Source organism: Salvelinus namaycush, chromosome 5, assembly GCF_016432855.1.
Source record: "Salvelinus namaycush isolate Seneca chromosome 5, SaNama_1.0, whole genome shotgun sequence".
In the NCBI taxonomy this organism is placed as follows: Eukaryota; Metazoa; Chordata; class Actinopteri; order Salmoniformes; family Salmonidae; genus Salvelinus; species Salvelinus namaycush.
The window spans coordinates 30,553,267-30,625,355 of record NC_052311.1 but is presented as its reverse complement, the minus strand read 5'-3'; the positions used below and the strand labels follow the sequence as shown (position 1 = coordinate 30,625,355).

Sequence of the window (72,089 nt, the reverse complement as noted above, 5' to 3'; positions counted from 1 at the left end):
AAGGAAAAGCAGCCAACAAGTGCTCAGCATATGTGGGAACTCCTTCAAGACTGTAGGAAAAGCATTCCAGGTGAAGCTGGTTGAGAGAATGCCATGAGTGTGCAAAGCTGTCATCAAGGCAAAGGGTGGCTATTTTGAAGAATCTCAAATATATTTTGATTTGTTTAACACTTTTTTGTTTACTACATGTTTCCATATATGTTATTTCATGATTTTGACGTCTTCACTATTATTCTACAATGTATAAAATAGTACAAATAAAGAAAAACCCTTGAATGAGTAGGTGTGTCCAAACTTTTGACTGGTACTGTGTATATATATTTGATGGGATGTGTAGACATTATGGACAGTATGTGGATAGAATATGTACAGTTGAAGTCGGAAGTTTACATACACCTTAGCCAAATACATTTACTCAGTTTTTCACAATTTAATCCTAGTAAAAATTCACTGTCTTAGGTCAGTTAGGATCACCACTTTATTTTAAGAATGTGAAATGTCAAAATAATAGTAGAGAATGATTTATTAGCTAACAATAACCCTATCATTAACCCTTTACCCTAACTCCTAAACGCAACCCTAACCTTAAGCCCTAACGCTAACCCCTAGCCTAGTTAACGTTAGCGAGCTAGCTAATGTTAGCCACCTAGCTAGAATTTGTAACATATCATATATTTTGCAAATACGGAACAAATTGTACGTTCGCAAATTCGTAACATATTGCACATTTTGAAAATGTGCAACATATCATTGGAATTGGAATTCATAACATATCATACTAAATTGAGTGAATTGGATTTACATACAGAATAATACAAAATGCTCTGAGACCAGGTTGTAGCACAGCATGTGTTTGTTGTCTGTTTGAAGGGTGTTTCTTCTCTGTATGTAGAGCTGGTGAAGACTTGTGGGTTGTAACGTTATCTTTATAAAACACACCAGGCACCATGGAGCAGTGTAGAACTCTTCTCTACATGAGTTAATTACCTCCATATTACTGTAATTAAGATTAGGCTGATTAATGAAGCTATTCTTGTTATTCAGTCTTTATGTAGGTCAGTTGATCTTGACTGTTCTAGAGATAAAGTTACAGGAAGGTAGAGACAGATATGAGATTGCTATGGAAAAATTGGTGGTGATATGAATGAATAGATTTCTGTATGCTTCCCTACTCTTGCAAAACGTTGTGTGTTTGTGTGTCTGTGTTTCTGCTTGTCAGTGACGGCAACATATGGGCCCCGGCCCCACTACGGATTCTGGGACACTGTATGACGCAGACAGACACCTCTGGAACCTTCTTCACAGCGTGTGTGTTTGTGTGTGTGTGTTTATCTGCACATGTGTGATTGTATGAGAGAGAGCATATCTTTGTCAATTACAGTGTGTGTGTGTGTAGCAGTGCAGACAGACAGCTGTCAGCAGGGTGCCCTTGGGAGGGCAGGAGAAGGAAGAAGAGGGAGATGAGGAGGAGGGGAGGTATAGGAGAAGAGTAGATACAGTTGAAGTCGGAAGTTTACATACACCTTAGCCAAATGCATTTAAACTCAGTTTTTCACAATTCCTGACATTTAATCCTAGTAAAAATTCCCTGTCTTAGGTCAGTTAGGATCACCACTTTATTTTAAGAATGTGAAAAGTCAGAATAATAGTAGAGATTTATTTCAGCTTTTATTTCTTTCATCACATTCCCAGTGGGTCAGAAGTTTACATACACTCAATTAGTATTTGCTAGCATTGCCTTTAAATTGTTTAACTTGGGTCAAATGTTTCGGGTAGCCTTCCACAAGCTTCCCACAATAAGTTGGGTGAATTTTGGCCCATTCCTCCTGACAGAACTGGTGTAACTGAGTCAGGTTTGTAGGCCTCCTTGCACACACACACTTTTTCAGTTCTGCCCACAAATTGTCTATAGGATTGAGGTCAGGGCTTTGTGATGGCCACTCCAAAATCTTGACTTTGTTGTCCTTAAGCCATTTTGCCACAACTTTGGAAGTATGCTTGGGGTCATTGTCCATTTAGAAGACCCATTTGCGACCAAGCTTTAATGTCTTGAGATGTTGCTTCAATATATCCACATAATTTTCCCTCCTTCATGATGCCATCTATTTTGTGAAGTGCACCAGTCCCTCCTGCAGCAAAGCACCCCCACAACATGATGCTGCCACCTCCGTGTTTCACGGTTGGGATGGTGTTCTTCGGCTTGCAAGCCTCACCTTTTTTCCTCCAAACATAACGATGGTCATTATGGCCAAACAGTTCTATTTTTGTTTCATCAGACCAGAGGAAATTTCTCCAAAAAGTACGATCTTTGTCCCCATGTGCAGTTGCAAACCGTAGTCTGGCTTTTTTTTATGGCGGTTTTGGAGCTGTGGCTTCTTCCTTGCTGAGCGGCCTTTCAGGTTATGTCGATATAGAACTCTTTTTACTGTCGATATAGATACTTGTGTACCTGTTTCCTCCAGCATCTTCACAATGTCCTTTGCTGTTGTTCTGGGATTGATTTGCACTTTTTGCACCAAAGTACGTTCATCTCTAGGAGACAGAACGAGTCTCCTTCCTGAGCGGTATGACGGCTGCGTGGTCCCATGGTGTTTATACTTGCGTACTATTGTTTGTACAGATGAAGGTGGTACCTTCAGGCGTTTGTAAATTGTTCCCAAGGATGAACCAGACTTGTGGAGGTTTACAATTTTCTTTCTGAGGTCTTGGCTGATTTCTTTTGATTTTGCCATGATGTCAAGCAAAGAGGCACTGAGTTTGAAGGTAGACCTTGAAATACATCCACAGGTACACCTCCAATTGACTCAAATTATATCAATTAGCCTATCAGTAGCTTCTAAAGCCATGACATCATTTTCTGGAATTTACTAAGCTGTTTAAAGGCACAGTCAACTTGTGATACAGTGAATTATAAGTGAAATAATCTGTCTGTAAACAATTGTTGGAAAGATTACTTGTGTCATGCACAAAGTAGATGTCCTAACCGATTTGCCAAAATGAGTTTTAACCTCTAATTCCTCCCAAACCCGGATCCGGGAGCACCCCCATCAGTAAAAAAGCTGACTAGCATAGCCTAGCATAGCGTCACAAGTAAATACTAGCATCTAAATATCATTAAATCACAAGTCCAAGACACCAGATGAAAGATACACATCTTGTGAATCCAGCCATCATTTCTGATTTTTAAAATGTTTTACAGGGAAGACACTATGTAAATCTATTAGCTAACCACGTTAGCAAAAGACACCACTTTTTTACTCCACCATTTTTTTACTCCATCAGTAGCTATCACAAATTCGACCAAATAAAGATATAAATAGCCACTAACCAAGAAACAACTTCATCAGATGACAGTCTGATAACATATTTATTGTATAGCATATGTTTTGTTAGAAAAATGTGCATATTTCAGGTATAAATCATAGTTTACCATTGCAGCCACCATCACAACTCTCACCAAAGCAACTAGAATAACTACAGAGACCATCGTGTATTACCTAATTACTCATCATAAAACATTTCTTAAAAATACACAGCGTACAGCAAATGAAAGACACAGATCTTGTGAATCCAGACAATATTTCAGATTTTCTAAGTGTTTTACAGCGAAAACACAATATAGCGTTATATTAGCTTACCACAATAGCAAACATCACAACAGCATTGATTCAAGCCAAAAATAGCGATAACGTATAAACCACCAAAATATATTAATTTTTTCACTAACCTTCTCAGAATTCTTCAGATGACAGTCCTATAACATCATATTACACAATGCATATAGAGTTTGTTCGAAAATGTGCATATTTAGCGGCACAAATCGTGGTTATACAATGAGAAAAGTTGCCAAGCTGCCCAGAAAATGTCGGGAGAAATCTTTGGAGAGGCACCTATTCTAATCAATAAATAATCATAAACTTGACTAAAAAATACAGGTTGGACAGCAAATGAAAGACAAATTAGTTCTTAATGCAATCGCTGTGTTACATTTTTAAAATTAACGTTACTACAACATACAGCGTGCGTTAAAGCGAGGCTACACTGAAATTAATGGCGGCTTATGCATTTAACATTTTTCAACAGAACAACGAATTATCAGCATAAATAGTTCTTACTTTTTGATGAACTCCCATCAGAATCTTGGGAAAGGTGTCCTTTGTCCAAAAGAATCGTTGCTCGGTTGTAGAATGTCCTCTTCAACGTTGCAATTAGCAGTAAACATTAGCCATGTGGTCCAGACATCACCAACTCCCTAGAACGCAACACTAATAAATATCCGAAAATCGCAATATACTGACATAAACTGATATAATTCGGTTTAAAATAACAACATTATGATGTCTTTAACACCTATATCGAATAAAAACACAGCCGGATATTTCTAAGAGTTATAACCGAAGGTTCTAGTACGATATGCCAAGCTCCTTCCTGCGCCAGAGCGAAGAGGGAAAAGACCAGTACTTTTCTTCCCAAGCCATTTATAACCTTTCAGATCTGCCTAGAGACTCCATTTCAAGTCTCACTATTCGCTAACAACCAGGGGAAGGCGTATGCAGTGCATCTCAACCAATAGAAGACAGGCAGATTTATAAACAGATCTGAGAACAGCCAGCAAAATTTCGCATTCTCACATCCACATAGGAAAATTGCTCTAAGTCCAGTTCTGTTTCACTCACAGATATAATTCAAACGGTTTTAGAAACTAGAGAGTGTTTTCTATCCAATAGTAATAATAATATGCATATTGTACGAGCAAGAATTGAGTACGAGGCAGTTTAATTTGGGAACATAATTATTACAAAGTGCTAACAGCACCCCCTATTGACAAGAAGTGACTCCAGGCTAAGTGTATGTAATCTTCCGACTTCAACTGTATGTTTTTTAGGGGATAGATCAACTAGGAAATTAGAATAGAATTGGAGTTTATCAAATAACATTAGTTGCATAATTTCTAATCCCCTTTAAAAAAACGAAATATGTATTTATTTATTATTTTATTATGCCCCATGTATATAATAAATATATACATGGAGTGTACAACACATTGTGAACACTTTCCTAATATTGAGTTGCACCTCCTCAGAACAGCCTCAATTAGTCGGGGCATGGACTCTACAAGGTGTCTAAAGCGTTCCACAGGGATGCTGACCCATGTTGACTCCAATGCTTCTCACAGTTGTGTCAAGTTGGCTGGATGTCCTTTGGGTGGTAGACCATTCTTGATACACACAGGAAACTGTTGAGTGTGAATAACCCAGCAGCGTTGCCATTCTTGACACACTCAAACCAGTGCGCCTGGCACGTACTACCAAACCCCGTTCAAAGGCATTTCAATATTTTGTCTTGCCCATTCACCCTCTGAATGGCATACATACACAATCCATGTATCAATTGTCTCAAGACTTAAAAATCCTTCTTAACCTGTCTCCTCCCCTTCATCCATACAGATTGAAGTGGATTTAGGTGACACCAACAAGGGATCACAACTTATACTTTATACTATATGTAATTGACAAATACTGTATTTAAAGTTTATTTCCAAATCGCACTGGACTCCAAGTGTATTGGCCAATCAACCAATCATTCCTATCTTAATTCTAACCCTCAATGTCCACAGACTAACCTATTTCCTTTTGCAATACATCCTTCTATTTTTCTGTGATGTCTTAAGAGGGTCTTGAACCTCTTTATTTTTTACAATTTCTATTGAGATTGCCCTAAAAATAAATACTTTAAGTAAGAGTATAATTATATTTCCCCATTGACTGACCGTGGTTTTTCAGTTCTCCTAACAGTGCTGTTTATAGGTCCATCTGAACACAGTCATTATGACTTAACAACCACTCCTGGACCTGACTCTAAATGTGAGCCACTGAAGGACAGTACCAAAAGTTTATAAACCCGATTCCATGGTATTGGGACATTAAAAAATCTGTTCCCAACTATCTTGAATTGTATGCTGCATAGTTGTCAAACCTCTCGACCTTAAGTGAAACTGATATATTTTACAATTTACTGTATACTAGTCCTTTTAAGCCATGTACTGTATGTTTTGTTTATTGGAGGCAGACAAACCAAATAATTCCTTTCTCTTTTGAGTGATTGCCTCTTCCACTTTTGTGGCAGAGCTGCGATGTTAGCTATGGTGTTTTAATTGTGGAGGTCTCACAGGGATGCTGTCACTCCATCAAACCCACAGTTATGCGTCCCGAGGGGGATATGGAGACTGGGTGTCTGGAGTTGCAGTTCCAACCCTCCAGGCAGAGCTCGCTGCTCACACCCCACTGTCGAGCTCCAAAAATGGGCTTTCCCCCTCCTGCAAGTCTGGGCCACCCAGCTGGAGAGATGTTGGAGTCTTTTATGACAGAACCTGTTAATGAACATGATGTTTCATGTTACTGATGTATTGTGTTCCATGAAGGGGGTCAAAATCAAAGGCAAATGGGTTTTCTGATGTTGTTTTCGCTGAAGCAATCATTTGTTTTTGTGTGTGTGTGTGTACGCGCGTTCGTTCACGCTCGTGTGTGTGTGCGTGTACTTGTCAACGATGGCAACATCTGGGCCTCGGCCCCACTACGGATTCTGGAACACACTGTATAACGCAGACAGACACCTCTGGAACTTTCCTCACTGTGTGTGTTTTTGTATGATAGAGAACATATCTTTGTCAGATACAGTATACTGTGTGTGTGTGTGTAGCAGTGCAGACAGACATCTGCCAGCAGGGTGCCCTAGGAGGGCAGGAGACGGAAGAGGAGGAGGGGGAGGAGGGAGGGATATAATTGGAGTCTATCAAATAACATTAATTGCATCATTTCTAATACACTTTCTATACAGTATATACTGATAGATACAGTCTGGCGTTTTCTGTAATGACCTTAATGATCACTGTTTTATAGCCTGTGTTCGTAATGGCTGCTCAGTGAAACGACCTGTCCTGATTTGTTATAGACGCTTGCTAAAAAACCTTAATGAGCAAGCCTTCCTTCATGAACTGGCCTCTGTAAAATGGTATAGAATCAGCTTGATCCCCTCTGTCGAAGCTTGGACCTTCTTTTTTATATTTTCAGTGGTATTGTTAACAAACATGCCCCCATAAAGAAAATTAGAATTGAAAACAGGTTCAGCCCCTGGTTCGACCGTGATCTTGCAGAGTTACTCCACCTCATGAATTGCATTTAGCGAAAGGCTCGGCACACGCATACTCAGGCTGACTGGTTCTCATTTAGGCAAATGAGAAAAAAAGTTTACTCAGGCTATCCTGAAGGCCAAAGTTTGTTACTTTAAGGAACAGTTCTCTCTCTGTGGGTCTAACCCCAAGAAGTTCTGGAAAATGGTTAAAGACCTGGAGAATAAACCATCCTCCTCGCAGCTGCCCATGTCACTTAATGTTGATGATGGGGTTGTTACTGACAAGAAGCACATGGCTGAGCTCTTTAATCACCACTTCATTAAGTCAGGATTCTTATTTGACACAGCCATGCCTCCTTGCCCGTCCAACATTTCCTCATCTCCCACCCTTTCTAATGCGACAATCCTTGATGCTCCTCCCTCTTTTTCCCCTGCCCCGCTACAAAGTTTCTCCCTGTAGGCAGTCACTGAGTCCGAGGTGCTGAAGGAGCTCCTGAAACTTGACCCCAAAAAATTATCTGGGTCAGATGGTTTAGACCCTTTCTTCTTTAAGATTGCTGCCCCTATCATCGCTAGGCCTATCTCCGACCTTTTTAACCTGTCTCTCCTTTCTGGGGAGGTTCCCATTTCTTGGAAGGCAGCCACGGTTCGACTATTAGCAACTATCTCTGATCTTGTTATAGGCCTATTTCTATTTCGCCCTGTTAATCAAAAGTGTTGGAAAAACTTGTCAATAATCAACTGACTGGCTTTCTTGATGTCTATAGTATTCTCTCCAGTATGCAATCTGGTTTCCGCTCAGGTTATGGATGTGTCACTGCAACCTTAAAGGTCCTCAATGATGTCACCATTGCGCTTGATTCTAAGCAATGTTATGCTACTATTTTTATTGACTTGGCCAAAGCTTTTGATACGGTAGACCATTCCATTCTTGTGGACCGGTCAAGGAGTATTGGTATCTCTGAGGGGTCTTTGGCCTGGTTTGCTAACTACCTCTATCAAAGAGTGCAGTATATAAAGTCAGAAAATGTGCTCTCAGCCACTGCCTGTCACCAAGGGAGTACACCAAGTCTCAATCCTAGGCCCCACGCTCTTCTCAATTTACATCAACAACATAGCTCAGGCAGTAGGAAACCGGTAAACTGGTCCTATGGACAGATACTCCAATCTCTGCTGTGGAGCTTTGCAGCTCCTTCAGGGTTATCTTTGGTTTCTTTGTTGCCTCTCTGATTAATGCCCTCCTTGCCTGGTCCGTGAGTTTGGTGGGCGGTCGTCCCTTGGCAGGTTTGTTGTGGTGCCATATTCTTTCCATTTTTAATAATGGGTTTAATGGTGCTTCGTGGGATGTTCAAAGTTTCTAATATTTTTTTATAACCCAACCCTGATCTGTACTTCTCCACAACTTTGTCCCTGACCTGTTTGAAGAGGTCATTGGTCTTTCATGGTGCCGCTTGCTTGGTGGTGCCCTTTGCTTAGTGGTGTTGCAGACAATAACTATGTCTACACTGTATTTCTGATCAATTTGATGTTATTTTAATGGACAGAAAATGTGATTTTCTTTCGTCAACAATGGCATTTCTAAGTGACCCCAAACTTTTGAACGGTAGTCTATATATATACACGTTTCTTCCTAATCGCACTGGACTCCAAGTGTATCGGCCAATCAACCAATGACTCCCTTCATAATTCCAACATTCAGATGTCCACAGGCGAACCCATCTTTCCCAGTACACTACCATTTTACGATTTCCATTTGCAATACATCTTTCTATTTTACTGTGATGTCTTATGAGGGTCTTGAACCTTTCTATGTGTACCATTTCTACTGAGACTTCCCTAAAATTAAATACTTTACCTAAGAGTACAATCATATTTTTAAATGATTGATTGTGGTTTTTCAGTTCACCTAACAGTACTGTTTGTAGGTCTATCTGAACACTGACATTATGACTTAAACACTCCTGGACCTGATTTCAAAAGCAAGCCTCCGAAAGACAGTTAGATTATAAATATTATTATGCTTCCTCGTGGCTGCACAGGGCTGACTGTTCAATGCCCAATATATTGCACATTCTTTTTATGGTGAGAATTTTATATAATAGTTTAAATTGAAAAAAGGGGATTGATGTGTTGGTATATCAGTTCATAAAACCGATTCCATGGTATTGGCGTGTGATGTCTAATATTAAAGAAGTCTCGAGGTATTGCTCGCCTGAGGTAGAGTACCTTATAATAAGCTGTAGACCACACTATCTACCAAGAGAGTTCTCATCTGTATTATTCGTAGCCGTCTATTTACCACCACAAAATGAAGCTGGCACTAAGACCGCTCTCAACCAACTCTATAAATAAGGCCATAAGCAAAGAAGAAAATGCTCACCCAGAAGTGGCGCTTCTAGTGGCCGGGGACTTTAATGCAGGCAAACTTAAATCAGTTTTACCACATTTTTACCAGCATGTCACATGTGCAACCAGGTGGAAAAATCCTAGACCACCTTAACTCCACACACAGAGAAGCATACAAAGCTCTCCCCGTCCTCCATTTGGCAAATCTGACCATAATTCTATCCTCCTGATTCCTGCTTACAATCAAAAACTAAAGCAGGAATTACCAGTGACTCACTCAATACGGAAGTGGTCAGATGACGCAGATGCTCATCTACAGGACTGTTTTGCTAGCACAGACTGGAATATGTTCCGGGATTCATCCAATGGCATTGAAGAACACACCACCTCATTCATCGGCTTCATCAATAAGTGCATCGATGACGTCGTCCCCACAGTGACTGTACGTACATATCCCAACCAGAAGCCATGGATTACAGGCAACATCCACATCGAGCTAAAGGCTAGACCTGCTGCTTTCAAGGAGCGGGAGACAAATACGGATGCTTATAAGAAATCCCGCTATGTCCTCAGACGAACCATCAAACAAGCAAAGCGTCAATACAGGATTAAGATTGAATCCTACTACAGCTCTGATGCCCGTCGGATGTGGCAGGGCTTGAAAACTATTATGGACTACAAAGGGAAACCCAGACACGAGCTGCCCAGGGACGCGAGCCTACCAGACGAGCCAAATGCCTTTTATGCTCGTTTCGAGGCAAGCAACACTGAAGCAAGCACGAGAGCACCAGCTGTTCTGGATGACTGTATGATAACGCTCTCAGTAGCCGATGTGAACAAAACCTATAAACAGGTCAACATTCACAAAGCGCTGGGCCAAAAGGATTACCAGGACGTGTACTCAAAGCATGCGCGGACCAACTGTCAAGTGTCTTCACTGACATTTTCAACCTCTCCTTAACCGAGTCTGTAATACCTACATGTTTCAAGCAGACCACCATAGTCCCTGTGCCCAAGGAAGTGAAGGTAACCTGCCTAAATGATTACTGCCCTGTGGCACTCACATCGGTAGCCATGAGTGCCAGCTTTGAAAGGCTGGTCATAGCACACATCAACAGCATCCTGCTGGATACCCTAGACCCACTCCAATTCGCATACCGTCCCAACAGATCCACAGATGACGCAATCTCAATTGCACTCCACACTGCCCTTTCACGCCTGGACAAAAGGAACACCTATGTGAGAATGCTGTTCATTGACTACAGCTCAGCGTTCAACACCATAGTGCCCACGAAGCTCATCACTAAGGTAAGGACTCTGGGACTAAACACCTCCCTCTGCAACTGGATCCTGGACTTCTGGGCCGCCCCCAGGTGGTAAGAGTAGGCAACAACACGTCCGCCAAGCTGATCCTTAACACTGGGGCCCTCGGGTGTGTACTTAGTCCCCTCCTGTATTCCCTGTTCACCCACGACTGCGTGGTCAAACAAGACTCCAACTCCATCCATTAAGTTTGCTGACGACACAACAGTGGTAGGCCTGATCAACGATGAGACGGCCTATAGGGAGGAGGTCAGAGAACTGTCAGTGTGGTGCCAGGACAACAACCTCTCCCTCAATGTGAGCAAGACAAAGGAGCTGATCGTGGACTACAGGAAAAGGTCAGCCGAACAGGCCCCCATTAACATCGACGGGGCTGTAGTGGAGCGGGTAGAGAGTTTCAAGTTCCTTGGTGTCCACATCACCAACGAACTATCATGGTCCAAACACACCAAGACAGTCGTGAAGAAGGCATGACAAAACCTTTTCCCCCTCAGGAGACTGAAAAGATTTGGCATGGGTCCCCAGATCCTCAAAAGGTTCTACAGCTGCACCATCGAGAGCATCCTGACCAGTTGCATCACAGTCTGGTATGGCAACTGCTTGGCATCTGACCGTAAGGCGCTACAGAGGGTAGTGCGAATGGCCCAGTACATCACTGGTGCCAAGCTTCCTGCCATCCAGGACCTGTATAATAGGCGGTGTCAGAGGAAAGCCCATAAACTTGTCAGAGACTCCAGTCACCCAAGTTATAGGACCAAAAGGCTCCTCAACAGTTTCTAGCCCCAAGCCATAAGACTGCTGAACAATTCATAAAATCGCCAACGGACAATTTTTGTACACTCTCACTGTTTGTTTGTTACCTATGCTTAGTCACTTTGCCCCCACCTACATGTACAGATTACCGCAACTAGCCTGTACCTCCGCACACTGACTCGGTACCGGTGCCCCCTGCATATATCCTCGTTGTTGTTATTCTTATTGTCTTACTTTTATTCTTACTTTTTATTTTAGTCTACTTGGTAAATGTTTTCTTCTTCTTGAACTGCACTGTTGGTTAAGGGCTTGTAAGTAAGCATTTCACGGTAAAGTCTACACTTGTTGTATTCGGCGCATGTGACAAATAAAGTTTGATTTGATTTGGAACATCAAAAATCTGTTCCCAACTATCTTGAATTGTGTGCCGCATTGGTTGTCAACCCTCTCGAACTTAAGTGAAACTTACACATTTTACGATTTATACTAGTCATTTTAAGCCATGTACTGCATGTTTTGTTTATTGGAGGCAGACAAACCAAATAATTCCTTTCTCTTTTGAGTGATTGCCTCTTCCATTTTTGTGGCAGAGCTGCGATGTTAGCTATGGTGTTTTAATTTTGGAGGTCCCACAGGGATGCTGTCACTATCGAACCCACAGTGATGCGTCCCGAGGGGGATATGGAGACTGGGTGTCTGGGTGGCAGGTTAGTGTTTTTCGCCATGAATGTTGTTCTGGAGGCAGCTCTGCAGAATGATCTGATTTTAAACCTTAACCACACTGCTAACCCTAATGCCTAACCCTAACCTTAAATTAAGACCGAAAAGCATATTTTTGTTTTCATAAAGGTTTACAATATAGTCATGTCTGGGACACCCTGCTGGATGGAAATTAGATTTTGAGTCTTTTTCTGACAGAAACTGTAAATGAACATGATGTTTCATGTTACTGACATTATTGTATGTAGGCGGTCAAAATCAAATGCTAATTGTTTTATAATGTTTTCGCTCAAGCAGTAATTTGTTTTAGTGTCAATATCTATGTGGGCAGTGTGTTTGTGTGTGCAACTTTTTTGTGTGTGTGCTTGTGTGTTATGTGTGTTCTAAGTATGTAAATAAGCTGTTCTGTGGTGATGGGCTTCTTTTGCATGTTTATGTGTTAGCATTAACTTCCTATTCTCTGTCACACCATCTCTCCCTGCCCCCCCCCCCCTGTTTTGTTCTGGTCTTATCTGTCCATCTTAGGGTGTGCTATATTTAGAGGGAGAACGCTATCTGAGTTTACAGCTGTGTGTGTAATGCTCTGACAGATCGACTGCATTCAAAGCAATCCCTTCTCCCTCTCTCTCCCTCTTTCCTCCTATCCCCTTCCCATCCAAATACTGTATCCCGATTCGCCTCTTCCTCTCTCTATCCCTTTGCACCACCCTCCTCTCTATTCATTTCTCCTCGCCCCCCCTCTCAATCTCCTAATCTACAATCTCTTTATTTTAGCCATTCCCTCCCCTTCAACCATTTCCTTTGCCAATTTCCCCCCCTCTCTTCCACGCCCTCTCTCCATTCAATCCAAGAAGCTTTATTGGCATTAAAAGGGAAGAAACTCTATCTCTACATTATATTATGTAATGTTTCATGTGGACCCCAGGAAGAGTAGCTGATGCTTTTGCAGCGGCTAAGGTCGATCCTAATAAATACCAATACCAATCTCTCTTCCACTCCCCTCTCTCTCCATCCCCTTATTTCTTTCTTCCCTCTCTTCCTCCATCTTAATTAGGCGTAGTGCCAATCAGTAAGATGCTCTTTTCTCTCTCCCGCCAGGCAAGAGATGGAAACACTAGTTAATCCCTGCATAAACAAACATCAAACAAAAACACTTCTAATTTGGGAAGAGACAAGCAATTATCTCATATTACAGCCTTCAATCGGTACGTAAACGTAACCTTAATCGTATTAATGAATAACAATGAAGGTGGTATAACAATGAGGGCTGTAATAAGAAAACATGTTTATGCAAATTCACCCAATCTCCACAGTTATTAACCGCAAACAGAGAAGCTGTATGGAAACAATCTCTCCTCGATTCTCTACTCGTCAGTTCTCGTCCACTCATCCACTGTCTGCTCCCCCACCTATCTCTTTTTCTACCCTCCTCTCCTCTAATTCATACATTATGAGATCTCTGCTTAAATGGTCACTACTACTTTATCTACTTTCATTCTCTTCTCCCCCATCTTATGTTCTAATCTTTCCAATTTTGTTCTGTTGTATCTGTCTGACCATAAGCCCCCCCCAAACACTTTCCCTCTTCCTTCCTCCCCCCTGTTGTTCTCTTTTCTTTCTCCTCTCCTCTCCTCTCCTCTCCTCTCCTCTCCTCTCCTCTCCTCCAGGAGTCACAGTCACAGAGGTAGTAAACCAGTGTAGGTGAGTCTCAGGGCTAGTTCTGTCTATATGCAGATGTTGATCTTGTATTCTTGGCGAGCCCCACAGCCTGAGTATGTATAAACTATGGGAGTTTATGGGGCATTGGACACATTATACAGCACCACCGGCATCGGCGCTTCTACTCTCCTGGGCTCTTTCTCTCAACCAATAGTCACTCGCTATTCCTGTATATTTATTTTTCGATTCCCCCCTCTTCTCCCCTGCTTCATGCCGCTGTGTATCTTCTTTCCCCCATTTTCTAATGTGCTAATGCTATTAGACCATTACCCAGCCTGTGTTTTATGAATATATGCATTCAAATGCTTTATGTTGTATGACTATCGTCTTGGCTGTGTTGAGAAAGGATTTCCCTTTGGGGATTAAGAAAGAAGTATCTGTACAAAGTACAGGCATGGAAGCTCTCCATTTTACAAGATTACTGCTCCATCCTTTCTTCTATGCTCTCTAACTCTCACTTTCTCCCCCCCCCCCCTTCTTCTCTCTCTCTCAGCCCTCTCCCTCTCCCTCGATTTTTCCTCACCTATAGCTGAAGTATGTTTGTTTAGGAAGTAAAGCTTCCGGGTCTGAACGGAGAGATTGAGGAGGAGGAGGCGGAGCCTACACTTTATGGTCACTCATATCTGACCTGTGAAAACAGGCTAAATTCGTCACTATAAATGATTAGCTGGCAGAACAATTGACAGCGGAACTGGTATGGATGTGATTTGGTGGGTTGATTGATCAGACAGGACAGATTGAAAGTGAAATGAGATGTTAGGCTTGGTGTGTATGACATTTGTTGCTTATGTACAGACTTGAGAATTTGAGAATGCCCTGGATGGAATATATATACAGTACCAGTCAAAAGTTTGGACACACCTAATCATTCCAGGGTTTTTCTTTATTTTTACAATTTTATACATTGCAGAATAATAGTGAAGACATCAAACTATGAAATAACACATGGAATCATGTAGTAACCAAAAAAGTGTTAAACAAATCAAAATATATTTTACATTTGAGATTCTTCAAAGTAGCCACCCTTTGCCTTGATGACAGCTTTGCACACTCTTGACATTGTCTCAATCAGCTTCATGAGTCACCTGGAATGCTTTTCAGTTAAAAGGTGTGCCTGTTAAAAGTTAATTTGTGGAATTTCTTTCCTTCTTAATGCATTTGAGCCTATCAGTTGTGTTATGACAAGGAAGGGGTGGTATACAGAAGATAGCCCTATTTGGAAAAAGACCAAGTCCATATTATGACAAGAACAGCTCAAAAATGCAAAGAGAAACGATCGTCCATCTTTACTTTAAGACATGAAGGTCAGTCAATCTGGAAAATGTTAGGAACTTTGAAAGTTTCTCCAAGTGCAGTTGCAAAAACCATCAAGCACTATGATGAAACTAGCTCTCATGAGGACCGCCACAGGAAAGGAAAACCCAGAGTTACCTCTGCTGCAGAGGATGAGTTCCAGCCTCAGAAATTGCAGCCCAAATAAATGCTTCACAGAGTTCAAGTAAGACACATCTCAACATCAACTGTTCAGAGGAGAATGTGAATCAGGCCTTCATGGTTGAATTGCTGCAAAGATGAGTCCAAATTTGAGATGTTTGGTTCCAACCCCTGTGTCTTTGTGAGACGCAGAGTAGGTGAATGGATGATCTCTGCATGTGTGGTTCCCACTGTGAAGGAGGAGGTGGGATGGTGTGGGGGTGCTTTGCTGGTGACACTGTCAGTGATTTATTTAGAATTCAGGGCACACTTAACCAGCATGGCTACCACAGCATTCTGCAGCGATACGCCATCCCATCTGGTTTGAGCTTAGTGGAACTATAATTTGTTTTTCAACAGGACAATGACACAAAAACACTCCAGGCTGTGTAACTGCTATTTGACCAAGAAGGAGAGTGAGGGTGCTGCATCAGATGACCTGGCCTCCACAATCACCTGACCTCAACCCAATTGAGATGGTTTGAGATGAGTTGGACCACAGAGTGAAGGAAAAGCAGCCAACAAGTGCTCAGCATATGTGGGAACTCCTTCAAGACTGTTGGAAAAGCATTCTAGGTGAAGCTGGTTGAGAGAATGCCAAGAGGTGGCAAAGCTGTCATCATGGAAAAGGGTGGTTACTTTGAAGAATCTCAATTTTGTTTGCGACTGCACTTGAAGAAACTTTGAAAGTTGTTGAAATTTTCTCGATTGACTTCTCGATGTCTTAAAGTAACGATGGACTGTCATTTCTCTTTGCTAATTTGAGCGCTACTTGTCATAATATGGATTTGGTCTTTTACCAAATAGGGCTATCTTCTGTATAACAACCCTACCTTTTCACAACACAACTGATTGGATGAAACCCACATATGAACTTTTAACAAGACACACCTTTTAATTGAAAAGCATTCCAGGTGACTACCTCATGAAGCTGGTTGAGAGAATGCCAAGAGTGTGCAAAGCTGTTACTACATTATTCCATATGTGTTATTTACAGTGGCTTGCAAAAGTATTCACCGCACTTGGCATTTTTCCTATTTTGTTGCCTTACAACCTGGAATTAAAAAATATTTTTGGGGAGGTTAGTATCATTTGATTTACACAACATGCCTACCACTTTGAAGATGCAAAATATTTTTTTTTGTGAAACAAATATAAGACAAAAAAACATTAAACTTGAGTGTGCATAACTATTCAACCCCCCAAAGTCAATATTTTGTAGAGCCACCTTTTGCAGCAATTACAGTTGCCAGTCTCATGGGGTATGTCTCAAGGCAGAACTGCTCCTGCAAGTTGGATGGGTTCCGCTAGTGTACAGCAATCTTTAAGTAACACCACAGATTATAAATTGGATTGAGGTCTGGGCTTTGACTAGGCCATTCCAAGACATTTAAATGTTTCCCCTTAAATCACTCGGTTGTCGCTTTAGCAGTATGCTTAGGGTCATTGTCCTGCTGGAAGGTGAACCTCCATCCCAGACTCAAATCTCTGAAGACTGAAACAGGTTTCCCTCAAGAATTTCCTTTTATTTAGTGCCGTCTATCATTCCTTCAATTCTGACCAGTTTCCCACTCCCTGCCGATGGAAAAACATGGTGTTCTTGGGGTGATGAGACATTTTGGGTTTGCACCAGACATAGCGTTTTCCTTGATGGCCAAAAAGCTCAATTTTAGTCTCATCTGACCAGAGTACCTTCTTCTATATGTTTGGGGAGTCTCCCACATGCCTTTTGGTGAACACCAAACGTGTTTGCTTATTCTTTTCTTTAAAAAAAATTCTGGCCACTCTTCCATAAAGCCCACTATGTGGAGTGTACGGCTTAAAGTGGTCCTATGGACAGATACTCCCATCTCCGCTGTGGAGCTTTGCAACTCCTTCAGGGTTATCTTTGGTCTCTTTGTTGCCTCTCTGATTAACACCCTCCTTGCCTGGTCTGTGAGTTTTGGTGGGCGGCCCTCTCTTGGCAGGTTTGTTGTGGTGCCATATTCTTTCCATTTTTTAATAATGGATTTAATGGTGTTCTGTGGGATTTTCAAAGTTTCTGATATTTTTTTATAACCCAACCCTGATCTGTACTTCTCCACAACTTTGTCTCTGACCTGTTTGGAGAGCTCCTTGGTCTTCATAGTGCCTCTTGCTTGATGTTTCCCCTTGCTTAGGGGTGTTGCAGACTCTGGGGCCTTTCAGAACAGGTGTATATATACTGAGATCATGTGACAGATCATGTGACACTGAGATTGCACACAGGTGGACTTTATTTAACTAATTATGCAACTTCTGGAGGTAATTGGTTGCACCAGATCTTATTTAGGGGCTTCATAGCAAAGGGGGTGAATACATACGCAACCACCTCTTCTCAGTTTTACATTTTCTTGAATTTTTTGAGACAAGTCATTTTTTAAATTTCACTTCACCAATTTGGACTATTTTGTGTATGTCCATTACATGAAATTACAGGTTGTAATGCAGCAAAGTAAGAAAAATGCCAAGGGAGTGAATACTTTTGCGAGGCACTGTAGTACTTTAGAGGTCTTCACTATTATTCTACAATACAAAAAAAATCATGTATAACCCTTGAACGAGTAGGTGTGTCCAAACTTTTGACCGGTACTATACATTATATGAGACTATATGGAGAGGCTGTTAGTGAGGTCATGTACTGGAATTATACAGAGACGCATAAAGCGTATGTGAGCGCAGTGCAGGGGGTTTGTGTGTGTATGTGCGAGGGGTAGGGGAAGAGAAAGAGAGAGAGAGAGAGAGCGCGCAAGTGCAAGTGTTAGATCTCAGTATGTGTGCGTTGCCCTGCATTGTTAGAAGCTGTCCACCGGTAGTGGTGCTGAAAGTGGAGTATGGAAGAAAGAGACAAAGAGGACTAAACTAAAGCAGGATCATTTCTGGCACTCAGAGCACACTGGATTGTCTATACAGGTTTTCTTTTTGAAGTTTGCAGTCATTTGTAAGGTAACATATAACCAGATATATGATTTTCAAAAGTTGGATTCTGACATCAGACTTCTCTTACCAATCATGTCTGTTTCTTTCTGACTCTCTCCCTCTCTCTCATTCACTCTCTTTCTCTCAGAGACAGAGAATTGGAAAGATTCAGGGGGAAAGAGGAGGGGTATGTGACGGAGGGAGGGACGGAGGGCGAGATCAGGAAACAGAGGGTGAGATCACAGTTTTTCTTCAGCCCAGGAAGAGAGATTCAGAAGAGGTCCTCCTCTGAACTGCGTATCTTCTTGAATAAATATCTATAAACTCCTTCGACATCAAACATAGACTGTACCTCCTGCTGCAGACCACATTGGCACCCTTTGGCCATTCTTGGCCTGCTTTGGCCCAACTTGGAGTCAGAATGGCAGGCTGTGCTAAGCGCTGTAAACAGGGACTGGTGAAGTTTGTCCTGTCCCTGCACAAACTCATCACAGGGACTCTCAAAAAAGGTATGTCACTGGCCAGTGTGTGTGTGTGTGTGTGTATGTGTGTGCAAGCATGCATCCAAGGACAAGTATGAGCATGGTCACATGAATATACTGTTTGTACAGTATGTGTGTGTATGGGAGTTTATAGGGTTTAAGTTGCTGTACCTGGTTTTGAGTGTCTGTTGTGGGGTTGTATGTACTGTATGTAAGTGCATGAGATTTTGCGGAAGTTTGTATACAGCTGAGTACAGTTTGTATAGAGTTTGTATGGCTTCTCTTGGATAGCTCCATCTATCCTATAGAGCAGGGATGGGCAACTCCAGTCCTAGGGGGCCTGACTGGTGTCACACTTTTGCCCGAGGGCCAGCTAACACACCTGACTCCAATAATCAGGATCTTCAGTTTAGAATGCAATTAGTTTAATCAGCTGAGATGGGGAAAAAGTCTGACACCACTCTGGCCCCCGAGGACTGAAGTTGCCCATAGAGCCATCGATATATCTCCCTTTCCCCGACTCAATTTATCCATTTCTCTTTATTCGTGTCACTATCTTACTCTATCACTCTCTCTTTCACCCTTTCCTTCTCTCCCTCGCTCCCCCTCTCCTCCCCCTATCTCTGTCAGAATGATGTTCATTCTTGTATAAACAAGCGGTGGAGGGAGTGAGTGCTAACGGAGGAGTGATAAACGTGATAGAGAGCAACATGTGTGTGTGTGTGTGTGTGTGCGTGCGTGTGTGATGAATGTGTGTAATAACATGTCAGCGTGGCAACGCAAGAGCGGGGCAGGGGGAACACAGTGATGCTCTCACTATAGGATGAAAAGGAAGGGGTTTATTGTTGTGATTCACTGTATTATTGTGTGCGTGTTCATGTTATTGTGATTCATTATCTCATTCCACTGCCTCTATTGTTGAAGGAAAGCAGCGCAAGAGGAAGAACAAAGAGCTCAATCTCAAATACAGTACTGTACAGTACATTATGAGCCTGGAGGATATACAGCACAAGCATACCAACACACACACACACACACACACACACACATGCACACCAACCTGGACTCAGAGGTATGATATTTTACAAATGCCAATTTGTTGTGGCTAACGTTAGCTAGGTGGCTAAGGTTAATGTTAGGGGATGGGTTAGCTAACATGCTAATTAGTTGTAAGTAGTATCAAAGTTGCTAATGAGCTGAAAGGCTAATGTTGTCCGTGATGAGTTTCAAGCAAAAAACCCTCAGGGTTGCTAGACGTTCGCCTTATACGCCTACCCAAACACCCTACATTCCAAATGTGACATATCATACTAATTTGAGTGTCCCGGATTTACATTTGCTATGTTACGTCTAGTCTATGAGACCAGGCTGTGCGCACACATGCACAGGCATGCTGCAATTTACTTTGTGCTTGGAGGGTGCAACAAACTTGACAGCACACACTGGTGGTAAAGCTGGCTCTGTACTCTGAGAGAGCGGGTAAAACTGGCCTCCAGGTCACACTGAGATGATGTCATTAGAGGGCTCTGCAGAGGTTATGTTGTGTAACAAATGGCTCCTTAAAAGCTGAAAGCACACACGCACACACATACAAACGCATGCACACAAAGACACATACACACACAAGCACGGCATGCACAAGCGCGCACACTCACACACAGTGATTAGGAAAAGAAAGAGACCAGGGTCTGCATAACGTCAAATACACACACTATGTCACTGGGCTGTCTCTGCACAATCTCAGTGCTCCACAGGGAACAAGAGCTATAGCTGTATCTATGAACATTGGATTACACAATGGTCATAAAGGCAATGGGTGAGACAAAACACCACACACATTTTGTCTTTGGTAGGTATATAGATTTTTCTTTTGTGCACATTGCTTATCAATTGCTTCCAATTTCAGTTCAAACGGAGGACAAAAAGCAGTTGCAAACCGTTGTAATTTGCAAATAAAACTAGAGTTTATATTGGACAAATTCATGTAGGTCCTTCCCCGTTCGTTCAGTTTGCGTCTGTTTAAGATACGTTTTGAAAAAGATTCGGCTTAATGAATAAGGCCCCAGGTCTGTCTGGGCTTTGGCTCACTGAGCAGTCACTGACAGAGTAACACTGACCTCTGCTGGTAGCTGTGTAGCTCTGCTATGATATGTCAGTTCCTTTCATGACAACTAGAGGTCCTGCTTCTCTCATTGGTTTACTATTGTGATGAGGTGCAGACTGCACGCTCATCATTGCTTACAATCATTGTCTCAAAAGACAAGTTAACAATTAAAAGATATGTAGATCACATAAATGCACTCAGTCACACACTAATAGCCTACTGTAAGTCAATTTAAAATCCAAGATGGCGTAGCAGTCAGGCATCTTTGTCTTCGTCTTGTCGTGTCCTGTGTATATATCTATATTTTTTCTTCGCATATATTTTTATATTTTTCTTAACCCCAACTTCAACATACTCTCCTGCATTCCGCCTCACCCAATGTGGTATGGATCTGCTATTTTCTTTACTTTAGAACCGGAACCCCCAACAGAAGCTAGCCAGCTAACTAGCTACTAGCTAGTAGTCAGCTAGCCACTGCTAGCGGTCATCAGCTAACCTTTAGCCCGGACAACTCCTGCCAGTCTGCACAGCGCGATTCAACCCAGAGCTTATCGGACTTCTTTTTCTCCATATCTCCGGATTCCTACCGCAAGCTCTGAACCTCTTCACCTGGATCATCGCAGCTAGCTAGCTGCTATCCGATTGGCTTCTCCTGGCTAACGTCTCTGTCCCGAAACAAGCACCAATTAGCCTGGCGCTAGCCTATGCTAGGCCCATCTCCCGGCTAGCTGAAGAGGTCCATCAGCCACTCCTTGTGCTACAATACCTATTTTGCCAATTGGCCTGGACCCCTTTTATTGCCGATACGGAGCCCCACCGATCCATCACGACTGGACTACCGACATAATCCGCCCGAGGGTTTTTTTCAACAGGCTCCTCCGACGCGACGTCCCCTGAATGCCCATCTGCTAGCCTGCTAGCTGCGGCCCGCTAGCTGTCTAGAGCATACCGGACTGTTAGCTGAAGAGGTACTTCAGCCAATTTCTTGGGCTACTGTAGCTATTTTGCCAATTGGCCTGGACCTTGTTACTACACGGACCACCTGCTGATCCATCACGACTGGTCTGCCGATGTAACCGCACGAGGGGGCTACAACAGACTTCTTCCGTTGCCACGTCCCTCTAAGGTCTTTCTGCTAGCCTGCTATCCCCGGCCCGCTAGCTGTCTGAATCGCCGTATCTCCAGCCCGCCCGGCTACTCACTGGACCCTATAATCACTCGGCTACGCATGCCTCTCCCTAATGTCAATATGCCTTGTCCATTGCTGTTTTGGTTAGTGATTATTGTCTTATTTCACTGTAGAGCCTCCAGCCCTGCTCAATATGCCTCAGCTAACCCTCTTGTCCCACCTTCCACACATGCGGTGACCTCACCTGGCTTAATTGATGTCTCTAGAGACAATACCTCTCTCATCGTCACTCAATGCCTAGGTTTACCTCCACTGTATTCACATCCTACCATACCTTTGTCTGTACATTGTGCATTGAATCTATTCCACCATGCCCAGAAACCTGCTCCTTTTACTCTCTGTTCCGAACGTACTAGACGACCAGTTCTCATAGCCTTTAGCCGTACCCTTATCCTACTCCTCTGCTCCTCTGGTGATGTAGAGGTTAATCCAGGCCCTGCAGTGCCTAGCTCCGCTCCCATTCCCAGGCACTCTCATTTGTTGACTTCTGTAACCGTAAAGCCTTGGTTTCATGTATGTTAACATTAGAAGCCTCCTCCCTAAGTTTGTTTTATTCACTGCTTTAGCACACTCTGCCAATCCGGATGTACTAGCCGTGTCTGAATCCTTCGGAAGGCCACCAAAAACCCTGACATTTCCATCCCTAACTATAATATTTTCCGACAAGATAGAACTGCCAAAGGGGACGGAGTTGCAATCTACTGCAGAGATAGCCTGCAGAGTTCTGTCTTACTATCCAGGTCTGTGCCCAAACAATTTGAGCTTCTACTTTTAAAAATCCACCTGTCCAGAAACAAGTCTCTCACCGTTGCCGCTTGCTATAGACCATCTTCTGCTCCCAGCTGTGCCCTGGACACCATATGTGAATTGATTGCCCCCCATCTATCTTCAGAGCTCGTGCTGTTAGGTGACCTAAACTGGGACATGCTTAACACCCCGGCCATCCTACAATCTTAGCTTGATGCCCTCAATCTCACACAAATAATCAATGAACCTACCAGGTACAACCCCAAATCCATAAACACAGGCACCCTCATAGATATCATCCTACCCAAACCTGCCCTCCAAATACACCTCTTCTGTCTTCAACCAGGATCACTGCCTCATTGCTTGCGTCCGTAATGGGTCTGCGGTCAAACGACCACCCCTCATCACTTTTAAACGCTCCCTAAAACACTTCAGCGAGCAGTCCTTTCTAATCGACTTGGCCCGGGTATCCTGGAAGGATATTGACCTCATCCCGTCAGTAGAAGATGCCTGGTTATTCTTTAAAAGTGCTTTCCTCACAATCTTAAATAAGCATGCCCCATTCAAAAACATTTAGAACCAGGAACAGATATAGCCCGTGGTTCACTCCAGACCTGACTGCCCTTGACCAGCACAAAAACATCCTGTGGCGTTCTGCATTAGCATCGAGTAGCTCCCCACGATATGCAACTTTTCAGGGAAGTTAGGAACCAATATACACAGGCAGTTAGGAAAGCAAAGGCTAGCTTTTACAAACAGAAATTTGCATCCTGCAGCACAAACTCCAAAAAGTCCATGGAGAATAAAAGCACCTCCTCCCAGCTGCCCACTGCACTGAGGCTAGGAAACACTGTCACCACCGATAAATCCACAATAATTGAGAATTTCAATAAGCATTTTTCTACGGCTGGCCATGCTTTCCATATTGCCACCCCTACCCTGGTCAACAGCCCTGCACCCCACACAGCAACTTGCCCAAGCCTCCCACATTTCTCCTTCACCCAAATCCAGATAACTGATGTTCTGAAAGAGCTGCAAAATCTGGACCCCGACAAACAATATCTTAACCTCCATCGATAAGAGACAATACTGTGCAGCTATATTCATAGACTTGGCCAAGGCTTTCGACTCTGTCAATCATCACATTCTTATCGGCAGACTCAACAGCCTTGGTTTCTCAAATGACTGCCTCGCCTGGTTCACCAACTACTTCTCAGACAGAGTTCAGTGTGTCAAATTGGAGGGCCTGTTGTCCGGACCTCTGGCAGTCTCTATGGGGGTGCCACAGGGTTCAATTCTCGGGCTGACTCTTTTCTCTGTATACATCAATGATGTCACTCTTGCTGCTGGTGATTCTCTGATCCACCTCTACGCAGACGATACCATTCTGTATTCCTCTGGCCCTTCTTTGGACACTGTGTTAACTAACCTCCAGACGAGCTTCAATGCCATACAAACTCTCCTTCCGTGGCCTCCAACTGCTCTTAATTGCAAGTAAAACTAAATGCATGCTCTTCAACCGATCGCTACCAGCACCTGCCCACCCGTCTAACATCACTACTCTGGACGATTCTGACTTAGAATATGTGGACATCTACAGATACCTAGGTGTGTGGTTAGACTGTAAACTCTCCCTCCAGACTAACATTAAGCATCTCCAATCCAAAATTAAATCTAGAATCGGCTTCCTATTTTGCAACAAAGCATCCTTCACTCATGCTGCCAAACATACCCTCGTAAAACTGACTATCCTACCGATCCTCGACTTCGGCGATGTCATTTACAAAATAGCCTCCAACATTCTACTCAGCAAATTGGATGCAGTCTATCACAGTGCCATCCGTTTTGTCACCAAAGCCCCATATACTACCCACCATTGCGACCTGTATGCTCTCGTTAGCTGGCCCTCGCTTCATATTCGTCGCCAAACCCACTGGCTCCAGGTCATCTATAAGTCTTTGCTAGGTAAAGCCCCGCCTTATCTCAGCTCACTGGTCAGCATAGCAGCGCCCACCCATAGCAAGCGCTCCAGCAGGTATATTTCACTGGTCACCCCCAAAGCCAATTCCTCCTTTTGCCGCCTTTCCTTCCAGTTCTCTGCTGCCAATGACTGGAACGAATTGGAAAAATCACTGAAGCTGGAGACTCATATCTCCCTCACTAACTTTAAGAACCAGCTGTCAGAGTAGGTCACAGATCACTGCACCTGTAGATAGCCCATCCAACTACCTCATCCCCATACTGTTATTTATTTTTTGCTCCTTTGCACCCCAGCATCTATACTTGCACATTCATCTTCGGCACATCTATCACGCCAGTGTTTAATTGCTAAATTGTATTTATTTTGCCTTTATGGCCTATTTATTGCATTACCTCCCTTATCTTACCTCATTTGCACACACTGTATATAGACTTTTTTTTCTATTATGTTATTTTCTCTGTGTTGTTGTTTGTGTCGCACTGCTTTGCTTTATCTTGGCCAGGTCGCAGTTGTAAATGAGAACTTGTTCTCAACTGGCCTATCTGTTTAAAAAAAGGTGAAATTAATAAAAATTGATAAAAACATCTGCAAATTGACATATGTCTTTATTAATAGTATAGAAGAAGAGACATTACTTATTGGCCATTTCCTCTTTTTCATTTTGTAGGAGACATTTTGTTGGAAAAGAAAATGTGTTGAATTGTGTATGTAATATAATTTTGAAAAGAAATATGTTGATGTTTATAGAAACCTCATTTTGTTTTGGTTATGAGGACACCTGCTGGACATTTAGGGTTTCACCATTTAGAGCAGCATTTAATGGCACATGGCGCCAGTCAGAGGGTGGGAAGATGGCAGAAACTAATGTTCTGTTTGAAACTGATGGCAAGTCGGCTGAAGATGAGAGCACAGAGTGAGAATGAGTGGACTACAGCCACTAAAAAAAGGAAACAAAAGAAGTCAAGTTGTGTTTTTAGTCGAAGTGAGGGTTTAGATCAATGTTACCTGGGAGATCCAGATTAAGTCTATCCCTTCTCATGTAAAGCTAGGCTTTATAAGATACCCTGTAAGTGCTTGGTGCCCCTTCTAAATTTTAAAAGATTTGGACATGTGTCACGTGTATGTAGGTGGGAAGAATATCGTAGGCCAGCTGAGGTTACAATGCCTTCGGAAAGTATTCAGAACCTTTGACTTTTTACATTTTTTAAAAACTTTACAGCCTTCTTCTATGAAATTTAATTTTTAAAAACTATTTCCTCAGCAATCTAATACCCCATAATGGCAAAGCGATAACAGCTTTATAGAATTTCTTTCAAATATAATAAAAACAAAAAACAGAAATACTTTAAGTATTCAGACAATTTGCTATGAAACTCGAAATTGAGCTCCGGTGCGTCCTGTTTCCATTGATAAATCCTTGAGATGTTTCCACAACTTGATTGGAGTCCACCTGTGGTAAATTCAATTGATTGGACATGATTTGGAAAGGCACACTCCTGTCTATCTATATAAGGTCCCACAGCTGACAGTGCATGTCAGAGCAAAAACCAAGCGTGAGGTCGAAGGAATTGTCCATAGTGCTCCGAGACAGGATTATGTCGAGGCACAGATCTGGCGAAGGGTGCCAAAAAATGTCTGCAGCATTGAAGGTCCCCAAGAACACAGTGGCCTTCATCATTCCTAAATGGAAGAAGTTTGGAACCACTAAGACTCTTCCTAGAGCTGGCCGCCCGACCATGAACCCGAAAGTCACTCTCACAGAGCTCCAGAGGTCCTCTGTGGAGATGGGAGAACCTTCCAGAAGGATAACCATCTCTGCAGCACTCCACCAATCAGACCAGACCGAAGCCACTCCTCAGTAAAAGGCACATAACATCCCGCTTGGAGTTTGCCAAAAGGCACCTAAAGGACTCTCAGACTATGAGAAACAAGATTCTCTGGTCTGATGAAACCAAGATTGAACTTTGGCCTGCCAAGCGTCACATTTGGAGGAAACCTGGCACCATTCCTACGGTGAAGCATGGTGGTGGCAGCATCATGCTGTGGGGATGTTTTTGAGCAGCAGGGACTGGGAGACCAATCAGGATCGAGGGAAAAATGAGCGGAGCAAAGTAATGGTTGGGAGCTGTGCAGTTGAATGCTTTGCTAACATGTCTCATATGTAAAGGAATAAGGTGATAGAATACCCCCCCCCCCCCACACACACTCACACAAGGTGCTTGGCAGGTGGACCCCTGAGGTAGGGTAATGGTGTGTGTAAAATATTCATATGGCATATGGAAAAGAAAATATTTAATCCCAGTCTGTCTGCAAGGTGGCTCTCTGTCTATTTTGATTCCAGGACTAGGCTGTGACATTCAGTGGAACTATGTGACAGTACCTCCAAACTCAACAGAAGCGTGGAGAACTCTGTGTCTTTAACTCTGTTCATCAGTACCAGAGACACAGTATTCCATAGAGGAATACCAAAGAAGAGAATTTTTATGTGTTGGGTTGTTTATTCTGTCTATTTCAGGAAGTAACAAAGAGATCAACAAAACCAACACCAGCTGGCTAGCACTGCTTTATCTTTCCACTTCAGTATGTTACAAGCTCAGTGTTGTGGCTGGTGCTGCATGGCTGCCTGAATGTTGCTGCTCTGCCTGACACGTTTGATCAGACACACTGTTTTGTATTCCTTGCAACCCTCCTGTGCATTCCAGGGAGATGGAGAGAGAGAGAAGAGAGAGAGAGAAAGAGTGTGTGTGTGCTTCTCCTCTATGTGAGGGTGGATCTAAAGTGCTGTCATATCACTTTCACTGAGCGGGAGAGACAGGGGGCAGAGGGAATGGGAAGGAACGACAGGGGGTGGTGGATGACTCTTGCCTATCCCAAAAACGTCACATCATTACCTTCCTGTTTCTATCTTCACCTCCTTCCTCCCCTCCCAGCTCCTCTGCCTCTGCCTCTGCCTCTGCCTCTGCCTCTGCCTCTGCCTCTGCCTCTGCCTCTGCCTCTCTCTCTCTCTCTCTCTCTCTCTCTCTCTCTCTCTCTCTCTCTCTCTCTCTCTCTCTCTCTCTCTCTCTCTCTCTCTCTCTCATAATTTTAATAAATGCTTTAATTATTGGCTTGGAGCAATAATAGCATATATATCAACAGAAACAGTTATACATGGCAAATAATACACACAAGTAAACAATAGCAACAACGGAGAAATTCAATCTACAAGGGCTCATGTGTATGACACGGTGGGAGATATTGTCTCTCTTATATTGTGACATGCCAGGACATCATCTGCAGCAAGATCTACTGTCTCAACGTTTTCTGCTAACCAAATGCAGATTTTCTCCTCAACAAGGCAGTTCAAGATATCCTACAATTCTTTGTTTCAATTTCACACACGCAACCACATTAGAACACTGGCCTGAAATGCCTCTGATTGAGTCGGTTTTTCAGCCGTAGAGTAGGAAGTGCTGCTCATTCTCTAGTTCACCCGACCCACGGTGCTTACATAGTCTTTCTTCTCTGACCTTCCATGTTTCTCCCTCTCTTACTCTCGCTCTCCCTCAATGTCCTTTCATGCTCTGGTCCTTTGTCAACCTTGCTGTTCTTGTTTGTATCATCCTAGAGACTTCTACACATTTTACGATGATTAGAGGAGCAGCCGTTTAGAAATATTTTTGGAATGATTCCACGGTGTGGAAACACTGAATATGTAAGGCCCCACCACACTAACCTAATGGCTCTCCACTTAAACTCCCTAGAGTGGCTTAGCGTTTCACTGTGCTAAACTGCTTCATATTGAATTGTACTTTATTTCTCCCCAAGTACGAATACAAACGCAGATACACCGCTTTCAACATTTTCATGTACACACTTAGAAAAATATGTGCTATTTAGAACTTAAAAGGGTTCTTTGGCTGTGCTCATAGGAGAACCATTTGAAGAATCCTTTTTGGTTTCTGGTAAAAACCCTTTTGGGTTCCATGTAGAACCATATCCACAGAGGGTTTTACCTGGAACCAAAAAGGGTTCTCATATGGGGACAGCCGAAGAACACTTTTGGAACCCTTTTTTCTAAGAGTGTACACCGAATAGCAGAGGAAGAAGATCGTTTTAACGTGTCTGGCTGTCTATTCTGTCTATTTCAGGAAGTAACAAAGAGATCAACAAAACCAATACCAGCTGGCTAGCACTGCTTTATCTTTCCACTTCAGTATGTTACAAGCTCAGTGTTGTGGCCCTGTTGTCGTGTGCTAGAGTAGCTGGTGCTGAATGGCCGCCTGAATGTTGCTGCCCTGCCTGACATGTCTGATCAGACACACTGTTTTGTATTCCTTGCAACCCGCTTGTGCATTCCAGGGAGATGGAGAGAGAGAAAGAGAGTGTGTGTGTGCTTCTCCTCTATGTGAGGGTGGATCTAAAATGCTGTCATATCACTTTCACTGAGCGGGAGAGACAGGGGGCAGAGGGAATGGGAAGGAACGACAGGGTGTGGTGGATGACTCTTGCATCTCCTGAAAATGTCACTTATCATTACCTTCCTGTTTCTATCTCCACCTCCTTCCTCCCCTCCTCTCGCTCTCTCGCTCCCTCCCTCGCTCTCTCTCTCTCGTTCTGATTGATTACCGTTGCTGAGGGAGCAGTGTGTTTAATGAGAGTGCTGCCCTAATGACTGTTATTGGCATTTATGCTTGGCCTTAGAGAAGTCCTCGCTGCTGTAAATAGTTTTCTTTAGTAAAGTCATGCCGGGAATTTCAATAAGCTCTAGTCGATACACAGGGCTCCATACCGTAGCAGTACAGGACAGGAAGTCTAATAGGGATCACAGAGGTGTGTATGCTATGATGCTAATGGTCCTTTGTGATTTCAGGTCATTTTGTGTGGTTTCACTTCCTCATTTCTGTCGCTCATTTGGTAGGGCATGGCGCTTGCAACGCCAGGATAGTGTGTTTGATTCCTGGGAACACCTGTACATAAATGTATACAGGTATCACTGAGTCGCTTTACATAAAAGGCGGATGCTAAATTAAATATATTTGGATTATATTATTACAATGCCAAAGTAGTGGCATCGGTGTGTCTGTACTAGTGATCCCATGGGGTCTCCTGTAAATCAGAATGCACTCACTGGTGGTCCCATGTGGTTTGGTGTGTGTGTGATAACACAGGAGGTTTATTGTGGTCCCAGGCAGTCCCTTGTGTATCAGGTCAGTGGTGACAGAACGATGAGCACCACTCCAGACATGTATGGCTCCGTGTATCGGTACATGTATCAGCACTCTGCACACACACGATAGCACATACCCACTTGAAATACGAATACACAGACACTCTGCACATGTATGCGCACACTGCATACGCACAGACACAAGCAACACACACAAGCGCGCGCGCGCCAAGCCAGTCATGTGTGAGATAATCCCAAAACCACTCACAACAGGCAGACGCCGTGTCTGTGGAATAGCAAAAGGGACTGAGAAGGGCCCCCCCCCCCCTCTTTCTCACTTCATATCTCTCTTTCTCTCTTTCTCTCTCTTCGTTTCTCACTCAGCTGCTTTCTGCATTGCCTAGAGTCAAATTCTCAAATGATCTTTTCATCAAACTGAATATTTATCTTTCTTTCCTCCATTCCTTCTGCACCCCTCTTCCCGGGCTTTCAGCTTTCCCCTGTGTGGTGGAGGGAGACTGTGTCTGGCTTCTGGTTCCTCTGCAAGCAACAGTGTGTTCATCATCTCCCCACGAGACAGACAAAGAGAGGAAGAGACGGAGAGGGAAAAGAGGGGGAGTAACAGGCGTATGTAAAGAGAAAATGGGGAGAGTGTGAAAGGAATTGATAGAATGACAGGAAGCCAGTGACAGAGAGAGAGAGAGTAAGAGAGAGATCGAGGGGGTTAGTGTGTGAGAGAAAGAAAGAGAGAGCGAGAAAGAGAGGGAGACAGATGGCTGTAAACCCAGGGGTGTCAGTGTTGCCATACAGACAAAGGTAGCTCCGTAGTGCATTTGCTCTCTCTCTCTCATTCACACACACACACACTTACACACACAGGCATTACAACTGCGTAGGTGTCAGACGGAAGAGGAATGACACTGGCTTGCACACAGAGTAGCCTCATGTTCATATCTTAACGGAATCAGTTGTACCACACACACACACACACACACACTCAATCAATCGCACACACAAACCCTGTGTGCGGCCGTAAACATGGGGCTCGTCATGGGGACCTTTTCCATGCAATCCAACAAGCAGGATCGGACCTATCGGAAAGGTAAGACCTCCGCTGTTTATTCTCAGAGTTGTAAGCTGATCCAGTTCACTGTGGGTGTGAGAGACTTGGTTGTAGGTGTATGTACTCCACTTACGTGAGTGTGTGTGTGGGCTACATTATGCACGTGAGTTTGCCTGCATATGGATGCATATGTCCTGGTATCCATTAGTGTCTGTATCCATTCATGATAGGTTGTTTATGCATATGTCCTTACATGTACATTGTGTGAGTGAATATGCAAATACATATTGGACACCGGAGGAGAGCAAAGTTACAGTGAGGAAAACCAACTTAGTTCTCAAGTGCTAGCACTTGCTTGTGTGCGTATGTACATGCGTGCATGTGTGTGTGCCTGTGCTTGTGTGTGTGTGTGTGTGTGTACACAGCACTCTGCTAAGGTAAACAGAGGGTCCTGATGTCTATAAAAGGTGATGGTATTCACTAGCCTCCACGTCTCTCCTTCTGTTCATTGAAACAGCACCTGTGTACTGTCTGACAAGGACAGGAAACTGTGTTTGTGAGCGCACACACGCGTGTCTGTCTGTCTGTCTGTGTGCTTTAGTGCGTATTTGTCGGTCTGTTTGTCTTTAGGTTATCAGGGTGTCTTTCTAGTCCTCAGAGGGGGCCAGACAAGAAGAATCATTTGAGATGTTGTGTTGAGGAAATCACTGTAATCTGTCAGCCATTGCCTGTGGTGTGTCTACTGATCTCCAGACGGACTCTGTCACACACCAGTGGACCCAGAACTAAAGAGCATAGAACTCCCAGACGTAGAGCTATAAAATACTAGATCAACAGGAACAAGGTCTACAAGAGCATTATCCATTACAATAAAGACACTGTCCATGATCTATTCCTCTATTTGATCAACACAGCTGAAACGGTACAGTTGCTACAGAGTTGGACCTGCAGTCCAGAGCTACAAGCTCCTGAGAAACAGAACATGTGATAACAGGCTTACAGAACCACCGCTTCAACTTCCAGGACGTAGCTTCAGAGTGTGTGTCCCAAAAGGCAGGAGAGATAGAGGTGAACAGAGGTTTGTAATGAGAGGGGGATAGAAAGAGAGAGTAGAGTAAGAGGAGGTGACAGAGAATAGGTAAAAGAGGGAAGAAGAGTGATTAAGATGGAGAGAGTTAAAGAAAGGAAAGAGGTTAACAGAGGTAGTAATGTACCCTACATTACTCATCTCATATGTATATACTGTACTCTATACCATCTACTGCATCTTGCCTATGCCGTTCTGTACCATCACTCATTCATATATCTTTATGTACATATTCTTTATCCCTTTACACTTGTGTGTATAAGGTAGTAGTTGTGGAATTGTTAGGTTAGATTACTTGTTGGTTATTACTGCATTGTCAGAACTAGAAGCACAAGCATTTCGCTACACTCGCATTAACATCTGCTAACCATGTGTATGTGACAAATAAAATTTGATTTGATTTGAGGTGGAGAAAGAGAGGTGGTTAGCATGGGTAGATAGAGAGAGAGAGGCAGAGAAAGAGAGGAGATGAACATGGGTAGATAGATAGAGGTGGAGAAAGAGAGGTGTTTAGCATGGGTGGAGAAAGAGAGGTGGTTAGCATGGGTAGATAGAGAGAGGTGGTTAGCATGGGTAGATAGAGAGAGGTGGTTAGCATGGGTAGATAGAGAGAGGTGGTTAGCATGGGTAGATAGAGGTGGTTAGCATGGGTAGATAGAGGTGGAGAAAGAGAGATGGTTAGCATGGGTAGATAGAGGTGGAGAAAGAGAGATGGTTAGCATGGGTAGATAGAGAGAGAGAGGCAGAGAAAGAGAGGATGTTAACATGGGTAGATAGATAGAGGTGGAGAAAGAGAGGTGTTTAGCATGGGTAGATAGAGGTGGAGAAAGAGAGGTGGTTAGCATGGGTAGATAGAGAGAGGTGGTTAGCATGGGTAGATAGAGGTGGAGAAAGAGAGGAGGTTAACGTGGGTAGATAGAGAGAGAGGTGGAGAAAGAGAGGAGGTTAACGTGGGTAGATAGAGAGAGAGGTGGAGAAAGAGAGATGTCAATCCAATTGAGCATCTGTGGGATGAGACGGAACGAGCTATTCGGAGTAGAGCTCCACTACCAGCCAACTTGACACAACTGTGGGAGGCATTGGAGTCAACATGGGTCAATACTGTGAAATTGTGAAAATGTAAGAGCTGTTTGAAAAGACTGCCTGAGGTATCAGCCTGTTTTGGTGGGATGGAGTTTTGGCCTGCGATAGACCAATAAGAAAGAGAGTTCCAAACCTCTCTGCCAATAACGGCTAGATTTCAGTTTTCCCCTCCCACTCAGACGACTCCCAGACAGTCGTAACAAAATTCTATCTTGAGAAATTGCTCTTTGCCAAGAAGCAATTTCTTTTGTGTGGGGGGATTTTTTGTTGTTGTTGAAAATGATCATGAGAGAAAAACAGCTGCATTGAACCTTTAACATAGGTAGGTAGAGAGAGAGAGAGAGAGAGAGAGAGGTGGAGAAAGAGGAGATTAGCAAAGGTCTGCTGAGAGATGAAGAGACGTTATTCAGTACAGCAGGAGATCATAGCTCTGCCGTTGCTTCTGTGGAGCCTCAGGGAACGATGATCCTTTATCTTCTGTCACCTCACAACACACTACTTCCAATAAGAATGATTTCCCCAGAGAAGATAATAACAAAAATCCATAACATCAGCTAGGTTTCCATCCAGTTGGTGACAGATTTCTATGCGAATATTCAAAAATACTGGAGTGGGCACACTATATTTCTTGTGAGAAAACCATCAGTAGAGTTGAAAATACGATGGAAACCCATTTAAATTAACTTGTATTTTTTATTCGACACATGGGAATTCAATCACAAAAGGTATTTTTACGTGCGCTCCATCATCACGGACAGCCTTTCATCTGCAAGTCAACTTGATGGAAATACATCTCTGGTGGGAAAATGTGCATATTGTAAGTATAAGGCTTTTAGAATATTCACATGAACATTTTCCCCCAATTGGATGGAAACCTAGCTATAAAGAAAATATTCCACCCGTCCAACCCTCTTACTCTATCAAAAATGTCCTCATCCCCCTTCTCTCTCTCACCCAATCTTACTCTGTATTCAATCTCTCTCTCTCTCCGCCCTTCTCTCTGCCTCGCTCTGTCTTTATGAGGTCTGATAGGGACGTCCGTGCTGCGTGCTCCCCTAAAGCTGATCTCAGGCTTTGAAGCGTTTGAAGTGTTGGGCTATTCAGGTAGAGTGAATGTGTGTCTATCTAGGGTAGAGTTTGTGCGTGTGCTTGTAGTGGGTGTGTCTTTGGGTTAATATCTCCCTCAGACAGACTAAAGAGGCTACAGCAGCAGTATTAGAGGAGCAGCACATCTCTCTGCTTCTAGAGCTTAATCAGTTACGCCCTCATCCCCCCCACATCAAAAGACACCCACCAAAAGGAGAAATTAGAACTGCCAAATAGCTTTACTAGACACATGGCTCTATCCAGGGGTGATAATCCATTGCCCACAGCACTGTGCCTGTGTGTGTGTCTTTGTGAGTGTGTGCGTGTGTGTATTTGCCGGTGTCTGTGCTTAATTAAGTTTTTTTCGTATTTAATTAGCTTGATGTGCGATTGTTTGAGTGGTTGCCAAGTTTAAATTCACTCTTCCACGATATTTGCCATGGTTTACGTTTTCAGTTTCCTTTTATATCCAATCCCAGAGGAGCCTGAGTGCCCAGAGTCTGAGATAGAGCCAGGCTTGTTCAATGATGTAAGAAGCACCCTGATTTAAAGCTGGTGTGCTGAAACGTGTTGGGGTTTAATGATAAAGAAACACTTTCTATTAAAATGTCATTATAGATATCACTTGTGGTGTTCCACAAGGTTTGATTTTGGTTCCGGTACGGTTCAGTTTATATATGTTACCCCTTGGGCCGTTATCGGAAAGCACGGCATTGATTTTCACTGCTACGTCGACGATACACAACTTCGCATTTCTGTGTCACCAGAGGATTTTAGCTCCATGGATAAATTATTAGACTGTGTTAGTAATTTATATACTTGGATGGCTCACAACTTCCTCCAGCTAAATCAAGACAAGACGGAAGTAATTATTATTGGAGCCAAAGCACAGAGAGAGAATCTGGCCGCACATTTTAATTCACGGTAAATAAAGATAAAACACCAGGTAAAAAACCTAGGTGGTATCATTTTAGATTCTGAATCACACATCAGGAATGTGACCAAAATAGCTTTTTACCACCTGAGTTTCTCTCTCAGGCCGTTTCGCTCTCAGGCTGATACAGAGAGACTCATCCATGCTTTTATTACAAGCAGGCTTGACTACTGTAATGCTCTCCTGTCTGGTCTACCCAAGAAAGCCATTGGTCAACTGCAAAACATACACAATGCTGCAGCATGGGTACTGACCAAGACCAGACAGAGCACACAGTACACTGGTTTTAAGGTCTCTGCACTGGCTGCCTGTGAGTTATAGAATTAATTTTAAGAATCTTTGATTGGTTTTTAAATCAATGCGTGATTGTGCACCCCAATAAATATCAGACATGCTTTTGAGTTATGCACCCAGTAGGTCCCTCAGGTCCTCTGACACTGGCCTTTTAACTATCCCAAAGCCCAGGACCAAGAGGCATGGAGAGGCAGCCTTTAGTTTTTATGCCCCTAGCCTCTGGATTAGCCTGCCAGAGAACCTGAGGGGGGGGGGGGGGGGGAAACTGTGGACATGTGTTTTAAGAATTATTTTAAATATCTTTTTAGCTTTGCTTTTCCTTAGGGTACTTTTTTAGTCTTTCAATTTTTATTATTATTCTTCTGTTTTTCATCTTCTTATGTTTGTTTTTGTGTTTTTATTTTCATCGTTTTTTACTTCAGTTTTTTTCCTGTGAAGCGCATTGCGTCGCATTCATGGCTGAAATGTGCTACGTAAATAAAGCTTGATTTGATTCGGTTGTCCCCGGGGAGAGTGGCTAAACACAGTATCTCTGACATGCCCGGTGAAGACGACCGGCAGACATTTTAGATTTGAAAAATTACGCTGACTTGCTTTATAATAAGAGATTAGGGACATCTGAATTATTCAAACACCCTAAATTTCAAGACAGAACTTCTAAGAGCGACGTCCCAGCCCAGTGTTATGTGTGCTATAATATAGGTCTGATGATTGATAGATGGCTTCATTGAAATGACAGAAGTGATACATGACGTAGCTGCACTGTATGATTCTGACACATACCATAAGACTCATATTAACACTTCATGATTTAAAAAATGCCTGTGGTGTTTTTTTCCCCCATTGTGCAGCTATAAGTTTATCTTGTATGTGTTTCTGTATGCTTGAGTGATTATAGCTGTGTGTTTTAGTAGCTGGGGGGGGAATATATGACGTTATCTGACGTGTCACTGTAAATGGGTGTGGCCATGACGATTATGTGACTGCCCTGCTTATGTGACTGCCCTAAACAGCAGGAGGTCAATGAGTCATGGTGTAGCTCAAACTGAGTTTTGCCCGTCAACTGAACTGTCTGTGTGTGTGTGTGTGTGTGTGTGTGCCGCCTTATCCAATATGTGTGTGTGCAAGCTTGTGTGCTGTCATCTCTAAGTTGTGTGTGTGTGTGTGTGTGTGGTATCTCTTCATATGTGCCCTTATCCCCAACAGACCCCATAGATTGACTGTCAGAATTGCTTTCCTCCCTGCTCCCACTCCCAACCCCACAAACAAATGAGCGAGCAAATCAGAATGGGAGGAGATGCTGTTCTGAAATCGAGTCCCCAGTCTGTCACAGCACCGGGAGCAGAGAAATCACATCAGCCCCAGTTAGCCGAGAATAAAAAACAAAGCGTGTCAAGAGTATGGTGGCTCCATTTCTCTCTGTCTCCCTCTCTGTCTTTCTCAGGGCGTTGGTGACAGATACATGGGACTGGGATTCTTAATCAACCTGTGTTCAGCTACCTCTGCGTTGCTTGCTCGTCGGGGTTTCAGGCTGCGTATCTGTAAAGCAACTATACTGATGTTAAAAAGGGATTTGTAAAATACATTTGATTGATTGACTGAATGAGATTTGAGTCGGGAAGGAAGGTTGATCCTCTCTATGCTGGTAGAGACAAAGCTAGGTCTGAGACTCTGCGAGATACAGCTATCTCTGTCTGAGCAGCAAGACTCATCTTTTGGACTTGTGAGTCAAAGGAACAGATATCGATGTGAAATTGGTATTCTGAAGATAATGTTCATGTCTGAAGGGCTCATGACGTCTGTGCTGGGAGAGATATAAAAAAAAAAGAGGGTTGGAAAGGAATATATAACATGAAATTGATATTCTGAAGAGATATGTTCATGACTGGAAGCTTGTGAAGTATATCCTGCTAAATATATACTGTATGTCCTAAATACATTTTTGAAGACGGTGAAGGAAATGAATTGATATTGATGCAGAATAGATTTTCTGAGGATATAATATACGATATCAACCCAGATGGAGATACATATCTGAGGACTGATATCTACCCAGATAGAGATACATAACTGATGACTGATATCTACCCAGATAGAGATACATATCTGAGGACTGATATCTACCCAGACGGAGATACATATCTGAGGACTGATATCTACCCAGACGGAGATACATATATGAGGACTGATATCTACCCAGATAGAGATACATATCTGAGGACTGATATCTACCCAGACGGAGATACATATCTGAGGACTGATATCTACCCAGATGGAGATACATATCTGAGGACTGATATCTACCCAGATGGAGATACATAACTGAGGACTGATATCTACCCAGACGGAGATACATATCTGAGGACTGATATCTACCCAGACGGAGATACATAACTGAGGACTGATATCTACCCAGATAGAGATACATATCTGAGGACTGATATCTACCCAGACGGAGATACATATCTGAGGACTGATATCTACCCAGATAGAGATACATATCTGAGGACTGATATCTACCCAGATAGAGATACATATCTGAGGACTGATATCTACCCAGATGGAGATACATAACTGAGGACTGATATCTACCCAGATGGAGATACATATCTGAGGACTGATATCTACCCAGACGGAGATACATAACTGAGGACTGATATCTACCCAGATGGAGATACATAACTGAGGACTGATATCTACCCAGATGGAGATACATAACTGAGGACTGATATCTACCCAGATGGAGATACATATCTGAGGACTGATATCTACCCAGATGGAGATACATAACTGAGGACTGATATCTACCCAGATAGAGATACATATCTGAGGACTGATATCTACCCAGATAGAGATACATATCTGAGGACTGATATCTACCCAGATAGAGATACATATCTGAGGACTGATATCTACCCAGATGGAGATACATAACTGAGGACTGATATCTACCCAGATGGAGCTACATATCTGAGGACTGATATCTACCCAGATGGAGATACATAACTGAGGGCTGATATCTACCCAGATGGAGATACATATCTGAGGACTGATATCTACCCAGATGGATGTATATATCTGAGGACTGATATCTACCCGAAAGGAATGGATATTAATTTGAAATGTTTTTTTTTGTTTGTGAAGAGATACAGTATGTTTGTCTCAAGGCTCACAAAATCTATCTTGATAAAGGGGAGAGATGCATGTAGATGTGAAATCATTGGTCTTTAGGGGAAATGAGTGTTTCTGGAGTTTGAGGGATGAGTTTGAGTTGCTTTTCAAAGCCTCTGGTTTGACTGACTTCATCTTCATTGAAGTCGGTATGCATGTCCCCTACTGTCCCTCTTTTTTTCTGCCATTCCCAGTTTCTCTATCCTCTCTCCTAAATTCACGTGTTTCCATACCTCCTGTCTTCTTTCTTTCTCATCTCCTGTTCTACCCGATTCTTCTTCCTCGCTCTAACTCTCGTTCGCTCTCTCTCTTGCTCTTTCTGCTTCCTCAGTCTTTTTCTTTCATCTCGACAGGGACCTTAATAAACAGTGTAGCTGTTTCTCAATCTGCCCGCAGGGATTCAACGTGCTTTTCAGAGGCACACACAATAAGACACACACACAATACAACACACACACATTACAACACACACACATAGTACAACACACACACACACACACACACACCCTTTCTGGTTCTTCCTCCACCTTTCAGTAAAATGGTTACTAGCAAGAAAAACTATTATGGGTACCTCAGGGAAATGACTTTCCCTGTCATTGTTGAGTTAGAGAGATGGAGCAGGAGATAACAACTTGCCCAGGAGTGTTAAGTTAGGCTACACCTTGAGGAAGTAGTGTGGAGTGGGACCTACTGTAGAGCGAGAGACTTCTAGATAAAGGAATATAATGAAAGATAGAGGTGGAGACGGTTTCCTTGGAGGGATGAAGTGAGAGAGAGAGAGAGAACGGTAGAGAGAAAGAGAGACTGTTGAAAGAGAAGAGCAGAGCCCACTAAAGTATTTGTGTTTTATCGGCATCACAAACCTGGCGCTGTACCTCTGTCTATTTTCTGAGCATGATGAGTGGTAGCTAGCTACAGTGGACATGGGTCCACCGTGCTTCTACACCTGCATTACTAGCTGTTTGGGGTTTTAGGCTGGGTTTCTGTACAGCACTTCGAGATATTAGCTGATGTACGAAGGGCTATATAAAATAAACTTGATTGATTGATGGGTCATGATACATACAGTAGATGTAGTCGCAGAGGACACATGCTGCCGTACTCCTCAGAGACCTGGCTGCACTGTGATCATACATTCGTCTCTGTTCACACCTGGCGACAGAACATACAGTACAGAACGTGTAGAACACACACGTGTGTGACACTGCACAGGATGTCACACAATAAATCACACGTTAGTTTTTTGCAACCCATAGGACCCATTTCTCAATACTTCGGTCACTTTTTCAAAACTCTTCTCACAGTGAGCACAACAGCATTCTATGTGGCCTAAACTGTGGATCCTTTTTCATTGCTTTGGCACAAAATGCATTCAATGGCTACATCTTTCAATTTTCATGAAATATTTTCTCACTCAGACACAACGACCACCAAAACTCTATGTACCTACAGGCCAATTTGCACATGTTTACGTACTCTTTTCAAAACTGTTAAACTTAAGTTCAAAATCTAACATAACACAAAACTGAATAAGACAGCAATTTGCTACATTTCTACAGTAATACCGTACTGAAATATATTCCAAATCTAAAAAATGAAATGCTATCAAAACAATTAGACCAACCACAGCTGATTCCCATTGTAGCTGAACACCTGCCCAGGTGTTAGTCTTTCACTTTCATTACCATCTATACAAAATGGGACATCTTAGGAATAATGCTGTACTGTAATGTAAACATGGACTCAGCCAGAGATAGAGAAGTGGCTGACAGAGGATGAAGAGTGGCTGAGAGCGGGAGAGGGAGAGGAGTACATATGCGTGGTGGAAGAAGACTGAGAGGAAGATTATGAGCTGTAGTCTCAGATAAGATTAGGGCTACTATAATTGATCACGTAATAAATCATGGTCTATCAATGAGAGAGGCTGATCCGAGAGTGCAGCCAAATCTGCAACGCTCAACAGTGGCATCTATTGTGAGAAGTTTCTGGCAAAACAACAGGTAAGATGTGCATTCTGCAAGGCCATCTGACTGAACTGCACATTACAGAAGTCAATTGAGCAAAGCCTCCAAACCCACTTGTGTGTAAATGTTTTTGTATTTCTGCTTAGGACCCAACGGTTACCTCCCACAGGCGGGAGAGGTAGGATTTTCACTGCTGTGCAGGAAACTGCAATCGTTGATATGGTCATCAGAAACAATGGCATAGAACTCATAGAGATTCGGGACAGAGTGTTGGCAGACAACATTACATATGGAAATATTCACAATGTAAGCATTACAACTATTTCTAGAGTCCTGAAACAACATCAAGTCAGTACACTGTCCCCTTTGAGAGGAACTCTGAACGAGTCAAGCAACTCAGGAACCAATATGTCCAGGTAAGATGACTATAAAATACAGAATTGGTTTTGAACAAAACCAAACAGGGCAGAGGCACACAATGGCATGTTTTTAGGTATAATGTAAACTACCGTAATAGCCTAACTCTTATGTTGCCATGTGGATTTATTTTAGAGAGTCATGGAGATTGAAGCCAGGCAAACACCCCACATATTCATCTTTGTGGATGAGGCTGGTTTCAACTTGGCCAAAACACGGCGGCAAGGAAGGAATGTGATTAGGAAAAGAGCCGCAGTGTATGTCCCGGGCCAGAAGGGTTGCTAACATCACAATGTGTGCAGCAATATCCTCTGATGGATTTCTGTTACACAAACTGCTAATTGGGCCATTCAACACCGAGCGTCTCATTTAGTTCCTGGATGACCTCTATTGAAGGGTTGTGCCAGGTCAGGAAAGGGTTGCAGTGAGGCCAAATCGGCCAACGTTTGTAATTGTATGGGACAATGTGGCATTTCACCACTCCCTGTGCAGTCACAGAGTGGTTTGCAGCCCATCCCAGAATGGTGTCACTTTTCCTCCCACCTTACTCTCCATTCTTCAACCCCATAGAGGAATTATTTTCCTCATGGAGGTGGAAGATTTATGACCACCATCCACATGATTAAATGTCCCTCCTGGACGCAATGAATGCTGGATGCCTGGACATATCTGCAGAAGATTGCCAGGGATGGACCAGGCATGCCAATAGACTAGTTCCTAGGTGTATTGCCCAAGATGACATAAGATGTGATGTGGATGAGAACCTGTGGCCAAATGCAGAAGACAGGGTTGACTAGCATTGCTACTGTATCTGTATCGGTAGATGGTGTATATACAAATTCTTGTCTTTTGGAATCACTCAATGCCAAAAAATGACATAAAACATATTGAAGCATATTGCATCATGTCTGATTCATTCCTGTAACATATACTGCCGTGAATTCTAAACAGTAGAGAGGTGTCATTCTGGTTTTGTAAAGACATTTTACAAAAGAAAACATTGTGTAATGCTAACTGTTGTTAGTGTTTTTTTAGGTCATTGTTTTGTGAGTGACAAAGTGTGCTTGTTGGGTGACAACCTTTGCTAGTGTTATGGAAGAATGAGTTGATTTGAGACGTGTATGAAGTGTTTTGGTCGTTTTAGTGCATTTTGGATGTGAAATTAACTGCTGTGCCAAGCTGAAAGTTGGTTAGGAGAACTGTGTGAAGAGTGTGGAAAAAGTGACATACAGTAAGTATTGAGAAATGGGTCCTAGCGATGATTAAAAAAACTGTAACATATCATGATCCCCCCCTTCTCTCCACCTCGCTCCCTAACACCTGTCTATTACATCTTTCTCTCTCTACATCCTCTCTCTCCCCTTCTCTTCCTGTTTCTCTCCCCTTCTCTTCCTGTTTCTCTCCCCTTCTCTTCCTGTTTCTCTCCCCTTCTCTTCCTGTTTCTCTCCCCTTCTCTTCCTGTTTCTCTTCCCTTTTTTTTAAGTCCATCACCTCCTCATCCTCCTTTTCCTCTCCCACCCTTTCCTCACACTCCTTCTCCCCCTCCACCTCCCTTCCTCTCTCTCTCTCCTCCTTTCTGTTTCACTCTGCTCTCTCCTAGTGTGCGTTTTATAGATTGATGTATGTAATGATGCATGGACTGGGTGATAAGTGAGATGGTTGATCGATTGGAGGGCTGTGTGTGCTTCATGTACAAGCTATGAGGGCTGTGTGTGTGAGGGGTGGGGGGGGGGGGGGGGGGGAGAGGCAGGAGAAGATGTGACACACAGGTCTCTGTCCTCTTGAGAATTATTTGTGTGTCTGTGAAGGTGTTTGTGTGACAGTATGATTATGTATGAAATCAATTTCGTTAACGTAAATAATTGGTTTGTGGAGGGTGTGTGTGTAATTCTGTGTGTTTGAGTGTCATGTTTATACTTAAGGGGGGTGGAATGGTTTAACAGTAGTGAAATCATGATCTATGATTCAATGAATCAACCTCTTACTGATTCACGGATTCACCGATTTACTGATGAAATTATTCAATGATTCACTGATTAGTTGATTCACTGATTCACTGATTTACGGATTGTTTGCTAGGGGATGGGGGAAAAGTGTGACACCAATCAGGCCCTCGAGGACTGGAATTGCCCAGGCCTGCCCTAGAGTATTTTGGGGGTAGGAGCACAGCAGCAACTACTAATGTGTAACAGGTGAGAGAGAGAAGGAGAGGGAGGGAGAGGAGCTAAGCGCCACCACAGAGATTGAGAGAGTAGAAGACCGGAAGAGGGGGTCGGTTCATGAGCGGCATGAGTGGAGAGAGGGAAGGAGTGGGAGTGCAAACTGTCAGACATGTGACGAAACCTCTTCGGACAGACAGAGCGTAGACAAGGCTGTTACCATGACTACAACATGGGCGCTGTGGTGGGCACGTTAACCATGGGGGAGAGAACCAAGGGGGAGAGGAGGAGGTCCAGAGGAGAGACACATGCGCATGTACGTGCACACACGCACACACACAACTTAAAAAAGAGTGTTAGCACTCACACACATTTATGAAAACAACACAACCTACACCTAGCAATAACACACGCAACCAATATAAAGTCAAACACACACACACACACACACACACACACACACACACACACACACACACACACTAATAATCAGGTAACTGTGTCACTACACCATGGAAGCATCTGTTGAATGTTTGTGTGAGAGAGAGACTGAGGTAACAGGTGTGTAAAAACTAAAGAGCGAGAGAGAGTTTCATCAGGAAAGAGAGAACGTATAGCTAGTGTTCATGTCTATGTGCATGCCAGGGTGGTGTCTGTGTGTTTGCATGTCCATGTGTTGGAGGTGGAAGGAAGTGACGTGTGTGTGTCTGAAGAAGAGAGAAGAGTATGTGAGCAGAGTGATAAATACCTTGCATGTGTGTGTGTCGCCCCTCCACTGCTGTGCGCACACACACACGCACGCAAACACACACACGCACGCAAACACACACACACACACACACACACATGCACAAGGTATTTATCACTCTGCTCACACACTCTTTTCTTGCCGGTTACCTTGGAAGCACGGTCGTCATGGCAACAAAAGATGTCCGTTTTGGGAGGGACAGGTCAGCGCGGTGTTATAGGACATGTGGGTCCAAAGTTAACCAAGGCCATATAGGGCATGTACTCACAGGTTACGAGAGAGAGAACGAAATAGAGAGGGGGGGGGTTATGAAAGGGAAAGGGGAGAGAAGGGGGTATTGAGGATCGGTTGCTCTCCATGTTAGCCAGAAGAAAATGTGCTTATTGCTCATTTGCATTCTTTTGCATATTACTTATTGCTAATTTGCATACTTTTTCATACTACTCTGCCATTCTAGGATATTTCCATATGGGCTATTGCCATATTGTAACATTATAACATTCAACTGAACACAAATATATAAGCACCATGTAAAGTGTTGGTCCCATTTTCATGAGCTGAAATAAAAGATCCAAGAAATGTTCCATGCGCAGAAAATGCTTATTTCTTTCAAATTTTGTGCACAAATTTGTTTACATCCCTGTTAGTGAGCATTTCTCCTTTGCCAAGACAACAATGTTTTGGAGAATTTGGCAGTACGTCCAACCGGCCTCACAAACGCAGACCACGTGTAACCACGCCAGCCCAGGACCTTCACATCCGGCTTCTTCACCTGCAGGATCGTATGAGGCCAGCCACCCGGACAGCTGATGAAACTGAAGTATTTCTGCACAATCTGTCAGAAACCGTCTCAGGGAAGCTCATGTGCGTGCTCTTCGTCCTCACCAGGGTCTTGACCTGACTGCAGTTCGGCATCATTACCGACTTCAGTGGGCAAACACTCACCTTCGATGGCCACTGGCAGGCTGGAGAAGTGTTCTCTTCACGGATGAATCCCGGTTTCAACTGTACCTGGCAGATGGCAGACAGTGTGTATGGAGTTGTTTGCTGATGTCAACTTTGAGAACAGAGTGTCCCATGGTGGCGGTGGGCTTCAAGTATGGGCCGGCATAAGCTATGAACAACGAACACAATTGCCTTTTATCGATGCCAATTTGAATGTACAGAGAAAACGTGACGGGTTCCTGAGGCCCATTGTCGTGCCATTTGTCCGCCTCCATCACCTCATGTTTCACCTATTGAGCATGTTTGGGATGCTCTGGATCGACGTGTACGAAAGCGTGTTTCAGTTCCCGCCAATATCCAGCAACTTCGCACAGCCATTGAAGAGGAGTGAGACAAAATTCCAAAATTGCATGAGGCAAATGGTGATCACACCAGATACTGACTGGCTTTCTGATCCACACCCCTACCTTTTTTGTTAAATGTATCTGTGACCAACAGATTCATATCTGTATTCACAGTCCTGAGAAATCTAAAGAATTTATTTACATTGACTGATTTCATTATATGAACTGTAAATTGTTGTTTAAAAATAAAATGTTGTTCAGTGTGAATCCCATTGGCTAACTTATCATATGTTTTATATTATGAAATACTGACATACTGTATATGAACACGTACATGATTAAATATAGTTTAGTGCATTATATGTCTTGTTCCCAGTTCCCTCCATATACTCTGTGTTCAATATGAGGCCGTGAGAACGTCAGATTACAGTCAGATATCCCTTGTGACATGTTACAGATAATATGTGATATGTATAAGGTGATTATAGTCCTATTCTAGTAATGCATTGTCATGTCATCGCTTTATCATAATAAAGCTGTGCTCTGGATGTGTGTTATCCTATTCTGTTTCTATCTCCCTGATGTTCTCTGCTGCTTGTTGTCTCTGTGACAGTGCCTGTGTGTGTCTCTTCTGTGACAGTCAGTCTGACTGAGTCTCAACAGAGGCTTTTTGATGGCTTTTTCCCTCTGGTGATTTGTTCATTCCTTCTCTTCCGCCTCCACCGTTCCCTCCCTCACCTGGCCCCCTGAAGCAATGTTGTCTTCATCTTCTCTCTCCCTGCCACTCTCGCTCTCATATTTTCTGTCCCTTTGTGTCTTTTCTGCCATCTCTCTCTCTCTTGCTTTCCTTACCTCGTCATCTCTCTCCATATCTCTTCCTCCCTCGCTCTCTCTTTCGCTCTATCTGTCAACCTCATCTTTTTGTTGTCCCCAATCTGTCTCCTTCCTCCCTCTCTGTTGTGCTCTCGTATCCTCCTCTCCTGCTCATTGCACTCTTCTGTTTCTCTTTATCTCTTTCTTTCTGTCTCTCTCTCTCCCACACACTTCAGATTGTATCATCTGCATCTTTCTCCTCGCTCTCCTCGCTCTCATCCCAACCCTTCCACATCCCTCTATTTTTCTCCCTCATCCACCTCTCCCATTCAATCCCCTTTCCCTCCCTCCCTCCCGTTCCGTCTCTCACCCACACTGTGGTGTAGACTTTGTATTACAGGGTGTGAGAGTGCTTATTAACCAAGACATCCTGTGACGACAGCCTCAGTTGACTATCTAGTAGTATGCGTGTGTCTTCATCTGCGGACACCATGTATGCAGAAGCCTCTCTTCTTGTCCATGGGGATGAGCGGACGGATAAACTCTAATGCCTTTCACACTGACTGTCTCGTGGCATTAGGGTAATAATTACTGCAGTGGTGTGTGTGTGTGTTTGCTGAATCTTTGTCGGTCAGTTTCTGCCTGTTTTGCCTGGGTGTGTTGCTTTTTCACTCTCTAAGAATATGTGGAGATGCCACTCTCTGTGTGTCTGTTTTGGACATAGCGAGCCATTCAAAAAGGCTGGTGATCACGTACATTGGCAGTAGGGCTGCCTCAAATTTGACAGTGATTTATTGCCGTGTGAAGGGTGAACCTTGTTGTTGAGGTATGCCAATTTGCCACCCTGAAGTCGATACAGTTGCTTTAGTCAAATGGGATTTAGAAATGAGCGTCTTATTTCCACTGGTTGTGAGTGTATGAGGTAAGGCTGTAGTACTCCATTTGTGTGTGTAAAAGTGTGTAATATGTCTATGTTAGTGATCCATATGTAGTGCGTTCAGAAAGTATTCATGCCCCTTGACTTTTGCGCACATACTTTTTTTAAATTTTGGATTACAATGGACTTATTGTTATTTTTGTCAACAATCTACACAAAATACTTTGTCATGTCAAAGTGGAAGAAAAACTCCATCATTCTGTGTAAGTCTTAGGGCCCGATCCTAACTTAGGCATTTATGGCGACTTAGGATTTTATGCCCTTCCTACACACGCCTTTCCTACGCACTTCTCAGTATTTGGTATTCAGACTTGCCTTATCGAGTTGCCAACAGATATTCTCGTGGAGTTTTCATTCAATGGGGTTTAAAGTACATTTATCTTAAGCCATCCCTTTAAATAAGGTGCACCTTTAATTAGAATTTGGTTGACAGACTCATTAGAATACATTGAGAGAACAGGGTCAGAATATAGGGCGCCAAGAAAGAAAGCCATCTATGCATAGTCATCTCTGTTTCAGAACCAACTGGTAGATACATTCTTGTAGATTATTCAGTCAAATTTTAGTGTTAGGAAAGTACAAAAATGAACCTTTGCACACAAAATATAACGATGACTAAAAAGTACAGTGGTTTGATCCACCCTGAAAGTTTCCATATTCAAGTTCAATCCACGAAATATTGGAAGGTGGAAAAAAAGCGTACAGTAGGGGTTGAACAACAGTCCTATAAATCTACCCTAATCCTCACTGATCATGGAACTGTACGACAACCATCCAGTCATTATGAACCGTGTGCCAGGTTTAACCTGCTACGTGTGGTCTGAGTTCCATAATGATGCAACTAGGCTACATGTCCCAAACGATTGTACAACGTTAGCCTAATATGATCCACTAATGCCAGCGACCCTCAGGAACAACTACATGGAAGTGACAGAGGGAAGAAAGCTAAACGGAATGGAATGATGCAAAAATACATGTATGTGGGTATTACTGACGGTGGCTCCCGATAGTGGCTAATATTTAACATGTTACAAACTGTCAAATAAAATAGAGAAAATCCCGGGCACATAATCGAGACAAAGTGCACAGATCAACTCATCAGCGCTACTGATGTCTATAGCATTAGTCTCCACATTTCATCCGTGCAATTCAAATTCAGAATAACGGCAAAACTGTTTATTTACAATTTGACTGTGGAAAAGGGGCCGCAATACATGTCATGTTGATATGACTTTCAGTTTGTATGGCTAGTTTCACATTAATCCCCAGGGATCATAAGGAAAAATCATCTAAAACAAATACTATTTGTATTTACAATCCCCTTCTACAAACAGATTACTAATTTACCTAGCTCTTATCAATATCACTTACCAATTTATAAATCACTGTGCACGGAGAATTCTGTTATTTCCATCAGGGGGAAAAAAAGTGGATGCTTTTTCCTCTTGGAACCGGCAGATTCGCGTGACCTTACTCATGGTTTCCTCACGTGTAAAGGTGGTGGAATTATGAGGGAATGAAGTCAAGGTCAGAATAAGGTGTATCTGTAGACACACCTCCGCCACACCTTCATTTATTCCATCTCCACCCAAAACGAATAGTGGGTGAATAGCATGCTCTTCTAATCCTACGTTCCCTTCACACGCTCTTAACTCGGGTCAGAATTGGGGCCTAAGAGCTTTGCACACCTGGATTGTACAATATTTGCCCATTTATTCTTTCAAAAAGTCTTCCAAGCTGTCAAATTGGTTGTTGATCATTTCTAAAAACATAATTCCACTTTGACATAATGGGTTATTGTGTGTGGATCAGTGACACAACATCTCAATGTAATCCATTTCAAATTCAGGCTGTAACACAACAAAATGTGGATATGGGGTGCGAATTTTCTCTGAAGGCACTGTACCTGCTCAGTGTGGTGATGTCAGAGTAGTGGTTATGCTTCTTAGAGAGTGCTCCTCGCTGTTAAATGGCCAATGAGAAGCAGCTGTAGCTCTTGCCTGATTCAGATTATGCAAACGAGCATCTCATACAGAACGATTACCGGGATCAGTTTGAATAGAACGGCAGAAGAGAAGAATAGGGACGCATACACTTATTGACATCACACGCGTATCCAGCGAGACTTACAGAAGCAATTAGGATTAAGTGCTTACACATTGACAACAACAAAAAATCACCTAGTCAGTTTGGAGATTCAAACCAGAGACCTTTTGGTTACTGGCCCATCTCGCTTAACTGCTAGGCTACCTGCCGCCCACTCCATTGTAAGGAAACCCTGACCAGACATGTTCAAAGTGCTGAACAGGTTCTGGAAATAATACCATTAGACCAATATGAAAGGAGAAGTGGACAATGACAGTCAAGGATCTAATCTTGCAAGTGTCTGCCTCCCTCTACTGGCAAATTTTAATTACTGCAAGTTGATTTTACTTTATTAATTTGTATTTTTGATTTTTATTTAACCTTTATTTAACTATGCAAGTCGGTTAAGAACAATGACGGCCTACACATACAGTGGAATGTAATTTCTAGGTAAAAATAAAAGCTCTTGGCGTCACTGGTTGGTTTACATGGGGGACAATAACTTGTGTCTATTGTAATTGTGTGTCATTTAAAGGATATAACGTCAATTTAGCAGTTACCTTCAAGCAAGTTAAGCACAGCTCTGTGACGTACACACACACACACACACACACACACACACACACACACACACACACACACACACACACACAGCTGGCAGGTTGAAGGTGAGTCTATCATTATCCTGGTAGGTTCAGTGGGTCATCTCTCGCCCTGGAGGTGGGGTCCATCCTGAGAGTGAAGGACATTCTATTACTAAACAGAGAGAAAGGGGGAGAGAGTGAGAGCGGGAAACTGGGGATAGGGGGAGTGAGGGTCACAGGCATGGTGCGAAGGTAAGAAGGAGAGATGCCCGAGGGAGGGCGAGGGGGATAAGGAGGGGAGAGGTGGAGAGAGAGAGAGCGAGGCAGGTATAATGACAGTGGTTGCAGTCAGTGAGAGGAGACAGAAGTAGAGATAGAGGGGAAGGGGAGAGAGGGGTGGGATACGTCCTGTAGAAAGTTTAGATACGTACCGCCAGAGCAGGGGAAGATAGGAGACCAGGAAGAAAGGGAAAAACCAGCGGTAGACCTGATACATATAGAGATAGATAAAAGAGAGATGGATAATGAGGGAGAACATGAGGCGAGCAGTCTCCATATCATAGCTATTATGCTTCTGATCTGCGGGGCGGTTAAACTACTGCACCTTGTGGGGGTCATCCATGTTGAGGGTGAGTAGTTACCACTGGCACCGCTACTATGCTGAATATCAACCCGGATAGTCTGTGTCTCTTGACCGTGTTAGCCTGCTGAGCAAATAGAGTTAAAAGGCTGTAAATGTGTACTGTGCAAAACTCTGATATTACTTCCATATGAATGGAAGATAGCTATGAGTATTGATGTCTATGACTATTGCTGTAGTATTATGGGGTGTGAAGGTACAGGGGGGACAAGGCTAATAGTTGGGGGGGGGGGGGGGGGGCGAACTACTGTTACCTGTGTTTAGGGTTGCAAAGGGAGGGTATGTTGCTAGAAATTTTCTATGTAAACTACCGAATATTTTTTGTAATCTATAAGAAGACATCTAGTGGCCCTTTTGGGGACTTCAGATTATCATGGGTGTCTGTAATTATCTCTGGCCCTCTCACTGGCCTTATCACATGTCAAATATATGAAATGATTAAATAAGATGAAAATATAATGACAAAGCTGTAAAACATTATCCTAAATATAAACCATCAACTTAGTGAACACGTTGGTGTTTAATATGAAAGTTTCATCATGAAATGTATTTTTTTACACACTTCTATTTATTTTACTATGCAAATATTTATTTGTTGTCAATGTTTTGGCATCAAACTGGTGGAAGTTGTGAAAATAAGTAAGTATGAAATAACACATATAGAATCAGGTAGTAACCAAAAACAAGTGTTAAACATCAAAATATATTTTAGATTCTTCAAAGTAGCCACCCTTTGCCTTGATGACAGCTTTGCACACTCTTGGCATTCTCTCAACCAGCTTCATGAGGAATGCTTTTCCAACAGTCTTGAAGGAGTTCCCACATATGCTGAGCACTTGTTGGCCTCTTTTCCTTCACTCTGTGGTCCAACTCATCCCAAACCATCTCAATTGGGTTGAGGTCAGGTGATTGTGGAGGCCAGGTCATCTTATGCAGCACCATCACTCTCCTTCTTGGTCAAATAGCCCTTACACAACCTGGAGGTGTGTTTTGGGTCATTGTCCTGTTGAAAAACAAATTATAGTCCCACTAAGTGCAAACCAGATGGGATGGCGTATCGCTGCAGAATGCTGTGGTAGCCATGTTGGTTAAGTGTGCCTTGAATTCTAAATAAATCATTGACAGTGTCACCAGCAAAGCACCATCACACCTCCCCTTCCATGCTTTACGGTGGGAACTACACATGCGGAGATCATCTGTTTACCTACTCTGCATCTCACAAAGACGCGGCGGTTGGAACCAAAAATCTCAAATTTAGACTCATCAGACCAAAGGACAGATTTCCACTGGTCTAATGTCCATTGCGCGTGTTTCTTGGCCCATGCAAGTCTCTTCTTCTTATTGGTGTCCTTTAGTGGTGGTTTCTTTGCAGAAATTCAACCATGAAGGCCTGATTCACGCTGTCTCCTCTGAACAGTTGATGTTGAGATGTGTCTGTTACCTGAACTCTGTGAAGCATTTATTTGGGCTGCAGTCTGAGGTGCAGTTAACTAATGAAATGATCCTGTGCAGCAGAGGTAACGCTCGGTCTTCCTTTCCTGTGGCGGTTCTCATGAGAGCCAGTTTCACCATAGGACTTTTTTTGCGACTGCACTTAATGACACTTTCAAAGTTCTTGAAATGTTCCGTATTGACTGACCTTCATGTCTTAAAGTAGTGATGGACTGTCGTTTCTCTTTGCTTATTTGAGCTGATCTTGCCATAATATGGACTTGGTCTTTTACCAAATAGGGCTGTACACCACCCCTACCTTGTAACAACACAACTGATTGGCTCAAACACATTAAGGAAAGAAATTCTACAAATTAACTTTTAACAAGGCAGACCTGTTAATTGAAATGCATTCCAGGTGACTACCTAATGAAGCTGGTTGAGAGAATGTCAAGAGTGTGCAAAGCTGTCATCAAGGCAAAGGGTGGCTACTTTGAAGAATCTCAAATATAAATATATATTTTGATTTGTTTAACACTTTTTGGGTTACTACATGATTCCATGTGTTATAGTAGCTGTGTCCACACTTTTGACTGGTACTGTACACAAATGCCTTATATCATATGGTGCTGTAATTACTATAAAGTCAGACCCATTTGGTCATTATTAACATACACATAAATGTCTTATATCATATGATGCTGTACTTCCTATAAGGTCAGACACCTTCGGTCGTTAATAACACATACATAAAGGCTTAATGATGTAAACACAAACGTATTAACACTTAGGAAATGATCACTAACAGCTAAAACAGTTTCATAAAGTCCAGCAATGCAATTACGTTGAACATTACACAGGGCTGTGAATAGTGTAGCTTGTCTTTGAGCTGGCAAATGGTTATTGTCTTTCTTCCTGCTGGAGGTACTGCATGTTGGTTCCAACCTTAAAAGTAACAACAAAGAAAGTTAGCAGGTTTGTTAGGAAATGCCTTTGTCCCACCATCTGGATAAGAGCATTTCTGTGCTGCGCCAGAAACTCCGAATGGGAAGATGGGAAACTCCATTCAATTCGTATTATTATATTTCTCTTTCATTTACAAATGTCATAACGTGACTGAGAGAGACATGGCTGTATCTAGGGTGAATTGTATTTAGCTGAGCCTGCTAGCAAGCTACATTTCGGTGAGGTCACTGAAATTATTTAAAATAACAATTGAGGTAGCTACTGTATGTAATCTAACTCAACACTTAACTACTACAAAATCATTTAGATTATAATACATAAAGCTTAATTTACTTGTTTTTTACTGTTCGGTGGCAGCACAAGTTGGCATTTGATGTTCAAACTCATCACATGTTCAGCGTCTCGTCAGCAACACTAAAAAAGTACTTCCGGATCTCGGATTTTACGAAATGTTCTCAATAAAAGTCTCCCACGTAATAGTATAAAAGATTCGATACCCATTCTATCATGATATATGAACAATTATTGTTGAAACATTAAAATGATTCATATTTGTTCATGTTTAAGTGACATTTGCATTACAGTTTGATTTTAAATAAATAAATGCCGCCAATGCGAATCACTGTATATGGAATACATATTGGCTTTCAGTAATAACTATTCTGGGTGCCGCAGGGTGCCGCTGGGTGCCGTAAATGTATGTTAGGGATTACTCAGTAGGGTCTGTAGAATGTATACTGTATATGGTGTCCTTTCGTGGGGCTCTGAATAATACGGAGTGTTTCTGGCCTTTTACGCGAAGCACAGACACAATGCGTAGTATTTGACCGTGAACACTGCAGCAGAAGCGAACTCCTTCCTCCCGCTAGTCTTTCCTCCACGTGAGGCTCCAGCAAGTAGAGTATTCATTGGCATCCGAATCATATCACATGTGCGCGTAACGCACTGTAGAAAACCCGCTAACAGTGCAGGGCATGCTCACTGAATTAAAGGGAAATTACACTAAAAACAAATCTATGTTTCAACCCCTGATGTGGTTTAAGCATTGTTGTGAAGACAGAAAATCAAAAGTTGTAGATTTTTTCCATTAAAAAAACGTGAAAAAAATCGGTTAAACCAGAAAAACTGGGGGAAATCCGAAACCTGTGAAAACAAAACCAAGAAAACAGAATTTGGGCAAAAAAATAAGTAGGCAAAAAAATGTAATGTATGCCCTACCAATGATTTTTGATGCGCGTGACTGCACTTTAGAGTGTGTGTCATCCTGCAGCTCAGCATTTTGGGGGAAATTGAGGTCAGGTCCAATATTGACTATGCACCGAAGAGGGAAAGAGGTTGGGCCATCCTAAAAATGTTTTAGTGAAATATAATATAACATTTTGCAGGCACTTTTATCCAAAGCGACCTACAGTCATGCGTGAATACATTTTTACGTATGGGTGGTCCCGAGAATCGAACCCAATACCTTGGCGTTGCAATGCTCTACCAAGATGCATGACAGGGTTAGAAATGCTTTGTGAAGCCTCAATTTAATATGATTTATAAGGCCTTTATTAAGTGGTGCTTATATCACCCTTTATAAAGCACAGGTTTATGTAATATTTGACATAGTGGGTTATGCCACATTTGACATTGGGAGTTATGTCCCACAGTTATGCCACATTTATGAACACTTTATAAAGCATGACATACGGTTATAGATGATTTGCCACACATTTAAGTAGTGTTTAAAAGGCTTTATGAAGCCGTTATAAGCCGCACATCATTTAAAGCGGGCCCAAAAAAGGAATACTGTACATTAATAAATGTCTTAAGTTAACATAAAGTAGTGTAGTTAGTATAAATGATAAAAGTTACGATAGATTGCCATAGATTTGCTGTTAATTACCAAAATTACTGCAGATTCCAGTAGCTTTGGTAAAATACCAGTAGCTTTGCAACCCTAGCTCTGTGTGAGGCTGGTTTTGTGTGTCAGTGCATGTGTGACTGTACAGTATCATTGAACAGTGCATCTGTCAGAGCAGCTGTAACATAAGTGTCACTTGGCTTCCCAGGTGAGTTGTGTCTGAATTACCTCACCTCGGGCTAGAGTCAGCACTCTCCACCTCTCACTAATGAGACACTGACAGAGACAGCTCTGCCACCAGAATGAAACCAAATGGCCTGGAGGAGTGTAGGTGCGTGTGTGCCCGTGTGTCCGTCTGCCCGTCCTCTGGTCCCCTCCCCTCTGGCAGAGGCAGTAATGAATTGTTAATGATCAGGTCACTGAGGTCACTCTCTCTACCCTCCTGTGTCTCTTTTTCTCTCTGCTCCATCTCTCCCACTGTCTTATTGTGCCCTCTCTTACCTGAACCGCTCTTTACTTCCCCTTTCTATCTCTCTCTCTCTCCCTACCTATTTCTATTTTCCATAGCTGATTAAAATGCAACCTTTTGTGAAAATCTCCTATCTACAGTATATATGTCTCTCTCTCTAGATAAAATTGATGATGATTTTGAGCTGAGCGTTGTGTGTCATCGGCCAGAAGGGCTGGATAAACTGGAGGCTCAGAGCAACTTCAGCAAGAGAGAGCTACAAGTCCTTTACCGTGGCTTCAAAAACGTATGTAGTCAGTCTATACTTGTCATTCCATTTCTCCATCACTTCATCACTTAGTGCCCGTCACCGATGTCTCTCTGGGGCTGATCTCTCTCTCTCTCTTTTTGTCTCTTTCTTTCTTTCTCTCTTTCTATTTCCACCGTAGGAGTGCCCTAGTGGGGTGGTGAACGAGGACACCTTCAAACAGATATACGCCCAGTTCTTTCCCCATGGAGGTAAGAAATGAGTTTGTGTATGTGTCTCCATAACATGTAAAGGTGTTGAGTTGTGTAGTGGGTATGTTGCGTAAGCACACAAAGAGTGACATGTATCTATCTTCTCTCCAATGCTCTGCAGATGCCAGTTCCTACGCACACTACCTGTTCGACGCCTTTGACTCAGCACACAGCGGATCCATCAAGTTTGAGGTCAACATTCCTCTACCGTGTCTCAAATTCCCCCCTCTCTTTCTCTCTCCCTCTTTCTCTCCCCCCCACCCCCCCCCCCCCCCCCTCTCTCTCACGATCCTCTGATCACTTACCCTTCGTGCATTCCATGCTGGATCACTCTCCCTCTTGTTCTCCCCGTGACAGTGTCTCATTCTCTCCCTCCTCCAGGACTTTGTCATGGCTCTGTCCATCTTACTGAGGGGATCAGTGAGGGAGAAGTTGACGTGGACTTTCAACCTGTATGACATAAACAGAGATGGCTACATCAGCAAGGAGGTGTGTGTGTGCGCGTGTGTGTGCGCGTGTGTGAGGTGCACATGTAAGTGGGTACAGCATACAGTTTACAACTGGCTTTCTTGATGTCTATAGTTTTCTCTCTGGTATGCAATCTGGTTTCCGCTCAGGTTATAGATGTGTCACTGCAACCTTAAAGGTCCTCAGTGATGTCACCATTGCCCTTGATTCTAAGCAATGTTGTGCTGCTATTTTTATTGACTTGGCCTAAGCTTTTGATACGGTCGACCATTCCCTTCTTGTGGGCCGGCTAAGGAGTATTGGTGTCTCTGAGGGGTCTTTGGCCTGGTTTGCTAACTACCTTTCTCAGAGTGCAGTGTTCAAAGTCAGAAAATCTGCTGTCTCAGCCACTGCCTGTCACCAAGGGAGTACATAGCTCAGGCAGTAGGAAGCTCTCTCATCCATTTATATGCAGATGATACAGTCTTATACTCAGCTGGAGGTAGTCACATCATACAAGTACTTGGGAGTATGGCTAGACGGTACACTGTCCTTCTCTCAGCACATATCAAAGCTTCAGGCTAAAGTTAAATCTAGACTTTGTTTCCTCTATCGTAATCGCTCCTCTTTCACCCCAGCTGCCAAACTAACCCTGATTCAGATGACCATCCTACCCATGCTAGATTACGGAGACATACTTTATAGATTGGCAGGTAAGGGTGCTCTCGAATGGCTAGATGTTTTTTACCATTCGGCCATCAGATTTGTCACCAATGCTCCTTATAGGACACATTACTCCTCTGTAAACTGGTCATCTCTGTATACCCGCCGCAAGACCCACTGGTTGATGCTTATTTATAAAACCCTCTTAGGTCTCAAATCTGAGATATCTACTGCAGTGCTCATCCTCCACATATAACACCCGTTCTGCCAGTCACATTCTGCTAAAGGTCCCCAAAGAACACACATCCCGTATTTTCAGTTCGCTGCAGCTAGCGACTGGAACGAGCTGCAACAAACACTCAAACTGGACAGTTTTATCTCAATCTCTTCATTCAAAGACTCAATCATGGACACTCTTACTGACAGTTGTGGCTGCTTTGCGTGATGTATTGTTGTCTCTACCTTCTTGCCCTTGGTGCTGTTGTCTGTGCCCAATAATGTTTGTACTATGTTTTGTGCTGCTACCATGTTGTGTTGTTACCATGTTGTTGTCATGTTATGTTGCTACCATGCTGTGTTGTCACGTGTTGCTGCCTTGCTATGTTGTTGTCTTAGGTCTCTCATTATGTAATGTTGTGTTGTCTCTCTTGTTGTGATGTGTGTTCTGTCCTATATTTATATATTTTTATTTTAAATCCCAATCCCCGTCCCCGCAGAAGGCCTTTTGCCTTTTTGTAGGCCGTCATTGTAAATAACAATTTGTTCTTAACTGACTTGCCTAGTTAAATAAAGGTTAAATAAAATAAATTAAATACATGTGTAGTACATTTCTAAATAATTGTGTGTTTTGTTTCACATTCGACATCCACTGACAGACAAACTGTGCTTTTGTGTGTGTTACAGGAGATGACAGACATAGTCAGAGCAATATATGACATGATGGGGAAGTACACATACCCTGCCCTGAAGACGGACACTCCCAAACAACATGTGGATGCTTTCTTCCAGAAGATGGACAAGAACAGAGATGGAGTAGTCACTCTGGATGAGTTCATTCTGTCTTGCCAGGAGGTAAACTGGAGTTCTCTGGACTTCTATGATTATCACTGGCTCTATATATATACATACACATATATATGTGTATATATATACACACACACACACACACACACACACACACACACACACACACACACACACACACACACACACACACACACACACACACTTCACATATGCTGCTGCTACTCTGTTTATTATCTATCCTGATTGCCTAGTCACTTTTACCAAATACAATTTTATTTGATCATTAAACATCCCTCCCACTTACTCTTGTATAATACTATTGTAGTTTGAGGGTTTTAGATGGTGGGTTGATCATTCTCTATGTAGACGAACATTGGATGGAGACTGACTACTCTTATGCAAATGTGATGATCAACTGACCATTTTCACGGCCATTAGGCCAGCACTCTTCAACTCAGCTATTTCCTGTACTCTTCTAACCATCAACAAACATCTGACCAATCAGAATAGAGCAAGTTAGTCGATAATCAATTATCATTACAATTCCAAACACTTTTGTGCAGTTAGTTATTTTAGAACTACACAACAGTGACTTAGAAAATAATATAACTTGTAAAATAATCCTACACTATAATTTCCCCCTTCTGTTGGTCTTTACTCTTTACCAGAGACAGCAGAGAAAGCGAGACACCCCATTCCCTCGTTTTTTCGGGTCGGGCGGGGCGGGTGGAGAGAGCGGGGAGGGGACAATTAGTAGACCAGAGCCATTGGTCTCACACCACTGCCATAATGCAGTTTCTCTGGATCCCTGCAAGGTTGGACCCCCCCCCAAAAAAAATGTTTAACTTTTACTGCCTCAGAAACCCGGATCCGGGATCACCCCCCACCCCCCCACACTGATTAGCATCACTAGCATAGCGTCACATTTAAATAGTAGCATCTAAATATCATTAAATCACAAGTCCAAGACACCAAATGAAAGATACAGATCTTGTGAATAAAGTCACCATTTCAGATTTTTAAAATGTTTTACAGGGAAGACAAAATATGTAAATCTATTAGCTAACCATGTTAGCAAAAGACACCATTTTTCTTTGTCCACCATTTTTTCTCAACACCAGTAGCTATCACCAATTCGGCTAAACTAAGATATTGATAGCCACTAACCAAGAAAAAACCTCATCAGATGACAGTCTGATAACATATTTATGGTATAGGATAGGTTTTGTTAGAAAAATGTGCATATTTCAGGTATAAATCATAGTTTGCCATTGCAGCCACCAACACAAATCTCACCAAAGCGACTAGAATTACTACAGAGAGCAACGTGTATGACCAATTTACTCATCATAAAACATTTCATAAAAATAGACAAAGCATAGCAATGGAAAGACACAGATCTTGTGATTTCAGACAATATTTCAGATTTTCTAAGCGTTTTACAGCGAAAACACAATAAATCGATAAGTTAGCATACCACATGTGCAAACATTACCAGAGCATCGATTCAAGCCAAAGAGAGCGATAACGTAATCATCGCCAAAATATATAAATTTTTTCACTAACCTTCTCAGAATTCTTCCGTTGACACTCCTGTAACATCATATTACAACATACATATATTGTTTGTTCGAAAATGTGCATATTTAGCCATAAAAAACCGTGGTTATACAATGAAAATAGTAGCAAATCAAGCCTCAACATGTCGGACGCCATCTTTCATAGTGATCTAGTTTAATCGAAAGCTAATCATATACTTGACTAAAAAATACAGGGTTGACAGGAATCGAAAGACAAATTAGTTCTTAATGCAATCGCTGATTTACATTTCTAAAATTATCCTTACTGTGCAATACAGGGTTCGCCAAGCGAAGCTATAGCAAACAAAATGGCGGATTATGCGTTTAAAATATTTCGACAGAACAACGATTTATCATATTAAATATTTCTTACTATGAGGTGATTTTCCATCAGATTCTTGGGCAATGTATCCTTTCTTGGGTCTAATCTTCTTTTGGTCGAAAGATGTCCTCTGTCCGTCGAAATGCCCACTAACGTTCGACCGGGACCCCGAAACGTGCCCAAAGCTTCAAAGAGCATCACATATAAATTCCTCAAAATCGCACTAAACGGATATAAATTGCTATAAAACGGTTTAAATTAACTACGTTATGATGTTTCTAACTCCTATATCGAATTAAATTACAGACGGATACATTTCACGTTGATAACCGAGCCTTTGAAAATGGCATCCGGAGGTCCCTTCCTGCGTAATGGCCAGCGTCGAAAAGGGGGCTACTCTCACTCCTTGGTCTTTTATAACCTCTGAGAGCTACGCAGAAAGCCCATTCCACTTCTCATTGGTTACTGACATCCAGGGGAAGGCGGGTGCAGTTCATGTCGTTCCATAGGATATACACAGACTTTTAAAACTGATCTGAAATCAGAGCTTCGCTCTCAGACCATCGCAGTACCTGTCATGGATTTCGCTGTAGAAAGAGTTCTGGGTCACCCACAGACAAAATTCCAACGGCTATAGAAACTAGAGAGTGTTTTCTATCCAATAGAATTAATAATATGCATATTGTACGATCAAGAATTGAGCACGAGGCAGTTTAATTTGGCGACACCCGGAAAAAAAAAATGCTAACTGCTCCCCCTATTGACAAAAGGTTTAAAGCATCAGCCGGACAGCAACTCACAAGTATAGACTACCGATCACTGTCCATGGTGCTGAAATTGCTACATGTCTGTGCAGCTGCCTATTGAATCGATGACATGCTTTCTCTAGTGCCAGGGCATGTAGCCTATAGCGGTGCTTTAGCTAATGGATAAATGTTTATTGGTAGGCCTATTTGGTTGTAATTTTCTCATGTTAAGCCTAACATTTCATAAAAGCTGTACATGGTGTCGAAATGCTGCCATTTACAGTAGACTGCTGGCTGGAGGCAATAATGTAATTGCTTGTTCAGTAATTAAAGTTGGACATTTTAACATTGCAGATTGTAAAATAAATGTTTGATGCGATAGCTACCAATTGATTTTTCAAATCAATTGTTCTGTATAGCCTGCCGGAACCTGCATGACACGAGCCATCCTCGGGCTCTCACCCAGCTTGGAAAGCAAGTTGTTATGCTTGAAGCCAGTCTTTTAATTCCAAATAATACAGTCAGTCCACCCTCAAAACACTAGCTTACTAGGGATGCTTTCATTATGCAGTGTACTATCTATAGCTATATACCGCATTTAGTTGCTATTTATACACTTTTTATCAAAATTACACATCAAACAGCCTTACAATTAAGAAAAAAGTACTTGGCTTGAGGATAAATTCAGCCACTGTTTGTTGTTGAGCTCAGCGGGTTCTGTCTGGCTAATAGCCTGCACAAATGGGCTGCGGTATTCAAGGTAAATTAAATTGAATCAAATTAAATTCAATTATAGCCAATTTGAGAGACTCCCCTGGTCTGCTGAAGTCCTCCTTGCTTTCTTTCTCTGTGTCTTTCTTTTTCTCTTTCTTTCTCATAGAATAAAGTCTATTTGTGTCTGTGCTTGTCTCTCTTTTTTATGTAGAGGCCTATAGTAGCTACAGCATGGGACTGCGTTGCCGTGCATTTTTGTGAGCAAATGTATTCACCACGGCCTGTATTGTCAACCCAGACAGCCTTTCCTGAGACATTGTGCATTGTATGCTCATGGCGCTGCACACAATCTAAACGTATTCTTGAATAATGCATGCCAAGATATACCAGTGATAAGGGACTGTTGCGAAACTGTTGTATTTGAAGCACAACTCCCTTCAACCCAGTTTTCCTGATGTTGTTATGGTATTCAAGCAGTTTTTTACCATCCCTGTAACTGTTGCTTCTGCGGAGAGAATATTTTCTAAACTAAAACTCATAAAGAGCTACCTAAGAAGCATTAGGCTCTCGGTCTGATATGCTCTTTGGAACACCTGAGTAAGCGCCACTCATTGCACTATTTTTCAAGACCTGGGGCACTTTTTCAGTCACTTGCCCGAAGCCCAAGAAATAAACATTTAGCTTCCTAGAACATATGTCAGTTAAAAAAAAGGTTTATGAATACATTTTTGGAGGGTTTCTGTCAAAATTATTTATTCAATGAAAATACAGTATAAACATTGATGTCAGGCGCATGGGCCCCCTACAGCTCATCGTGGCATTTGTCTTTAAAAAAAAAATGATTGCCACATTAGCAGCTAATTAGCGTTTCATTTTTGGGGGGTAAATACATGCGATTGTGTCGATAGAAGTTACCTTGTCCTAGAGAAATGTACACGGTTATCAAAACGTCACACCAGGGTGAGCCTACACGAAACACAGCCCTTATTTTAAGTGTTTCTAAAATCGCATATGGGGAAAAAATGAGTGTCGGAAATATTATTGGAACCCTTTCCTTGTTTGTCCGCTAGGCTTTTGGGGTATTATGACTCATGATGTGGTACTCTATTTTAAACTGCCTGAGTAAGACCTTTTAATTTATAACCTCTTCTCAGTCTTCGTTGCCACCTAGTGGTACTTATGTGATACAGTCAGAGTACTACACTGAGCACTGTACAGCATGTGCAGTAGTGTAAAGATACTTTAAAGTACTACTTAAGTAAAGTACAGATAGCACAAAAAACAACTAACTATTTATATTTTTGACTACTTTTACTTCACTACATTCCTTAAGAAAATATTGTACTTTTTACTCTATACATTTTCCTTGACACCCAAAAGTACTCATTACATTTTGAATGCTTAGCAGGACAGGAAAATAGTCAAATTCAAGCAGTTATCAACCGAACATCCCTGGTTATCCCTACTGCCTCTGATCTGGTGGACTCACTAAACACACATGCTTCGCTTGTAAATTATGTCTGAATGTTGAAGTATGCCCGTGGCTTTCCATAAATTTAAAAACAAGAAAATGGTGCCATCGGGTTTGTTTAATATAAGGAATTTGAAGTGATTTATACTTTTACTTTTGATACTTAAGTATATTTTAAAACAAATACTTTTAGACTTTTACTCAAGTAGAATTTTCCTGGGTGACTTTTACTTTTACTTGAGTCATTTTCTATTAAGATATTTTACATTTTTCTCTAGTAGGGCAGTTGGGTACTTGTTCCACCACTGTGTATGTGCAAGTTCAGAGATGTTACTGTTTTTTTTCTCATGATCAGCTTTCTCCTTTTTTTCATACTTTCTTCCCCAGGATGAAAACATCATGAGGTCCCTGCAGCTTTTCGAAAACGTCATATAAATGAAACAGACAAAAGAGACACAGTGGGAAAATGAAAGAGGGATAGGAAAGACCTTTGAACTGTGAGAAGAAAGAGCAGCCCACCATTTAATGGCAAAGAGGGAACACACATAAACTTTGCTGTCAGCATGGTTATGAGAGGTACTCAACACTGGCCGCCCAGCAACAGCTATATGCATCTGCCGTGTGGCACAGTGTCTCACCATCACGTTACAATGGCAGTGACCAATCAACAGGCTGGGTTATGACCCCTCCCACTGACCTCTGACCCCTTGTACCTGTTTTTGATCTTCCTGTGACCCTGTAATCTTTCACCCTTGGTCCGAACTCTCTCAGTCTTGTTCTGTTGATGTTGTCGTCGTTGTTATGGTTACTGTTCTCTCAGAGAGTGTATATAACACCTGTTAATTGACATACTGACATTATAGAGACATACACACACATATTAAGACATACACACATACCTACACTGTGTCAGGCCGGGATTCAATCCGAGGCGCGCTGTAGAGCGATCTCTTTGAACGTCGGGGAAGTTGCCCTTAAAAGTCGCATTGTCGGCAGTCAGTGCGCCGCTCTATAACACTCCTTGGATTGAATACTGGCCTCAATTTCACCACAAATACAGTTTATAAATACAAATTGAGGACATTTCCTGTACATTTTCATTTGTAGAAGTCATGTGATCTGTATTTGACCGCAACATATTAAGAAATATACATTTAAAACAAGTCAGTCCTAACCCCGCTATATACAGCACTCCTACTGTATGTGTGTTAGTGTTAGTCAATGTTTTTCGTGTTGTGGTGCCTTGTGTCATTGGGTTTTTGGCTTCTATCTTTCTGTCTGCACTGAGCTCCGTTGATCTGTCTCTTTGTCTGTCAACCTGGCCAGATGATATTCCAACCCAGAGAGCCTGGATTGAATGTTCTGTGGCCTATGGCAATTTTGAAGTAGTGCTGAGCGAATAACCGAAATGTTGGTTTATTTTCAGTTTGTAAATAACTAATTGACTGACATTGGTTCCATTATTTGAATTCCATTTAGTTGTGCACCATTTGTGCCATTTCTCTGGAGAGATTTCTCTCTGGGACATGTTGTCCAACTCATCAGAGTTAAGCGCCGAAAACGTGGTAGTGAACTACATTGACCAGAATCCATTGCCTACAGCTAGCTGCCTCCTGTTCTCATTGGTTCTTTGCCGGGCAAGCCTGTGTGGCCGACAGACAGACACAGAGGAAGAGTGATAGAGAGATAGGAGAGAATGTATGTAATTGATTGATAGTTGTTAGTAGCCTAGTGGTTAGAGCGTTGGGCCAGTAACCGAAAGGTTGCAAGCTCAAATCCCCGAGCTGACAAGGTACAAATCTGTCGTTCTGCCCCTGAACAAGGCAGTTAACCCACTGTTCCTAGGCCGTCATTGAAAATTAGAATTTGTTCTTCTTAACTGACTTGCCTAGTTAAATAAATAAATTTAGCAGTGTTAAAAGTATGCTTTATCTACTTTAAAGAACTACTTAAACTGGGATTTCATCGGACAGCAGGCAGCTAGCCAGCTATGTAAGTCTGCTATCCTGAAGGATGACTCTGGGAGAACAGAGATAGATGGCTGGCTGGCTGCTACAGCCTGAGCAGAGATGAGATGATGACTTGGAATAAACTATTAAGCCATCAAATGAAATTAAAAAAATATACACAACAACTGAAATATTTTATTAAAGTAATGTGAATAAGTGATAAGTTTGTTAATAAGTGATATGCAGTAATTGCATATCTTAGTATCACCATACTAAAAACAAATATGTAATATACACAACCAACATATTGAATTTACTGTAAGTAAAGTAATGTGAAATAATTATGTTTTAGAGCCTAATAACTGATAGTAATAGGCTGTCACTAACTACCATCAATTGTTTTATTAATTGTTGTTACAGCATTGAACACATAATGCATTTATTGTAAAATAGAAAAAAATATGAAAACCGTGATTATTATTATTTATTTTTTTATTTTTCAAAAACCAAACCAAAACTGAACCGACCTCAAAAAGCGCTAATCGCCCAGCACTATTTTGAAGTGTGTTCTTATGCTTGTTTTGTGCCAATATGGGTGTGTGCATGGTATCCTGTGGGACATTACAACTGTACAGTAACAACTCTCAAGACAATACCCAACATCAGAGAGAGAGAGAGAATTATACCTTGTCACTGAGAATATAGGAATGAAAGCCATGACATGGGTGATGATGACAATAACCTAATCAATGTGAAGACTTACTGACAACAGAACACAGAATCCCTTATTTCACAGTCCCCTATTACCTTACCTTCACCTATACTTTTATACAATATCAAGATTCATGATCAGCAAAGCGCAGAAAGGTGAGACTAACAGACAGAGAATGGCAGACAGAAAAAAATGGAATCACATCGGTGTATATTGAAATGTTGTACAAAATGATATTTAACAATAAACTTTTCAGAGAAAGTGGTGACCTTTGAAGTGTCTTCTTTAGCAAGGGAGAGAGGCTGTGAGTAATTAAAGCTTTCCATTCATGTCTCTATGTCACAAAAAAACATAAGCAAAGTGATCTCAAGTGAAGAGTTTATATCGTTATTTACATATGTATACATCCCAAGTACAAATTATGAAACATTTACATCCTCATAGGAAATTTGTCACAAATGAAACATTTGAGGATGTTTAAGTTTCATTAACAACATGACATGCATCCTTCTGCAACCCCTGTCCAATTCCTCCCTCTCTCTCCCCCTCTTCCTCCCTCTCTCCTACACTCCTCTATCCATCCCTCTACCTTACACACACTCCTCCTATCCTTCCCTGTCAATTTTAGTCTACAACCTCAGTCTTTAGCCATAGTGTCACAGTGTGGAATGCAACATAAGGCCAGACAGGGGTAAAAACACTTGTGGAAACTGGTAACGGCGCTTGTGTAATGTCGACAGTGCAGTCATTCATTCAGGTTGATGGTGTGGTCCTATCAGACGCCTAGTCTCTACACAGTCTCAAAGGGGCATCGCACTGTCCATACCCTCCATTTTGGCACCAACAAATAATCTAGGATCAGATCAGATCACCCCAATTGGACGGATGAGCAAATGTGTGACCCTGGAACAGCGGTTGGGGGAGACTTCCTCCTACTCCCTCTCCTCGGCCCAGGGCTGCATGTTCTGCAGGGCGTACAGGGAGGAGTTATGTGAGCACAGTGGGTCGGAGCCTGCTGATTCGCCGAGGGACTTGTGGAGGGCGTCGGCCTGCAGTTGCAGGATCAGCCGGTTGGCCTGTTGACGCTCAGCCTCCCTTTCCTCCGCTGTCTGTCTCCTGAGAGAGCAAAAAGAGAGAAAGATTAATTGCATAAAATTTAGTTATGAACAAAGAATATTTATACGTTGACATTCAGCGACGGTCAAATGTAGGTAGCCTATAGTGGACATTTATATACCCCCTCAACTTTCCATATGCATCTACAGCTTATTTTGTCTTATAACACAAGTGTAAAAAAATTGGCTTCACAGTACATAGATCATGGCGACTCTCCTGAACAAGCCCACAATAAGCACACTAGGCAGCTGGTAGATCCCAAATGTTTCTTCGCCGAAAAACGATGGGAATATCCTGTAGGCCTACCACCAGCAGAACCAGGAATAGAAATGAGTGCCAGGAAAAAACATGATGGTAAGAACAGCCTGCGTCTGTTTGCCTTTAGTTTAAAATCCTCTGCAATTATACATTCACACAACCCAAAAATGATTAGTCCCCCATTAAGGCCAAGCTAAAACTAACCTCCTCCCCAGACTAATTGCACATGAGCGGAAGTGACTGGTGAATGAGATTTGAAAACATGTCAAATGAAGAGGTAAACCATAGACTTAGATAGACATCACATCGTTGCACCTGTCCTATGCATGGTGTCTGTGAGAGCATGGGCAGCGCCATTGAGGCCATGTCTATTTTGAAGTAGGCAGTTTTCATCTTCTACTACTTCTATGATTTGGCAAAGAAACTGAAAGGGTGCATACTGTCAGCTGTAGTGTGCTGTTTGAAAAGGTATAAAGTCAAGTTTGGCGATTTAGTGCCATCTGCAGTTATGGAATGTTTGCTCGCTAGTATAATTAATTGGCTGATCCCTCCTGATAAACCGCATGGAATCAATCATGCGATCATTCCCTAACCCATAGGAAGTCCCACCCAGTTGACTACTTCAAAACGGTGAAAGTCATCAATGGCCTGCCCATGCTAAAACGGGCTTTTGGGCACTAGAGCCCTGTATCCATCTCCATGGGCACAACTTTCACTGGTGTCGGGCGACATTGCATTTTTGGTCCCCCTCGTTTTATATGTGATACAAAACAGGGCAACGGTGTGTTTTAGGACCATGCGGATGCCTCCGAGCGGTCGGGCAGGCTGTTTGGAGTGTTTATCCAACTGAATTAAAAAATATATTATAATAATTATGTCCCCCCCCCACTTCTGAAACCAAAGTTGCGCCTCTGTCCCTCTATATGAGGTCAACACAAGGTTTGAGTAAACAGTTAAGCTCATGGATCAACTGACCTCCATTTGGTCCGTCGGTTCTGGAACCAGGTCTTGACTTGCGCGTCCGTCATCTTCAGGCTCTTGGCAAGGGTGGCCCGCTCGGCGCTCGCGAGGTACTTCTGCCGGTGGAAGCGCTTCTCCAATTCACAAATCTGCACACGGGAGAACGATGTCCGAGGCTTTTTCCGTTTGGGCGGCGTGCGGTTCTGGTATGGATGACCTATTCGCCGGGTCACCGTGAATGGCACGAGAGCTGACGGAGAGAGCAGAAAGACAGACAGACTGGAGGTTGAGTTTACGCAGTGGAAAAGTGAGGTGAGCCTCCAACTTTGTTGTACAGTTGACAAGGTTTGGCAGTAGGCCTACTTGTAGGGCCTACATAATCCTCACCCGAAAACAAAGGTTAGGCTATAAATGTTTTTTGAGAAAGAAAGTTGAAGAGCAGAAGAATATTTATTCTATTGGTTAATTTGGCGTCTGAATAAAACCGAGCAGTTCTGTCTGGCTATTGAAGTTAGGCTTGCCTCCTCTAGCGTGAACAAACAATCACATGAAATAGCCTAGTAAATACAAGGAGTGAATAATTTTGGCTTCAGTTCTGGGTGCCGAATTTGAACATAAAAAATGTAAATAAATCAATAGTATTATGGCCTAACATTGAAACTATGGGAGACCACTTTTGGCGAGAATGTTTTCGAGTTCTTCATATATCTTTGGCTAAACTGTTGGGTGTGAATTATGGCGAAAAAAAATCGTTGTGGAAAATAATGCCTCCCAACATAATTGCTACAATGCTATTGTTTATTATGTTTTCTTATTTCACGTGGTATGTTAATAACTTTTTAATTGGTAGCCTATAATTGATTGAAATTGCACTGTAAGAATCCACCAAAATTGTATATTTATATTTTATTTTATCTCTCTGTAAATGCCTCCATTTTCATTGATTTAGGCTTAGTGTCTTCTAGCACCAAATTATTTGTTTGAGATTTTTCTCACTCATTTCGTTTTGAAAGGCCATCTTTTTATAGACCAATTCAATATTTGTGTGATTTTCGTTGCTATAGTATAGGCTAAGTATTGTAATATTCACATTGGCTAAATGATTAAGAGAAATATTGAAACGGGCTACAATTTCAGTAAAATTGCATGGGTCGAGTCTGCTAAATGACTGCATTTAAAAAAAAATGTACGCCTACATTTTCTTATTTTTTGTACGCATAAAAGGTTGAAGATTGAATTAATGTGCCTTGTTATTTTATTGATCACATCATCCTTATTATTGAAATGTTTATTGCTGTATCGTTATCGTTGTTATTAGTCTTTTCACTTTTTTAAGCTTATTGCACGCTTATTGTAAACGAAGCTGTTTTGAACACATTGAAAGTAAAATTGCCATTACGGGAAACATAGATAACCTAAATCACTGCGCATGAAATTGTGTATTTTTTCCAATAACATTATTTGATGCTAAGGGTTCTATCGGAAAGTTACCTGATAACCTTTCCTTGGCGAACCTATTTCCGACCCACGGGTAACACAGGCCTCCATACCCGGGTACAGCGCTCATCAAGTGCGGCGGCCCCGATGTAGTCAACGGTCTGTGAGCAGGCACCCGGATCACTCCTCTGCTGCCCAGGCTACAGTTCACTCCGTACAAACCAGGATCCTCTAACTGTGGTACCATGCCGGAGAGGGAGATGGACAGCGCAGTGTAGGAGGCAGCGTTCCCTCCAGTTGGGCTTCCCAAACGGTAACCGTCTCCACTGCTTGTATCCGAACCGTATCTGCTGCTGGTCCGGCCGGTCTCTGAGTCAGCACTGCTACTGAGTATCTGGTCGATACCGAAGCTGATGGGTTCGTGCTGGGCCGCTTTGGGAGGAGGACTTGGGGCGCTGGGTGCGCGCTCCATCCTCACCTTTCAATAGACCGTGGGATGGCTGGACTGGATGGAAATTAAATTACGAGGTTAAACGGCCGGTTTGTGCCAAAGAGAAGATGCCGTTGGCTCCAATGTCATCTTCCTTTCAAAATCCGACCGTCTGCAACTTCGGAAAGGCCTCCTTCAGATCATCCTCGGGAGCGCCAGTGAAAGTTTGATGTGCGTTTGGAGACGTCTATGACGCTCTACTCCCTGCGTCAAAACATCTTGGTCTTGCTGTTTCCCCCCGAAAAGCCCCATTCCCGTGCTTCTATTGGTTGATGCTGTCAACGCCTTGACTGTTCATTGGTTGTCATTTTAATGACTGATTGAAGCATGGTGGGTATCACTTGGCATCATGCTCCTTCCTAGCTCTCAGAGTTGGTCAATTTAGTGCCATATCAGAGCATCGATTTCCAAACCTTTTAATTTGACCTGTTTGGACAATCCCTCACTTGACGTTGTGGGTTTACAGGTTTTCAAAAGGTGATCCGAGTCCATGTTTTCTAATCTCTATTTTGTAACCATTGTCCCGGTCTCCATGGAAATGCAGCATGCTGTAATCTAATATTCCCATTGAACTGAAATAACAGACAAGAGTAGCAACACTTAGGCCTACCTACATTTATATTTCCTATTGCCTTTCCTATTTGTCTAATATTCCGTTTTGATCGTTGATTATCTCAATAGCCCTTGTCTCTTTATTGTTTATGCCTCTGTTTTTTCTCTGTGGTATATCTGTGATAGGCAAAACAGTCCATAACGCTACGTGTGTTGTGGACTGTGCGTCTCTCTCCGGACCAGTATGGAGTAGTGGAGATTAATGCAGGCACTTCAGTCGTATTATAGATTTTATTTCTATGAGAAACACGAGAGGGCCTTTATTAACACAAGAGTTTCTCTCTATTCGTCGTGGATTGAAGTGGTCCTTAGTTAGGGCCATTGGTTTGAGGTATAGAATAAGCGAGGCATCACCTCTCAGTTGTGATTACGAGCATCTGTTCACAGCTACAGTTCACTCCTCCTCTGTAAGTAAACCAGTGGGTTATGTCATACACACGCCAGGATTAATAATTATAATAGGAATAATGCTTTATGTCCTTATGAGGCCTAAACTATACCACCGCTGTGCCACATCAAATGTTAATAAAAAGGGAATTGTGTGACGAGGCCACGGGCTAGTACAGATGAAGTGGAGGGTCGGCATGGTCGCTGGAACCTGCTGCCCATCAGACGCAATGAAAAGACGGACACAATTAACTGTTTCTCGACCCCCTGGCTAGAGCCTTGCTGAAATGGGTTCCTGTCCTCATCTCTAGTGCTGATATAGGCCTAGTCTTTCACCTATTAAACATTTTCATTTCATTTATTTACAATAGCCAAGATTTTCAACACAGGTTTCCCTTTTTATTTTATTTTTTACTATTAGCCTATAATTGAACCCTATATTTTGGGTTGCAATACGTTTTCATTTTGACACGCATAGATAACTGTAACTATAATGAATAAAACTGTTTTCATGATTCATTTGATGAGTCAATATGAGATAGGCAGCCTACCGCCCACAATTATCAACTCGATCAAATTTGTTCCACGAGTAAATTGAGTTTATCTTGTTTTTTGTTTCTTGACCAATGCACATTAGGCTATTCTGTTCCATCGAAACATTAAACGTTTTTTTTTTCCTTATCAAAAGTGCGTTAAGGTTTTCAGATTCATCCTGTGGAAATTTCTCTCTGAATAATAATGATTTCGTCGTAATTCTTTTGAAGTAGTTTACAATACATGTGTTATCTGCAAACGAATAAACGAGGTATCAAAAAACTCAAACTTGCGGTGGTTATTTAGCAATACGGACTGGCAGAATTGGCTAGTTTTCCCCGCCATATGTGACCCCGCTGGTGGTCATATTTCCACGAGGAAGAATTGGACTGTTGGACTGCTCTCATTTTACCGCACACATTTAGGCTACTGCCTACATAGTTATCAGGCTATGTCGTATTAAAATTATAAACACTTTTCATTGTGTATGTTGTTCATAGGTTTATAAAATGATATGTTTGATATATATTTATTTTTTAGATTGCATACATTCGATTTAGATTTATATGACAATCTGTACGCATATACCGTTGTTTTTTTTCTATGTGTTTTTCGTATTTTTTGCTACACTGTGGATTTTGGAACGCGGCGGAGACCGTGCCATAGGCTAGGCGCCACTGGAAATGGAATGAGCGGACTGGGACCGGGAAGCGTTGGTCCAGGGGTCGTGGGTGTAAATGAGTTTGTGTAATCCTCAGATTTTCCGAGATTATGTCACCATTAGCCCCGATGTACCTCGGAAAACCACCCCCGATGTCACTAATTGCGGAGAAAGCTTTTGGTATTTGGTATTTTATTAGGATCCCAATTAGCTGTTGCAAAAGCAGCAGCTACTCTTCCTGGGGTCCACAACAACATGAAACATAATACAGAATGACATAATACAGAACATCAATAGACAAGAACAGCTCAAAGACAGAACTACATACAAGCAGCTACATATAAGCATCATAGGCCCACTGTATGGATTATAAAATCATAATTAGG

General features: G+C 42.4%; 2 protein-coding genes across 2 annotated transcripts; one reads left to right on the top strand and one right to left on the bottom strand.

Annotated features, from left to right (window-relative positions):
- The first annotated feature begins 18,630 nt into the window (after window positions 1-18,630).
- LOC120048180 (Kv channel-interacting protein 1-like) lies at window positions 18,631-65,497 on the top strand. The gene is made up of 7 exons (XM_038993940.1): window positions 18,631-18,911; window positions 55,282-55,406; window positions 55,549-55,618; window positions 55,740-55,810; window positions 56,000-56,107; window positions 57,632-57,799; window positions 62,975-65,497. The coding sequence occupies exons 1-7, from the start codon at window positions 18,824-18,826 to the stop codon at window positions 63,020-63,022; spliced, it is 678 nt and encodes a 225-aa protein (XP_038849868.1). The 5' UTR covers window positions 18,631-18,823; the 3' UTR covers window positions 63,023-65,497.
- Window positions 65,498-66,180: 683 nt separating this feature from the next.
- Window positions 66,181-69,491, bottom strand: LOC120047074 (T-cell leukemia homeobox protein 3-like). The gene is made up of 3 exons (XM_038992622.1): window positions 69,074-69,491; window positions 67,598-67,832; window positions 66,181-66,364 (listed from the first exon to the last, which is right to left on the bottom strand). Exons 1-3 carry the CDS (start codon window positions 69,489-69,491, stop codon window positions 66,181-66,183), a joined length of 837 nt encoding a protein of 278 aa, XP_038848550.1.
- Window positions 69,492-72,089: the final 2,598 nt, after the last annotated feature.

Coding starts and splice junctions, on each gene's coding strand:
- LOC120047074 (XM_038992622.1), bottom strand. CDS start 69,491: ATGGAGCGCGCACCCAGCGCCCCAAGTCCTCCTCCCAAAGCGGCCCAG. Junction 67,833..69,073: donor CGCCAAGGAAAGGTTATCAG/GTAACTTTCCGA, acceptor TCTCTCCGTCAG/CTCTCGTGCCATTCACGGTG. Junction 66,365..67,597: donor AACCGACGGACCAAATGGAG/GTCAGTTGATCC, acceptor TTGCTCTCTCAG/GAGACAGACAGCGGAGGAAA.
- LOC120048180 (XM_038993940.1), top strand. CDS start 18,824: ATGGCAGGCTGTGCTAAGCGCTGTAAACAGGGACTGGTGAAGTTTGTC. Junction 56,108..57,631: donor ATGGCTACATCAGCAAGGAG/GTGTGTGTGTGC, acceptor TGTGTGTTACAG/GAGATGACAGACATAGTCAG. Junction 57,800..62,974: donor TCATTCTGTCTTGCCAGGAG/GTAAACTGGAGT, acceptor TTTCTTCCCCAG/GATGAAAACATCATGAGGTC.